At 36.3% G+C, this 72,089-nt stretch overlaps 4 protein-coding genes across 5 annotated transcripts; 3 read left to right on the top strand and 1 right to left on the bottom strand.

The window, feature by feature from the left end:
• Positions 1-10,063: 10,063 nt before the first annotated feature.
• On the top strand, positions 10,064-17,568 carry LOC110783559 (probable protein S-acyltransferase 19). The gene is made up of 9 exons (XM_021987908.2): positions 10,064-10,420; positions 11,824-11,937; positions 13,350-13,760; positions 13,876-13,944; positions 14,082-14,153; positions 14,238-14,366; positions 14,477-14,557; positions 14,656-14,862; positions 15,840-17,568. Exons 1-9 carry the CDS (start codon positions 10,376-10,378, stop codon positions 16,920-16,922), a joined length of 2,211 nt encoding a protein of 736 aa, XP_021843600.1. The 5' UTR covers positions 10,064-10,375; the 3' UTR covers positions 16,923-17,568.
• A 1,787-nt stretch (positions 17,569-19,355) lies between these two features.
• LOC110783560 (gamma aminobutyrate transaminase 3, chloroplastic) lies at positions 19,356-29,296 on the top strand. Its single transcript, XM_021987909.2, has 19 exons — positions 19,356-19,514; positions 22,257-22,366; positions 22,777-22,861; positions 22,973-23,045; positions 23,497-23,594; positions 24,911-25,003; positions 25,711-25,784; positions 25,864-25,902; positions 25,983-26,071; positions 26,162-26,238; positions 26,365-26,439; positions 27,112-27,159; positions 27,328-27,411; positions 27,487-27,574; positions 27,673-27,751; positions 28,371-28,461; positions 28,552-28,630; positions 28,772-28,887; positions 29,038-29,296. Exons 1-19 carry the CDS (start codon positions 19,476-19,478, stop codon positions 29,110-29,112), a joined length of 1,512 nt encoding a protein of 503 aa, XP_021843601.1. The 5' UTR covers positions 19,356-19,475; the 3' UTR covers positions 29,113-29,296.
• LOC110783561 (uncharacterized) lies at positions 27,124-29,929 on the bottom strand. 2 transcript variants are annotated; one of them, XR_002532100.2, is made up of 3 exons: positions 29,741-29,929; positions 29,446-29,622; positions 27,124-27,532 (listed from the first exon to the last, which is right to left on the bottom strand). XR_002532100.2 is itself a non-coding variant. In XM_021987910.2 (2 exons), exons 1-2 carry the CDS (start codon positions 29,837-29,839, stop codon positions 29,506-29,508), a joined length of 216 nt encoding a protein of 71 aa, XP_021843602.1. In that variant the 5' UTR covers positions 29,840-29,928; the 3' UTR covers positions 29,392-29,505. The 2 variants fall into 2 exon arrangements, 1 of the variants encoding a protein (XP_021843602.1); XM_021987910.2 differs by lacking the exon at positions 27,124-27,532 and having other exon boundaries at positions 29,392-29,622; positions 29,741-29,928.
• A 7,117-nt stretch (positions 29,930-37,046) lies between these two features.
• Positions 37,047-40,713, top strand: LOC110783525 (probable gamma-aminobutyrate transaminase 3, mitochondrial). Its single transcript, XM_021987875.2, has 18 exons — positions 37,047-37,326; positions 37,409-37,493; positions 37,568-37,640; positions 37,730-37,827; positions 37,961-38,053; positions 38,124-38,197; positions 38,294-38,332; positions 38,415-38,503; positions 38,602-38,678; positions 38,775-38,849; positions 38,926-38,973; positions 39,050-39,133; positions 39,229-39,316; positions 39,395-39,473; positions 39,556-39,646; positions 39,735-39,813; positions 40,102-40,217; positions 40,326-40,713. The coding sequence occupies exons 1-18, from the start codon at positions 37,244-37,246 to the stop codon at positions 40,398-40,400; spliced, it is 1,446 nt and encodes a 481-aa protein (XP_021843567.1). The 5' UTR covers positions 37,047-37,243; the 3' UTR covers positions 40,401-40,713.
• The last annotated feature ends 31,376 nt before the right edge of the window (positions 40,714-72,089 follow it).

The raw sequence follows: 72,089 nt of genomic DNA on the forward strand, positions 1-72,089 counted from the left end.
GATCTTTGAATATGTTTATAGAATGATCTAGTCTTTTATTGCTGTTTAGAATGATAATGATATCTAAAACAGAAAATCATCCAGATAGCAGACTTGTGATCAACCTGAGTTCATTGAAGAACTCCCACTAGAAACAATTCCCTTTCATTGCTTCTTAGGCAATAATGAATTCATTTCAATTATGTAGAATTGCAAATGATGCCATCCTTTTGGAATACTCCAACCAGTTCACAGAGATGTGGGAGATACATCTTTTAACTGAGAACTTTGGAAACTAATCATTGATTCAGTTTCCCATGCATCACATATGGTTTAGAACCTATGTTACCACCTTTTAATCACGACGCCTAATTGCTCGTGTATGTTTGTGGTTTGCCTAACAACAAGATTCAACTTTTGCTTAGGCAAATGCATGTAGCATCGAAACTTTAGTTCATCTTCACTTCCTCTTATCAAGTGCTCATCCTACATGTTCAAATGTATTGGATGTTCTTGATATTATTCTAATGAACCTTGATCTAGATCAGTAGAAATTGGTATAAACTCGTCACGATCCAATGTTCACGAGTTATCTTGGCGATCTATATATCACATCATACATGATTGATTGTAATGCAAAAACCATTCGCATTTTAAAATCTATCCATGTAACTTTTAGCTTTATTCTGTTTCAAGAGATACTGAATCTTGCTAAAATCTTGGCATTGCTATGTGACATAAGGTGAAGGCACCTCTTCAAGGTCCTTCATGCTTAACTTTAGTGATAACAGCCTAGCTTTATACTTAGTTAAAGCATTCATAACTTAGACTTACTCATATGGGTTGAGAGTCTCTTTTGAGTCTCTCCATTGTGTTTGATTTAGTAATTACTTTTACAGAATCCAAACAACGCTTTAGATCCTATCCAATATATCTTTAACCTAGTATGTTCTAAGTTTCTCCATGGTTTTAATATTGACAAATACTTTCAAATCTAACCATTTAGAATTTGAAAGTCATTTTCAATAGAGAGGTATGTATCTCATATATATAGAACCAATAAACTTGACTTAGCTCCCACTAAATTCCTCATCTACAAGATGATCCATATTTTCATAAAGTTACGATTGCTCAATAGCCTTTTAGACAAATATGGTCCAATTCCCACTTGCATGCTTTTAATCTACGAATAGATTTCTTAAGCTTGCTCTTTTATCTAGCATCCAAAACTTTTACATTGTGTGTTGTACACAATTCCTTTCTACAAGTCTAATTGAGGAAGGTGTTTCGTTTTCCAATTTCCATATTGTCATATGCAATGATTTCTAGATTTATCCAAAATAGTTCAAGCATTCCGACTTGGTGAAAAAGATTTCAACATTATCAATGCCGTGAAGTTGTTTACAATCTTTAACCACCAATCTAGCTTCTCTTTTGTACATGTATACAATATCATCTCTGTATGTTTTGAAAACATGTTTGCAACCAATGGGAGTAAACCCTTTATGCAAATCAACGTTTTATGTTTAGAAAACATGTTTGCAACCAATGGGAGTGAACCCTTTATGCAAATCAACGTTCTATGTTTAGAAAACATGTTTGCAACTAATGGGAGTGAACCCTTTATGCAAATCAACCAAATAATAGATTTGATTCTTTAAGATGAAGGTACTTTGGATGAAATGGCCTCAAACCATTTTGTATGGCCTCGAACCATACTTGGAAATTTTTAATTCGTCGTAGCTAACCTGTAAGTCCTATGTTCTTGAAGCACTTTCAAAGTCTTAATAGTTTTCATTCCTCAAGATATCTATGTATCTATCTTGGTCGAATTCTATTCCTTATACGATTTACCTAGGTATTGAACATCAAACTTTAGTGTCTGTAAAGACATTACTCAAGTCCTTTGAGTATTAGGATTCTCTTGAAGCACTTCTAAAGTCTTCATGAAGCTCTTCCAAAGGCTTCTAAGTACGGAGCTTTTCTAAAGACTCCTAAGTATCCTATTTGTTTGTTGCTTGACTCGAAGTTCATTCAAGGTCATTTTTCTCCCATTTGCCTTTTTGGAAATATGATGGTTTCCTAAAAGACATTATCTTAAGCAACAACCATACGTTCTCAGATTTGTGGTAGAATCAATACCTTTTGTTTCTATGAGTCGCTCATAAAGAAACATATATCTATTCTTCAGTTTGTTTGATGTAAACACTAACTCCCACTGGGTTTGACAACCCTAGATATATATGTACTGAACCGAAGTTCAATCCTTATGACATCTTATCCTTAGCTTTGACAACTTTGTTTAGTGTGATAGTCATTTGAGAGTATCATCTAGAAACTACATAGGAAAATAGTCGTGATTATCGTTAATCGAATAGATTTCGATTTCTCCATTTGGACATACCATATTCTTATGGAGCTTCGATCGTTATAATGCCATATAAACAATCTAGATAATCTTTCTTGGCTCATGCAAACATCACCTTGACCCAGCCTAGATGTTCCAAAATTCTTGCCAAGTTGATTTTATATCCTTTTGTGAATTACATTGAAGCATTTCACATATTTCACTTTGAGTAAATATAGCCATATTTTTCTCAAATTCTTGTGAAATCGTTAAGTCATAAAATCCATCTTTGTCCCATGAACTTTATTGTTTAGAAACTTCTAACAATAGTCCATTTCTATGTCATGTTCAACAAGCAAGACCCACGTGTCTTAAATTAACCAACTTTCAGAAATCCATGCCATGGAATCTTAGAACGTTGTCTTGTTGATATGGTCGTATGACATTGCCAAAGATATGTGGAACACAAATCAAAATGTTTGATTTGAACCTTCTGAAGTTTGAGTGTGAATAGATTCGTTTGTTTATTAATCAATCATATGACTCAACCCTTAAATGACCATTTCATTCAAATAAACACTCAACGAATGTTTTTGTTTACTTTGAATGTGAGTCTTTCCGTTGTCCAAACAGAAATTGATTATGATGATTAATGGAACATAATACCATTAAGTTCCAGCCTTTAGAGGTACTTTAAAACAAACATGATGACCCTACAATTAATGTAGCACAACTTTGCTTCATTTCCTACATGTAGGTCAATTACCAGACTTAGCTCCCGGAATTTGAGTTCTTAACAAGAGTTAGAACCTCAAGCGGTAATCTAATACCATAGGAGTTTATTTGCTAAGTTGTTTCTCTTTAACACAAACTTTTAGGTAGAAATTGAATCTTGAATTCATTTCTTTTGTTCCCCTTTCCTATCCTTTCTAGCACGTTTTCTTATAGTCCTAAAGATTTTACTCTTTGCTTGATCTTCTTACTTTGTTATGCTTGCAAAGTCCCTTTCTTTTATTCACTTTGAATGACAACATCCAATGAGTCTAGTTCATTATCGAATCAAAAGAAAATTGGTTGTTAACCATTGGTTATACATGAGTCTTTAACTCAATACTTCATTAATCCAAAACTACCCAGTATTCTGAATATATGAGGTCCAATTGGTCTACCATTCAAATTTTAGTTTGAAAACAACCATGAAGATCACTATAAGAAAATAGCATTCAAGATACGCTCTCACTCTCCTTTTCTTTGAGAATCGCTCTCAAAATTAGTTACCAATCGATCGAGGAAATATCGCAGTTCTATTGTCCGAACGCAATAAGGTTGAAGATTTACTATTCTATAAAATGAACTAGCAAAGAAAACATTTATCATACTTTAATAACTTGAAATAAAAGCATTCACGCAATCATCAAAGCTATTAAACATTTCATTCATGCAAAACTAAAACATGGTCCATAATGAATGAAACGATTCCAAGACCCTAAAAGTCCTAAATCCATAAGCAGCTTTGGCATGTCTTAAGTAGTTTAAGATTCTAGGTAAGCAAAACCTATTGCTAGTAATCTCCAAATTACTCTTGGTTAATAAATTAATACCATAATTTATCCCATTCCCACAACATAATGCCATTGTTGTTTGAGTTGAAACCACAATCAACGTGCTTGGGACGCCTTACCATCTTAGTCTACTAAAATAGCACCTCGCTTTGGCGGAAACCTACTATCTTAGATCCCTAGATTTTTGTAAGTGCTTGATTTGGAAGGCAATTTTTAAACTCAATATTGCTTTGGACCTAGTTGTTTCTATGTTGGTTCGATTATTTAGTGAACTAAATCTAATCGAGTCATACGAAACAACCTATTCATGCAAAGTATACATACATACATTCAAGCATAATATATATCAAAATGCATAAATAAATGGTGAACTAATATGGCCCAAAACATCTTGTCTTGAAGCATCCAATCTTCATCACCACTTTGTTAGCTTGGCATCGTCTTGAATCTTCGTTCAATTGCTAACTTAAAGTTCTAAACTTAGAAATACTTGAAAATAATAAATTACATCAAAATTTCCATGGTACGGAGACCATATTTAAAACTTTACATTCAAAGATAGGACGGTTCGCAGACCGTATTTAACTATCCTAAATGGCCATACTAGTCACTTGGAGTACCTGCATTACATAAAATATACATTATATGCATTCACCCATTCGTATGCTAAAACGAATGGCCCATATAATTATGCAAGTATTTACGTGAATTAATTAAAATTCACGTTCACATAAATGCGTCTTAAAAGATTAATAAATTTCCAAATTATTAATCCTTAGACTTTATTCTAAATAAAATTGAATTTAATTAAAATAATACGACCTACGAAAAATAATTAAAATAATTATTTCATTTTAATTTCATTTAGTGGCTCCCACTCAAACCAATAATTATTCCGGATAAATAATTATTAAATTAAATATTAAATTAAAACTCATGGCCTAGCCCAAGTAAATAAAATATTAAATTAAATATCCCGTTAGCCCAAATTAATGCAAACATGGTCAAGCCCAACGAAATAAACAAATAAAAAAAATGTTCATGTGCTTGCTCGGGGTAGGCTTGCGCCCAGCCCATCGTAGCACTGTGTGGCCTACGAGGCACACGAGCGATGCCCGCATACCCCGCAGCCTAGCACGCATGCCCACTGTCATGGCTGCCCTGCGCGCTCATCGCTGCCTGCTGTTGTGCATCGCAAGGCTAGGCGCCTTGCTTTCTCGCAGCCCTCGCAAGCAAGGCCCTTCCTGTTTGCTCGCTTCCCCCTTCTCTGGCCCAGCGCGCACGCGGCACGCAGCGCCCATGCTGCTGCCCGCGTCGCTGTGGCTTTGCTTTGATACGACAGCCCGCGTGGCTCGACGAGCCACACGTCCATCCCACCATTGTGTTCGTGCCTTTGGTTCGTACTACGGACCAATTCAATTAAAAAACATATTTTAATTTCACGAACGTTTGCATTAATGTTATTTTTCATAAAAAATTACGATTTTTATTTTCGAAAAACAACGGTTTTTACGATTTAATAAAATTAACGACAATCCAATTTCGTAAAATATTAAATCAAGGCTAACATTATTCAAATTTTAAGAACGAACGAATCAACCAAAAATTTAAAATTTTAAATAATAAAATCCAAAACTTTAAATCGTTCTTTAAACATTTAAATTTCAGATTTTAATAATTAGGTTTAAGTGCGATTAAAATTAACGAAACCATTCAAAATTTTAATCCCAATAATTTTTAAAATTAGCCACTGACCCATGAAATTATATTCCCTTTCCCAATTAACCGAATTATTAGATCTAAATTATTTAAAAAATCAATTAGGGATCTAATTTTTACGAATTTGGGGAAAGCAAAATTAGGGTTTATACTTATCAGAAAAATCTGAAATTTTTACCATAGATCAAGAATATACCCAGAAACATCGTGTCAAAATTTCAATCAATTCCGAGTTGTTTAGGTTGACCTTTTAATTGAAATACTTTCCGACCTTTTTAATTTTAATTCGAAAATTAACAAAAACGCCCAAAAAACATCACTTCGAGTCCTGTTTTTGCAATTCCGTTCGCATGAGTTGATCTTAGAAAATCATTTTCAATCAGAATAGGGTCAGAAAAGTCGAAAAACCTAATCTTTTTTATTTCAGAACAGGTTACGCAAAGTCAAGAACAAAAATACCAAAGTTCATGTTTATGGCAGCAGTAACAACTAGCAAGGCCAAGATATATGGGCTCAAGATGGGAAGTGTGAATTTGATGGCAAAATAGGAATATATTTCCATTCATAGATTGAGTGGCAGCAAAGAGAACATCAAAACACAGAATGAAGGGGACAATTGAGATAAAACCAGTGAAGTCAGTCAATCAAATAGCAACTAGGGGCATGCTTATGTAACACCTTAATACCAACAATCAAGGAAAAGTGGCCACCACGTGAAGGGAAAAAGGTGATCTACATAATTCAAAACAATGCCAAGGCACACATCTTGCAAGATGATCCTGAATGACAAGAACACTACCAACAAGATAGGTTTACTTTTGTATTGACTCAACAACCAGCAAACAATCCAGATTGCAACATATTGGACTTGGGGTTTTTCAGGTCAATACAATCACTCATGCACAAGAAAATGCCAAAAATAGTGGAAGACTTAAGTGGAGAAGTGACTGATTCTTTTAATGAACTGCATCCTAAGACTTTGTCTAATGTGTGGATGACACTACAATATGTTGGGAATGAATTCTAAAACACAAGGGCAACAATGACTACCAACTTCCACACAACAAGAAAAAGATATTAGAGGATATGATGAAGGCAATCTGCCAGCACAAGTCAAGGCACCAAGGTGGGCAGTCAATCAATGCATACAACTATATGATGAATGGAAAGCAAACCAATGAAGCAAAGGGAAACTGTAATACCTCGTATTTTTCGTAATTTATAAATATATTTTATTATATTTATAAGGATTTTTATGAATTTAATTGCATTTAATGGGAATTAAATGTATTTTATTTTTAATTAATTTAATTATTAATTATTTACGAAAACCGGATTTTTATTAAATAAATTTAACGAATTTATTTAATCGGGAATTGTTGGGTCGAATTTCAAAAACGAATTTAATTTGATCTAAGCCCAGTCAATTTTCATGATCAAACCCAACAAGGCTTGCAAGGAATTAATATTAGTTAAGCCCGTAAGCAAGCCCAACCTTAAAACCTAAAACCTAGCCCATGAAGGGATGAGAACCTATAAATACCCCTTCCCTTCATTAAATCCCCAACCTTAATTTTCAGAATTTCTCTCTCTCTCTCTCTCTCTCTCTCTCTCTCTCTCTCTCTCTCTCTCTCTCTCTCTCTCTCTCTCTCTCTCCTCTCCCTTTGTCCGGCTCTTTCCTTCAGCCCCAAGGCACGAGCTTGCCTTGCTCGTGTGCCTGCCCAGTCGTGTGCCAGCCCGCGCCTCACGCGCACACTCCTCGTCGCTCTCTCTCGCCTTCGCAGCCCGCAGCCAGCGCACATGCTGTGCCGCTGCTGCGCTCGCACACCCCTCGCACCCCTCTCTTGCCCAGTGCCCCACACTCTCTTGCCCGCAGCGCACCCAGTGTTGCTGCCTCGTACCGCTGTTGTTGCTTCGTGCGCTGCTGCTGCTTCATCGTCGCTGCCCACACACGCAACACATCAATTGGTGCGTGTGTGTAGACACCTAAATCGTGTCTCCCCATTGGGATGATGACGATACCATTATCCTGGCTAGGTGGTTGGAAAAACTCCGTGCGGAAGTCCCAATTGCTAAAACATATTCCAAAATCCAAGAGCCAAAATCCAATCTCCGAGACCGTTCCCATCCCGAAACTCGGTACAAAATACAATTTCCAAAAATCAATTTCAAAATCCAAGTACAATCTCACCCAATGGACCACTCCATTGGTTTTACAAGGCCTTTTCCAGTCGAAATGACACTAAGCAATCCAAATTCGGGCGCCGACCCACAAAACCCAGCAAGCCGGGCCTCATCCCGTAAAACCGAAACGGCTAGTTTTTAGTCGCAAATTTCCTTAACCACCAAGCAAAGCAACGTGCCAAAATAAAAGAAGTCAGGAAACAGTGGGATACGACCACTCAATTCAATCAATGAACTTGTTGAAGACTTTAAATAAATTTTCAGTGCTTTTTTTTAAAAAGAAGTCAGGTATTGTTGGAAGACTAAGGTATGAAAATACATTGGTGATTACCATGCATGTATTCAAACCGTGGTAAATTACCCAGGTAACTACCATGAAAGCAGAATCCAATGCATGTTAAGTTGATAACACCTTTATAAATAGAGGTCTGTTTTTTATTTCCAATACCCATCACTTCCCTTTCTTTCTCATTTCAAACAATCATCCATATTTTTCTTTCTTTTTCCCCTCTTATTCTCGATGGAAATGGCTTCCAATGTTCCGTACGTTCATCCTTAAAAAATTGTCATGAAAAACTTGCCGATAGAGTTCATCGGAGGGAAGCCAACAAGCAGAAGTCTTCCTTGGTTGAAACATGAACTCATCGGCCTTGGGTTCAGGGTAACCAAGGTGAGGGGACAATGGGATGGGTCTAGTTTCTTAAGATATGCCTTCGTTGATTTTAATTGGGGGGCGCCAATAACATTTTGAGTCTGCTGCACGGTTGGCTAGACAGTATGAGTTGGCAGGGCATGGTAGAACACATTACCTGTCTAATATGGAAGCCCAGACTGGGATTTATGCATGGCTGGCCACGAGGACAGATGCTCGTCTGTGCTATCAGACTGCTGATATAGCAACAATAGCTGGAATCAACGCGGAAACGACAATGCATGAGAGCATTAGGACATATGAAGCAGTTTTAGCCGGTTTTAACAAGATGTACAATCTTGTTTGAACGTCTGGTCCATGCAGTGATGGTGGTGAAGCTGGTGGTGCTTCCATGGATGATGATGCAATCTCTGTTTCATGTACTAGTTTTATTTCCTGTTTTCTGTAACCCCGTTTTAATTATCTAGTGGCAGCCAAGTTGAGATATATATGCCTCTATATTTTGTGTTTTTTTTGTTGTTTTTTTACGTTACCCTAATAATATACAATTATGTTTGTGTTTTATCTGTTAATTCGTAATCTGTTGAATCTATATGATTTACTTGTTTGTTCTCTTACACGTTTGATAAAATGTCCTAACTTCTACACCTATTTGGTAATTTCACTCAGCTACTAGACTATGTTCATCTTATATGGTTGGTGATGTCCATAAAGATACTTGGTAATGTCCAAGTGTGCGTGGTTATATTAATCATCATTGTGCCTTGGTAGTGGCCACAAATATTCATAGACAGTACTATAATCAGGATTTCTCACTCAAGTTTTGTAATTGCCACGTCCGGGACTTAGTTCTAAATTTAACTACTGTTCATCGTCTTCTTCCTTCAAACCCAAAACGCAATTTTCAGCATCTTTTTCCTCGGACCCCCAATAGCTTACATGCACCCAAAGTGTCAATGTGTAACTTTGAATTCAACCAAACAACATTACAAAGTACACTGTCAACAAAATTTCTAGATCTAAAACATAAATTTGCAACACTGATCTGAAAAATTGAGAAATCATTTTTTAACAATTCTTAATCAAACTTCGACAACCATTTCTCCATATCATCAAATTAATCTGCGTTCGAAAACGTTGTAGCTCTCGTTGACAACCTATGTCATTCATTTTTTTTCTTTTTCCTGTAGTATGAGCAGAGGTTGAAGATGATGGAAATCATCTTATGGTGTACTGAGAGAGTTGAGAAGGAGGAGTGGATGTCGGGGGCAAGAGATGGTGACAGCAAGCCTCGATTTGATTTCGCCGGTGAGTTTTCCTGCGCCAGCATAGGAGAGGGAGAGGAGAGAGAATTGAACTTAACCCATAAATTAACAACACTCAAAAGTTAATTATTTTCCTAATTATTTTTGGAAATTATTTATTGATTTTCACAAAATTAAATATATTGATTTTTCATATTTCTAAAAAATCACTTTTTTGGATTAAAAAAAAAGATAAAAGAAAAAAAAATCAATTTGTGTGGTCTATATTAATTCCCTACCATAGTCATTTTTATGATGACTATCTTAGAATTTTTACTCCATAAAATGATAAAATCCAGCACAGCACAAAGATCCAACAACTCAACATCCAGTGATTCCAGTCTACAGCAAGAACACAAATTTGGTTGTTATGCCTTTCTGTCAATTTTAGAAATTAATTACTCCCACTTTACTTTAACAAACTTGGGATACTTTACTTGTTTACTTTCCTACTAATCCTTTTTGTCACTATTGTTTTTCCAGGGAGCTACTCTTTTTTCCCACTTTCCTTTTGCTCTTTCTCTCTCCTAGGGTTATGAAATTCCTTTCCCTAATTTTGATCCCCTGACATTCAGCTCAATTTTTGCTGCAATTTCAGCTGTTTTTTTTTTGCACACAATTAACAATTATGGTAAGGAAGCACGGATTTCAGTTACCAGCTCATACTTATCAGGTTTGTTTGTCCTTATCTTCTTTTTGTCCCTTTTTCATCTCTTGTTTTTTTCGTTTATTTTATTTTTTATTTTTGTTGCTGCTGTAAATTTTAATTTTATTGTTAATTGTCTAGTTTTGATGTTTTTTTTGGGTCTAATTTCGAACTGGCAGCTTGAATTTACTCGAATTTCGAGCTTAATTATGTCTGCCTTTCCTCTGTTTAGCATAATTCTTCTTCCCTTTTTTTTTTTTTTGGATTTTAACGCTGAAAATTTGAGGTTAGTTAATGTTAGTTATCTTAATTATTTTTTGTTCGAGCGCAAAATTATTGATGCATTTCTCTGTTTGTTTTGTCTGAATCCATGGATGATCATGCCAGATCAGTGTGATACTGGCACTGTTAGTGTTAAGACTGTTACCTCAAACAATTCGACATGATAATGCTGAGAAATATGCGAATCCGCTGATTTAGCGGCTCGAAGACAGTAATGCTACCTTAAAAAGAGCGAAAAATAGTAGAAATGTCCTCATAGAAATTGTGTACTTCGTATATTTGTTTGAGTGATTGAATGTGCAAAAAAGGATTTGGAGAAAGGTTGTGAATATCATTTATCTAAGGCAAATTTGCCAAAAAGGATCTTTTATAACCCAAATTTTGCGAGAAAGGACATTATATAATTTTTTTTGCGAAATTACACCTTAATGTAATTTTTTTGCGAAAGACAATCTAAGTAAAGTTTCCGGCATTGGCTGAGTTTTCCGGCCATCGACTTGCACGTGAGCAGCACGTGTGGCTTCATTTTGCTACATTTTTAACAAAACGCATTGTAAAAGTGATGTTTATTGTGGTAGTGCTCGATCTTGACATATTGTGTCGTGTTTAAGGGAAGTTGTTTCGTTTCCATTAAACATGCTCGTTTTCACAAGTTAACATATAAAATGAAGCCACACGTGCAAGTCAATGGCCGGAAAAGCCAGTCAATGCCGGAAATTTCCATTTGGTTGTCTTTCGCAAAAAAAATTACATTATGGTGTGATTTTACAAAAAAAATTATATATGGTCCTTTCTCGCAAAACTTGGACTATAAAAGCTCCTTTTTGACAAATTTGCCTTTATCTAATGAGTAATGAGTCTAATGACTGCGTCTGTATTGAGGTATTGCGGAATACTAGTTAACCTACTTGACAAATGCTTCGGTGTCATGGAAGATGGAATTCGAGTTTAGATGAGACGGTTTAAGGATGAGAAAAAGAGATAGAGCTTGTCGAAGTTTAAAAGATACGGAGTACATGTATTATCAATCAAAAGTTCTACGGAATATTTAGATTTGTTGCAAGATTTTTTGTATAATGCATAATAACCTGTTGAGTGTTGACCTGTTGCTTATTGACTTGGTTTCTGTCTGTTTGTTTGTTGCACAGGTTGTTGCAATTACTGTATATTGCTTGCTAGTTGTTGAATTCTATGCTTTCCTTGCGCCTTTCCTTGGAGGTCGAATATGGGAATATGCTTTAGTTGCTACATATTCTCCGTTGGTATGTCTAATCTAGATTTTCTTCTGTCCTTTATTACCGTGTTAGTTTCCCTTGTATCGTGCTCTGCAATTTCTTCTTTATTTAAATATCATGCTTTTGTCAATTTCAATGTTATAGGAACTTAGAACTTCTTATACTTGCTTTTTGAAAACTACTTTAATTTTCTTTGTTGTCTGGTTTGGAGCACTGCACCCAAGTTGATGCAGAATATCACCCATGGGATGTGTACATTGGTTGCAAGGAAAGCCTTGGCCCTTACTTAGTTACAAAATCACCCTCTAATTTCAAATTTGCTGGACTAGAAAAAGCATGATGTGAAATGAAAGGATCACGAAGATTGGCGGTGGAAGTATCAGGGCTTTTAATGTATTTGATAAACTCATGGAAAGTATCTTGGACCTGGGCGTACATTACTACATGGAAGTTATATATGGAATAGCTCTCCTCTCCCCTAGCCAGGATGCTGGAATCTAAATCCCATGTACCTGGACCTCTATGTTAGAGAAGAAGCGTGATAGGGGCTTTGTAGTCTGTACCTTCCCATGGCATTGCTCATACGTAGTCTAGGTCATCCTACTTAATTTGGGGATAAATACATATCATTTCATATGAGGAAATAAACTTCAGAAACCTTGTAGTTATAGTTACCTTTGGGAGTTTGGGCCTCTGCCTCTAGCCACTGGTCTCTAGTCTTGTGTGTGAGAACTGTTTTCCTCTTATTCATTATGTTTTGTGCCCTTTTCTCGTTCTCATGACTTGGAAAATAAGACACTACTCCATTATTGGGAATGGGATATGGGCAAAGGTAGCCGGATAATTAATCTAGACTAGGAGACATTGAGGTTTATTACCTGACTTGTGTAATTTTGGAGTATAAAGGACTCACTTCCTAACCCTCACTGGAAGTCATTGTAGATGTATGCATTGGGTTAGCTCTCGAGGTTTCTCTGCATTCCACCTAGTTATGTGACCAAGTACTCAAATCATAAGTTTTACACTTATTATTTGAGGCATGTAGATCTTTATTCAGGTTACAACCTTTTTGTAAGTCCATGACCCTATGTAAATTGAGCTCGCTTACTTTACTGTTTTACTACATTTCTTCCCTTCTATATATAATGGCCCTGTTTAGTGAAGAGAGGTGTGAGGAGCTTTTGGAAGGTATGGACTAATTTTAAAGGTTTGACTAGTCAAAACCTCTGAAAGTGGTGTTTGGTAAAAAGAGTATTGGAACAGAGTATTCGTTTCAAACCTCTCATTTAAAAAAATCTCTTCTCAAGAACTTTTTCATTAAAGAATTGCTAATGTTAACTCTGAGGTCTAACTGTTAAACTCTAAACTCTAATTGCCAAACAGGGCTAATACCTCGCTTCTCTTTGCTCACCTGTTCTCCTAAATCTGTCAATATGTAGGCACTCATTGTTTTCGTTCTTTACGCGAGATGCACTGCAATTAATCCCGCGGATCCAGGAATTATGTATAAATTTGATAATCAACCAACCAATTATCTCAATGGGAAGCGTGGAGAATCAACCAAGGATGTACATAATAGATTTGATGAAAATGGTACTGATGGTCACTCCTCGCCATATTCAATATCCAGGAGCTCGACAATGGCAAGTAACTTGAGTAAGATTGGTTCAGCAAGGGAAGCTCCTAAGCCTAATGATCCTGTACAGCTAGGAAAGAAAAGTTTTTCTTGCAGTGGCATTGGAGGAATTTTCTGTTTATTGTTTGTCCATGAAGATTGCCGTAAAGAGGAGGATGTTGAAGTGCAAGGCAACACAGAAGATGCATTATTTTGCACACTATGCAATGCTGAGGTATAATGTCTATGAAGATCATGGCTCTGTTTATTGCTTGTCCATATTGTGCGTAGGTGAACAATTCATATTGTCTACTATTGACTTTTCTTTATTAACTAGGGCACCCTTTCAGGTGCGCAAGTTCAGCAAGCATTGTAGAAGCTGTGATAAATGTGTGGATGGGTTTGATCATCACTGCCGGGTATAATTCTTGGGCCATTGATGTTGCCAAATGCTTCCATTCACTAGCCTGTATATTCTTTAACATGAAAGTATTATATCCACTTTGTTATTTCTTTGCTGCTCAACCTTGCAATCTTGCATTATATTCCCTGGCAGTGGCTCAACAATTGTGTTGGAAGAAAGAATTACATGACTTTCATCTCTCTGATGGCCTCAAGTCTTATTTGGGTATGTTTTGAGTCTTGTGACTTGCGTTCTTTTTAAGGTATGTTCTCAATTTTTAATCTTATTGACAATTTTGTTCTTGTTCAGCTTGTTATTGAAGCAGGAGTTGGTATTGCTGTGTTTGTACGTTACTTTGTAAATAAGAGAGGTATGGAGGCTGCAATTATTGACAGACTTGGGAATGGTTTCACTCCTGTCCCCTTTCCAACAGTGGTGGTATGTTGAACCAACATGGGGTACATTGTAGATCACATGTGATATTATACTTCTTACAAAGACAGATACTCATTCCTTTCAACTCATAAAAAAATTTATTTTGCATGCAGGCTGTCTTTTCGGTAGTTTCCCTTATAGCTTGTATACCTTTGGGTGAACTGTTCTTTTTCCACATAATACTGATGAGAAAGGTAGTGACAAAGTTAATTTCTTTCCTTGGGATGCTGGTTAGAATGGGACTGATTTTAACATGTTAGCTATTCTGGTAATGTGGCACTTGTGGCATTAGGGTATTACTACATATGAGTATGTTGTGGCTATGAGGGCTATGAGTGAGGCAGCACCAGGAGCAGCGTCAGAGAATGATGATTTACCAAATGAGTTGTATTCACCAAGTGGGTCTGCAACAACTGGTTTCAGCGGTGGCAGTTCTCTAGGCCTTCAGTACAAGGGGACTTGGTCGTGTACACCTCCCCGGGTATTTGTGGATTATCAGGTATTGTCTTAGTATAGCCTTTGTCATGTTGCATTACATGACAATGATTTAATTTGGCACTCTGTTTAGGTACCGTACCTTTTTGGTGTATGAACCATAGATTCTAGTACACTGGCCTATTAATAGCCGCAGTATGAACTCAGTATTAATTAGGCGGCAATGATATCTTCTGTGCATGTCAATCTGGATGATAAGAGAGCAAGTTGATTCATAGTAGTATGAGAATCTTGACTGGTTGAAAATATGCTGATACTCTGAATAATCTGTGTGCATGTGTTTTTCGAATAGTTACTGCTTCTTTACTTTCTGTGAGCTGGACTTGTCTTCTATGAGATTTATAAAGAAATAACACAAATTCATGGCTTGCTCAGCTGCCGGAGCAGATAGAATTGTTATGAACAGGAAATTTCTTTTCCAAGATTCTTTAATTATAGCAATCTAGCATGGCCTTAATCTTTTATATCTCTCCTCAAGAAATTACAGCGTGAAATTGAAGCATCGTGGCTGGTGGTGATGGTTGGAGCATATGGCACTCAATAGGAGTGAATGGAGGAAGTTGACGATCGCTGGAGAAGTGGAGTTAGAATCTTTGTCTCATGTAGGGCACCCTGTCTTATTGGGATTTAGGCTTTTTGACATAGTTGGTGTTGTTGCCTTGTTGGTGGTGTATCTTATAGCTTTTACTGGAAGGGGTTGGGGCAGAAGGGGATCATTGCATGATCTTGGAGCATACACAACGATTAGTACGTACTAAAAAGGTGCCAGTTGGTTCAACATGAAGGAACCTTGACAAAGGGAGATTGGGATATTACCTTTTAACTACACACTTAAACTTGGTACTTAAAAGTAAAAAATTCTCCAATGCACAAAAACTTCCCAAAGCAGTTGTTTGTTTCTTCTTTCAGCGTTATTTGTCTTTTTTAGATCATTAGAAGGGGTGTTATCTCTGCTTTGCTCATAAAACTGTGATGTATCAGGAAGAAGTTGTTCCTCATCTACAACCTGGAATGGTCCAGTCAACCACTGATCCAGATGCAACAGGAGGAAGCAAGGCTCCTAGAAAGCCCGTCAAGCGTAGTGCGTTAAAGCTTGCGAAGTTGGATCCTAATGAAGTCATGAAAGCTGCAGCCAAAGCCAGGGCTTCATCATCTGTGCTGCGACCGGTTGAAAACCGTCGTCTGCAAGCTATGGATTACAGTTCCAGTGAAAACATTAGCATGCAAAGTAGCGTGAGTACAGATATGGGTGCAAACAAAGATTTTAAAGGGGACTTTAGGATCTCTTCTATGAGAAATTCTGTTCCTCCGAGTCAAGGCAGCAGGGATGAATATGAAACAGGGACCCATAGTATGAGTAGCTTCAGCAGTCCTAGTCATGTACATGAATCGGTAACTCTAAGTCCTCTTCCACGAGCTCATGGGTTGAACCATTTGAATGCAGCTGGCTCTGTTCCTGGTTTGAATGCAGCTCAGCCTTCGACTTCTAGGGTTACCCTTCATGGTGTTGATCCAGTGTCTAGTTTTGCTTCACGACCTGACCACAAAAAGAATCAGAAAGAAACTAGTACAGATCCTTTACTGCTCTCAGCATCAACGGCTCTTCTTAGAGATGTGAAAAGGACATCTGTTATTTGGGACCAAGAAGCTGGGAGATATGTTTCAGTCCCTTCCACAACAGATGCCAGAAATAAATCCATGCAACAAATTGCAGCATCAAAAACTAATGTACAAACTAGTAGTTACAGTAGAAGGCCAGTGGCAGTGCCAGTTCCAGCAGTTGAACCAGAAGAGTCGTCTTCCTCCAGAGGTCCACTGCAGGAATCAGATAAGTTGATGTACTCTGGCGAAAGCATTTTCTTTGGTGGGCCGCTTTTGAGTATTCATGGAAAAGATAGTGCAAAATCTGATAAGAATTCAATATTCGGGCGGGGCCAGGAGCGGTCAATCCAAAATATTTCCGGGGAATCAAGATTTAGAAGGGATACTGCTTCAAACCAGCTGCCTGTTTATATTCCAGGGGGATTTGCACATAATCCTCAGTCTTCTTCTGGGGTGAGATAATCCTTCGTCTTGAGTCTCGACCTTCAAAGATGGTATTAATTTCATGTGGACGATTAATTTGACCCAAGCTAAGGATTTGAGACCAGAATTCAGATTCTAATGAAGCGTTGATGAGGGGCTCAAATCTGGAAGCGCAGTAGTGGTGGATGTTGTTGTTCTGCTGCCGAGCTATAAAGTTATAAGCCCGATACATTCATCACTGACATTGCTGGTATAAATTGATTCATCTGATAATCAGTAAAGGAGTCTGAGCTTATCTTGCCAGCTTCAACACTGGGATCTGTCTGTCTACTGGTTTCCTCCTCTCTTTCTATTTCCTTGCTAATGGGTTAGTACTTAGTAGTATTCTGTTTCTGGGTGGTAGAAGCTCCCTGTGTTCCCATGCGCAGTGAACTCTGGCAAACGAACAACAAGAAGTTACAATGAAGTACAATAGTAGGTCTGTATCTCCTTGCAAAATTGGGTGTGGAATGCTGCTGCAGTAGTATGGAAGCACCAGAAATTTTTTGTTTTATAAATTGTCTGATACTCCGTACTTGATCTCATTATTCATTCTTTAGCAAAGATTATTGTTTAAAGTTGATACGTCACAGACTTAAAAGGGGAAATTGAAAAACAATACGGAGTAACTGTGATTTGTCTTGGATTTCGGGTTTGGTTAAATTTGTTAGATCGATCTACATACAAGTGTATATAGTTACTAGGTTAGACCCGTGCAACACACAGTTATTACTAATGTAAATTTCTTATTTCAATAGTAATTAAATAAAAAATGATATATGCAAAAGTGTAAATTCTAAGTGTGTAAACAAATATTAAATGAACTAAAAAGTATAATAAATCAAACACCAATATTTTTAAGTATAGTAACCATTTTTTGAATCAAAGTAACCCCATGTTTTTAATCGTGACTTAAAATTACACTATTCAAGCACGACATGTACTAACAACACCAATTTGATACTTTTTTCATAATAATTCTAATAAACACGTCAAAATAAATTAGGATCAAGTTGTTAACTTTCCATTTAAACTTTTTTGTTTATTCGCACAGTTGAGACCAGTATTACTTTGGACAAATATTATCCCATCCGTCCCGGAATACTCGACCGGTTTGACCGACACAGAGTTCAATACAATGTAATTGACTTATTATTTAATTAGAAGATAGTTGATAGTGGGTATTTCTTAATATAGACAGGGGATATGTGTCAACTTTTTAAAATGGGTAGGGGCGTAGGGGAGGGTGCATGAGACCACAATTGACATGTGAAGGGGTAATTGATATAATATCGATAAAGTTTACTCCGTACTATTTATAGCAACAGTGCAAGTAATCCTGAACGACTTTATAAGGAAAACGACACAAGTATCCCGGAAGGGAGGGAGTACTAGATAATTAATGTTGGCAGATGTTACATTCTTCTACAGAGTATTTGATTTTTACTTTTTACTTCGTACGAAGTATTATATATATTTCACATATCAACAAAAATTATCAAAAGGTCTTGCATGCACAAGGTGTACAATAAATTATCAAAGGCTCGAAAACGAGACCTTGGTTAAGGAGCAAGAGACCCTTAACCATTCATGTCAACCTCAATGGGTGGAGATGTACAAGACTACAAGCTGTCCAAATATGTAGAATCAAAAATCAACTCTGTATTTACTTCATTACTTGGAGCGATGTTTAAAGAACGTCAAATTCCCAAAATGCTTCACTTTCTAACTTAATTCCCACCATACCGTCCACGTCAGCATTAAAATCGGTCTATTTTTTTTAAACAAAGCGGCACTAAACCGCTACCTGAGGTAGCGGTTGACAAAAGTAAACCGCTATCTGAGATAGCGGTTTAAGTAAACCGCTATTTGAGATAGCGGTTTAAGTAAACCGCTATGTAAACCGCTATCTCAAATAGCGGTTTATATATTCCCTAAATCAAAACTTACAGTGAGCTCCCAAAACAAAAACTTACCGTACCCCAGTTATGTTTTAAAGCAAACCGCCATCTGAGATAGCGGGTTTGTTTTAAAGCAAACCGCTATCTCAGATAGCGTTGTATAACATTGGACCGCCATCTGAGATGGCGGTTTGCTTTAAAACGAAACCGCCATCTGAGATGGCGGTTCAACGTTGAACTGAAAAACAAAATTACTTCTCTTTCTCCCTTGCTGACGTGGACGGTATGGAGAGAATTAACTTAAAAAGTAACGTATTTTGAGAATTATTGGATATTTATGCAATATTGAAGGAAATCGCTCCATTACTTGACTATAAATAATATAGATAATTAATTATTTAATAGAATTACAATTTTAGTTGATATAATTACAGTGTAATAAAATAATATTAACATAATTAGTTAATTGATTGCAATTTGAGTTAATGATTAATATAATTTGTTAATTACTAAATAATTAAATATTCAATAAATTTCCGTCCAACTTGAATTATTATTCAACTTTCTCTCTCTTTATTTGGGATATTTTGAAAACTCTTCTTCTCTCTTTCTCTTTTTCTTTCTCTCTTTATTTGGGATTAATCGGTGAAAAATGAGACATTTCATTCAATCAACTTTTAAGGCAATCAAGGTATTCACATTTATCCTCTTTGAATTTGTTTGTAGTTTATTCTATGTTTTTCTGATTTTTATTATGATCCTAATTTTGGGATTTCAGATCATACTTATTGAATTATTGAATTTGTATGCAATTGCTTGTTTTCATTTGTTTAAGTTAATCCTATTTTCTTACTGTTCTGAATTCTTGCATGATTTTAAATTAATTCCATTTACTACATTTTGTTTTTGTATTTATTTTTTTGATGATGCAAAAGTTCGTGAATTTCTTGTTTAGGGCGCGCAAAGCTGCGAGTCAATAAATTATTAACAAATGAACTCGAATGTTCGGAGCATTAGGCAATCTTTTGATGCTAGTAGCTGCTGTTCTAGCTAATATATGGCCATGTTTGGTTTAAATTGATGAAACAGTGGCTTATGTGCCAGAAATTAACAATGTAGTCCAAATATAATCACCATCAGATGAACACGGGCCTGTTCATTCGGAATCGTTCCGCATGAAACAATCCAATTAGTTCTCCGGGCAAAAAAACCTTTTCAATTTTGTTCTTGGGGAATACTAGTTGGATGAATTCTTTAGATTTGAGTTATTGATGGAATAGGTGATTAATGAGTTTCTCAGAGTAAATGATCTATATGATGCATTTAAGGGGTGTTTGGTATAAATTTTGGAAACGGAGTGGAGTGGAATCAAATAAGAGGGGGAAAGGTAACAACAACCATTACTGTTATTGAGTGTTTGGTTTCCAATTTCGGAATGGAATCACTTAAACTAGTTTTAATTTTATATGTTTTTGTATTACTTTTATGTTTGGTTTTAGGAGCTCCGCCCAGTAATCTCCATGATTGCCGAGTGAAACATATCAAGGGGTATTTTCGTAAATAAATTGTCAAAATATACTCCCTCCGAATCTAAATGTTTTTCCCACTTCTCTTTGGCACACATGCCAATGCACATTTTACATCGTTAATATCTCTAGTTATGTGTTATTAAAAATTATAAAATTTTCATATTATTAAAGTACTCATTGAGACGAATCAAACAAGACTCCACCATATGACTATGTTTTTTCTTATATATTTGAACGTAATTCATAAGATTCTCTTCCGTTGTGAATAGTGTCAAGATTCTAAATGGGAAAAAAATTTAGATTCGGAGGGAGTACAATCTACATATTTAAATATACCATCTCTTTTTATATTTAAATTATTTTCTTTTATTTTTATTTTTTTAAAATATCAAATATATTGTACTCCTACATTGCAATTTATAGATTGTATATTTTTTCATTATAATTACGAGAGTGCTACTTGATATGCCAATCAAGGGGATTGTTTTGAAATTTCTCTGGTTTTAGACAGTTGACGTGGTAATTTTTTCATTTTAAAGGAAAACATTGTTTAAGGAATCTGCATATACTGAGTAGCACAAACAACAATCGAATGTCAGGACAAATTAATGGAAGACAAAAAAGTGGAAATCATGACACAAAATAATTAAAGAATTTGAAACCAGGGGATTCTCAGATTGGAAAACTCAGCTCGCTTTGCAAAATTACAATTTCTTTTGCCCAATTCCAAATTCAAGAATCTTAACACCAAAATTTCAGAAGATGGTATTGGAATTCTCGAAGAACTTGAATCAGATAATGAAGAACAAATAGACTGAAGAAATTATAGACCAATCTGACTGAGAGACTGGGAAAGATTGAAGAGGAGAGGGAGACAGACAGAGAGGGAGACAAAGATGAAAGGACTACGTTGTACAGAAAGTGGGAGATTAAGCAGGTATCTGTTACCGCTGGGTTATGAATGGTAATAGATGGGTGGAGTAGGTTACACCTAAGAAACGGTAAACGTTAACCCAAACCCATAAACCAAACAATGCTAAATGGAATGGCTTAACTGAATTCCTTTTTAGGCCTTTAAAAAGCATACAAAACATGCTCTAAATATGTTCAAGTTGTAAGAAGTTAAGAACTGAAACATGTTTTGGATTTTTGTGTTGATTTGTGGTTGCATATGGAACTGAATAAGTTATACCAATGTGTGATTAGTGTGGCAGAAGGTTTGTTGCAGGTTTATTTTTTGCCAGAGCTGCCAAGTGGCGATTTAGAGTTCCCTGCGCCTTAGGCGTGCCTCAGTGTGCCTCATTGAACTGAGACGCACCTAATAAACAGTAAAAAATTTCTGAAAAATGATTTGCGCCTTGTGCGCTTCTGTGCTCTTCACTGAAATTGCCTTGCCCAGATCACAAAAGGCGTTGGCTTCAAACGCCTTGCGCCTCAACGCGTCGGAGGCACCCCTTTTTATACATTGTTGCTGCAAATATTCTTTTATATTAAATTCAACTAGGTTCAACTTATGAAAGTTTATAGAAACATCTCAACCTTAACCCTGAATCAGTTTTGACTTTTAACTTTCAGACCCAATTCATCTGGCTTAACCAAAATCAGACGTCTGGCCGTCTGGGTAGGCCATTGCTAGTACTACATGTCCACATATGATCTTTGATTCTAGGCTTTGACTTGTGTCAAATATGTTTTGAGTTATTTCGGATATTCGGGACCTTTTTGGAGGATGATTCATTTGTCTGTTTTGTCTACTTGATGGACTAATTTTTGCATATTCTGGCACATGGTTATTTAACATGGAAGACAACATAGTCTAAACTGTCACTGGAATTAGTTATGTTATTCATTTTGAGCATCTGAACGACTTATGACAATTGTTTGCTTCAATGACATATGTGAAGTCGAGTTCAAATGCAAAACCCACTGCCTTTTCTGGCTCCCGGACCTCATACATGGTCAGATATCTTAGTACTGATGCATCACTGGACTCAACTAAAGAAAGCAAAAAAAGGTATGTATATCTTATGATAATGTTTTCTTATTAGAGTATAGGATAGTGCCTCATTCTTTTGAGTGAGTATTTAACTGAGTTGTGGGTGAGTTGCATGGGTCTGTTGCCACCATTTTACTCAACAACCCCCCAAAGCTCCAAATATAAGATGCCTTGGTTCAAAATTTCATCTTACCATCCTTTTGTTTCATTAATCCCTCTGAAAATGCACGTCTTCTATCTGTTCACATCTCTCACAGGATACCTTGGACTTCGCTTATGTAAATTATGCAAGGCACGTCTCTGTCATTTTCTTATCCATGGATTGAACTCCCACCTTGATACTGATTCATCATTTCGAATCCCAACTTTATCTGTTCTTGTTTAGAATTCACATTTATTGACAGTTATGCCATTTTTGGTGGTTTTAGTTTTAAAGGGCATGGTATGCTGGCACCTTTTACAGCTGGGTGGCAAACGACCGATACACATCCATTGGTGATAGATAAGTCTGAGGTATATCTTCGACCCATACTTTTATTACTGTATCATCTAGAGAATTTAACGAGGTAAACTCTCTCTGGAATGTTTAACTTATATCCTGCTTATGCAATTATTTTCACCCAGGGTTGCTACGTCTACGATATTGATGGCAATAAGTATCTTGATTCTCTTGCTGGCCTGTGGTGCACAGCCTTAGGTACTGACCTTGATGAAAACAGCTTAGACTTGTTGCTGTTTCTTTGGACTTATATTTCTGATTTTCTCCTTTTGTTGTCTTAGTTAGTGATCTTTAAATCAATTGTATGCAATGAACGTTTTCAGTAAATTATGTAGTCAACAATAGACAGGTTTATATTGAGAGGTAAACTACTTCATATTATGTTTGATTGAAATCTTGATAAGATAGCTTGTATTTTTTTACTGAATATATAACAAACATACTTCCCATCTGTTTGTAGAACCTTTCATTGTTATTTTGCTAGTGCGAGAGCCGTATCACTAGTTATGGTAAAACGTTGTCCGAACTTTGATGATTTTGTCTTTTATTCTCTCAATTCCAGATGTTTATATAACTGCTTCTCTATTATTTGCTTGTGTTGCATTTTGCGAGCTATGACCATGTCCGGTGCCTGAATTGAAACATGCAGGAGGAAATGAATCTCGACTTGTTGCTGCCGCAACTTCACAGCTGAATAAATTGCCATTCTACCATTCTTTTTGGAATCGAACTACCAAAGTATCTTTAGTAAGTACTGCATACAGAACTAGTTACATTCACAAATCAAAACATGCCCTTAGTTATTTTTTGAGTTATTTCTCAGCATGCTTTGATATTTATTTTGACTTAAAACTCAAGCATCCCCCCCACCGCACACAATATCTTAGTCATTATTTGATGGCGAAATACAGAATTGGTAAATTTTTTAGTAGGAAGGATGGAGGCTGAGGAGGTTGGATTGGGAAGCCAGATGACCCAGATTTAATATGCTGCGGTGAATGTTTGTTTTGCTGCCAAATGAATCGTAATGATCCACAAAGAAAATAATTACATGGAGTTTAGGGCTTCATAGAAGTGTGACTTTTATCGTCATCTTGGGAAGCCTGTAAAATGCATACTCTTGGAAGCAACCAAGGAGGGCGATTTTAATGTTGAAGTAGGACATGATTCCTGATAACTTAAAATCTTGTTTGTGTACTGAAGAAGCAAGATAGTCATATGGTGTTTGCAGTTTTCTCCTTGTGATAGTTTGGGAATTAGTTCAACCAATTTAGTTTGTGAGTTATTTGGTGATTTTGGTCCAAGCTTGACTGCACAATGTCCAACCAAGGGACTTGTGGAACTTTATGAGGCCTTATAAATGCCATTCTGTAAGTTTAAAATCTCACATCTTGTAATCATGCTAGAAGTAATGAACAATTATGGTGCATTTCAAAGCCAGCTCCAACACAAAGGTCAAGCTAGCAAGATCACTATTCTAGATGGGGCTAAAATGCAAGTTTGAAAAAGAATGAAACAATTAAGCTTTTTGAGAAGAGTTTTATCTGTCTGCAAATGAAATGGGACTCCAGTCCTAGCATTCACCCATTTACTCCTATTAGTAATTGGGGTTTCTTTTGCTTTTTCTGTTTTGTTATAGGTATATGGCTTTTCATTTTCCCAAGGTTGTCAGCTTTGATAGAGCAGAAAAATAGAGTTTAGATCCATAGTCCATCGTTAAAAATCAACCTTGGTCTTTGCTTCAACAGTTGTATGTTTTATTTGATTTTATAATTCGGCTGCATTCCATGTATGTATTTGTGGTTTGAATTCCTTCAGAACATTGTAGATTCTAAGGCATTTTTACTTTGACAGTAGGTTGTTCATGTTAAGTTTCTTATAAATTTGGGAAGCAGGCTCAGATGCGTAGTATATATTGCATGTTAGTCCTGCATCCAATCTGCTTGATCCCTGTTTATGGTGATTGAATACTTCAAGATAAAACATGTATGTAAACATTGAAAAGGTTTGTTTAATTTAAAGAGGGGTTGATCTTTATAGTAGTTCTTTGATCAATTCTACAGGATCTTGCTGACGAGCTGATAGAAATGTTTACAGCAAGAAAGATGGCAAAAGCTTTTTTTGTTAATAGTGGATCAGAAGCCAATGATACTCAGGTAAGTTATGTGTGAGGTGTCTGTGTATCCATTACGAAGTTACTGACATGTCTTATTAAATCAAAAAGGGGAAGAGTTGGATCACATGAGGTGCATAAAGTGACAATTATTTTGAAATCGAACATCTTAAGTGAATGTTGCAGTCCTTTAATAAGGATGGTCCAACTGAGAACTGGGTTACACCCAAGTCCATTTCAGTACATAACTTTAAGGTGTTTTAAAAGCAGTTAAACATGGTTGAAACTTGAAAGACATAAAACAACAAATTTCATGATTTGGCTTAATGCACCTCAAGATTTTAAAAGATACTACAGCAGAAAATATCGCATCTGACATCCCCTAGACCAGGCATCTCACTGCCAAGACATCCTTAAATCTGTGTTCTTTCAGGTGAATTCTGTTGACTGCTGTAACCTGAATTCACTTCTGAAGAGGATTGCACATGTGATATGTTCTGGCCGTTTGAATTACTCTATCATGGCCTGGAATATAAACCAAGGCCGTTTATTATTATAATTGGAGATGACACAAGGGAAAGGAGGTTATGTAGAGCATATAAGATAGGAGAGACACTGTGTTGCATCTATCTGTTGCGTTTGTTTTTTATTAAAATTGAAATTTTGTTATTCTATGAGATGGACATGTGGATTATGGTTAGTTTATGAGGCTTCTCTTGACTCGAGGATTGAGATTATTTTTGCGTGCAGGTGAAGCTGGTTTGGTACTACAACAATGCACTTGGAAGACCTGATAAGAAAAAATTTATTGCTCGATCAAAATCGTAATTTTTCATCTTAATTGTGTTAATTTCATTTCCATTTTGAAGGGTTTGAATTTTACTGTTTCCTTACATTTGACAGATACCATGGTTCCACACTCATAGCTGCTAGCTTATCAGGGTAAGATCTAGGTTGCATTTATAGTTGTTGACTTGTGCTCATGAATAAAGTGGTACCAACTCACATGTTCTTTTGTATAGGCTTCCTGCATTGCATCAACAATTTGATCTGCCAGCTCCTTTTGTTTTGCACACTGATTGTCCTCATTATTGGCGTTATCATCTTCCAGGTTGTGATCAATTTCGGTTTTGTGATTGATCTTCACTATATTTTTTTTATTCCTTCTTGGAACTTATATATGATGCATTTCTTGTAACAGGTGAAACGGAGGAGGAGTTTGCTACCAGGCTGGCAAATAATCTTGAAAGTCTGATCCTCAAAGAAGGACCAGAGACGGTATTGAAATGCTATAATTAATACCCTCTTCAAAACCAGAAACACTTCGTCAATGATATGATCACTGAGCTGAAGCTTTCTTACACAAAATTTTGTCTTTGATATGATGGGCTTTTCCCGTTTCAGATTGCTGCATTTATTGCTGAGCCTGTTATGGGAGCAGGAGGTGTAATACCACCCCCAGCAACATATTTTGACAAGGTACTATGCAGTCTATACTGTCTGAATCTGAATAGTAATTTTTTATGTTTGGAATTATGTACCACAATTGAGCGACTCTGTACTTACCCATTACATGCGATCTTTAGTCACACTTTGAGACTGACTTATGAGTAACCAAAGTTATAAGTAATAAAACAACCTTTCAACGAATGATCGGAAAAAAAATATTCTGAACTGGAAAGCTAGATTGCTAAATGGTGTTATTAAAAGTTGCAGTAATAGGAGTGTACTATGGAAATAGGAGATATAGCAAGCTAACCCTTCTGTCCTGAAGTTCGAACATATTCTCAGTCATGATGAGCCACCAGCAAGGCAGCAACTTCTATTCCCTTGTCTTTCTGCTAAGTTTCAACTCCAATGGGTCGCCTTAAATGCCAAGATGATATGTTCTCTTTCTTATTTACGTATCCATATTTCATACCAGTATAGTGTAGCATGTCATAGATCTATGCGTGATGGTAGCTAATGCCGTGAAACACTGTGAGGGGGAATTTATTAAGTTCGTTGGTCATTTTGACGGATTACTGGATTTTGTATTTGATATGGCAATTTCTCTCCTATGTCTCATGCATAATTGGTATTTGTTTGGTGGTTTCTAGCTTTTCAAATTTCTTTTTGTTGAACTTTATCGTGCTGTCATATTTGGTACAGGTTCAAGTAATATTGAAGAAATATGACATCCTCTTGATTGCAGATGAGGTATGTGTTATATAAATTGTGTATATATACATACACTTCTTTTCCCTTGTTCATGCAAACTTTTCCTCTTACGGGACGAGGAGATAACTATTGTGCTGTCCGCTTCTTAACTTTCATCCTCTTGTTCATGCAAACTTTTCCCCCGTCCTTCTGTTTTGTCCACTGTAGGTTATCTGTGCGTTTGGAAGACTTGGAGAAATGTTTGGTTCTGATAAATACAACCTTAAGCCAGACCTTGTCTCCATGGCCAAGGTAGACATCCTGTTTTAATATCTCGGTCTCTTTGTGCTTTAGGTACTTGGTTGTTTATTTCCGTTGCTTTTGCAGGCTCTATCTTCAGCTTACATGCCCATTGGAGCTATTCTTGTTAGCCCTGAAATCTCAGAAGTCATATATAATCAAAGCAACAAACTTGGTATAGTTCTATTACAATATGTACAGCATTTATTTGGAAAAAAAATTAGTTTAATACTCTGCCGGAAGTCATTAATGGATTTGATAATTTAACTATAGGTTCCTTTTCTCATGGATTTACGTATTCTGGTCACCCAGTTTCATGCGCTGTTGCACTCGAAGCACTGAAGTTGTACAAGTATGATTTTCCTGGATCCTTGCTCCCCCCTAGATCAACAGTTGTTCATAATCTTAGTTTTGCTCCCTTTTCCTGTGGAAGCTCATTTGATCGGGTTAAGCTATGTTGCAAATTCCTCTGCAACCATGAACTTTTCTGTTTTCTTTGAGTCTAACTGTCTATCATGTGTCTTTCAAATGGAAAGAAAGGAAATTTAGTCTTCTGACTTTTTGGATAGAATGGAAACTCGTGCAGAAACTGGAAACTTAGTTTAGCTAAACATACTGTAAAAAGGTTGTGATTGAAGGCCAACCTTGGAGACATATCATTAGTTATCCTAGAGAGCTATTACACATTTGGTAAGGAAAATTAAGCGAAGCATGCTTGAGAGTTGAGTCGCGTGACTTGCCCGCACTATGGGCTTACACTTCACTCTTTTGTGTTAGGCAAGTCTAGAATGTCTGAAGGTTTGGCTTGACGTTCTAGTTTACAAGTTGTGAAGTAACCAGGAAACTGTATTTGCGCCTGCCCTGTCATCGTGTTAGGGTCTAGACTCTGACACTATTGAATGTATTCATACATTGCTGTTACGGATTGTTATGTCTGTCTAAAATTGGTGAAAGCTGATACCTTTTTTCAGGGAAAAAAATATTGTGGAGCGAGTAAGGAAGCTTACACCAAAATTTCAAGATGGAATGAGAGCTTATGCTGACAGTCCAATCATTGGCGAGGTATCTATGTATTCGAGTGTTTGTTTTTGCCGAACACGTTTTATTGCTGCTTGCTAGCATTTAACAATGTTTTGAAATCTTATTCTACAGATAAGAGGCACTGGCTTAATTATGGGAACTGAATTCACGGATAACAAGTCACCAAATGACCTATTTCCTCCTGAATGGGGCAAGTCTTTGTTATCTGCTTTCTATTACTCCATAGTTGATTTCTTATGATCTGATCCTAGTTTTTTCTTTTTTGTGCATATATTATTAGTCAAATAGTATGGTTTCATCACCTCAAAGTCCTGGCTATGTTAAAATACAGGAGTAGGTGCATATTTTGGAGCACAGTGTCAGAAGCATGGAATGTTGGTCCGTGTAGCTGGTGATAACATTATGATATGCCCTCCACTGGTTATATCTGAGGAAGAAATTGATGAGGTGAACATTCCTATTCCTATTGAATTGAGAGAACCTCTAGAAATTTCTACTTATTTTGCATAACGTTTACGAAACTGATATAGTCCTACTCCTTGGCACATAATGAATGCGAATATTATATTAATTGTTTTGTATGTGAACGTGCATCAGTTAATTACTAAATATGGGAAAGCATTGAAGGACACTGAAGAGAGAGTGAAGGAGCTCAAGGCCCAAAAGCAGTAAGGATCTTTGCCTTTGCCTTTGCCTTTGCCTTTGCGTAGCTGGTTGATAAATGATAATGGCGAAAATGAAGTTGGTTCTTCCTTTGTGTACATGGAAGGATTGACAGTTGCCTTAGCATGGCTACTAGTCATTGTAAGAATAGTAACTATACCTTAATAAAAGCATCTTTCTATATTTACCTTAATGTTTTTACTGAATCTTTCTTGATGCTAGTGGTTTGATTAAATTTCCCAATGTAATTATACTACGTACAAGTAGTTAAAAATCAAAATCAATTAATGGCAGAAAAACTCATTTATTATAAAGGGTTCCTTTTATAAAATGATACCATACCCATAATTTTGAAAAACTAATCTGGGACGGAGGGAGTGTGGGGGATTTCAGAGTTTACTCTCAAGTGTTGGATTTCTTGTTAGCTTTTCTGCGAGCGCGGCGCTCTCTGGAGCTCATAGAGGACTGAAATCCCATGCCATCTTCGTCTTCCTTGTCTTCATATTCTTTAAAAGATTTCTGTATAACACCCATCGTCTTGTTTTCATTATTGTTTCAAAGGCTAAGCAAACTCAAAGGTTAAAGATTCAAGAGTGACAGTGAGATTGAGATTGAGATTGAGATTGAGAAATAATACCTCGCGAATTTCAGAAAAGCTAACTGCGTAGAACGTGACTGCAGCAACTGCTATGATGGCTGCTACTGGCACTCCTATCTGCATTCCGATTCCTTCCATTTCTCTCTCTCTCTCTCTCTCTCTCTCTCTCTCTCTCTCTCTCTCTTCTCTCTGTGTGTGTGGAGTCTTGACCCTCTAAAGTCTCACCCCTGTTTGTGTGGCTCTTATTGTTTATAGCTCAAATATGTTAACCAATGATTAAAGTGCAGGGAAAATAACAATTTCTTTTAATATTAAATTATGTCATACCTAGATCGCCTTAGTAACAAGGTGTTGGAAGTAAAGATTGGAAAAGAGCTTCGCCTGGTAGGACCGTAGGATACGGTGGAGTTGTCTAATCAGGTGTGAACTGAGTACGAAGCAAAAATAAAAAGATTGTGTGCGCGCTTGGTCGGGCGGGCTTGCCCGCTCTGATCTGGCGGAGGCCAAACCTTTTCTCTCCTTGACTATTCTTATTTTTTTTAAACGGGGAGAGATGGCTAAGTGGACGAAAGCGTCGGATTGCTAATCCGTTGTACGAGTTATTCGTATCGAGGGTTCAAATCCCTCTCTTTCCGTTTTCATTGATAACTGAATCTTACTATTTTATTTCAATTTATTAAATCTTTTTTATTTTAAAAATAGAACTAAATAGAATTACAAATCTAGGATTACGTCCGAAAATGAAGTCTGAATTAGAAAATTCATTTTGTATATATAATTCTATAATTCGAAAAAAAAAGATGAAAAATAAAGAATCCTTTTTTATTCTTCGCGTACAGGATTACGTCCTGGATCATTAGATAGGAATCCGAAAATGAAGAGAGAAACAAAGAATATTACTACTGTGTAAACAAAGAGTTTGAGAATAAGCATTACACAATCTCCAAGATCATTTTTTTTAAAAGAGAATAGATTCTCTATTTTTATACCACATCCTATAAATTTGAATTAAATTTGACGTCTAAACCCGAAATATTTTTTAAAAATCAAAAAGATTTTTGTAAGAAAAATAAATAAAAAATGAAGTTATTTTTTTACTTATCAATAATTTTTTTTATACCTACTTGATATTATGGAGGATCAAAATAAGGTTTTTCGTTTACGAAAAATACTTATAATCGGAAAACGAGGTGTGTCTATTCAAAAACTTTAATGTTTCAATAAAAGGTTCATACGACAAGACTTATCTGATTTTATCAATTATTTAGAATATTTGAATCATTTTTCTACTAGGACAATATGAAAGATCTCATCGAAAACTTACATCAGCTCGCCAAACAAAGGCTAATAGAAAACAGAATAAAGGTATGACTGGCATAAAATCTACGATTGGACTCAAAAAAGCGTAGGCCTCGGGTAATTTGCCGAAGAAAAAACTACTCGAACAAAGGGCATAATTAAGACAGATCAAACTAAAGATATTAAGCATAACATACATTTTTTTTATTGCATTTTGATTGAGTTATTGATATAAAGAAAAAATGAAGGAAAACACCTTTTTTTTTTGAACTTACTCACTCAATCAAAAAACCTTATACTCCCCATTGAGAATAGAAGAAATTCTACTTTCATACAATATCTTAATGTATGAAAGTAAAATTTCTATTTAATAAGAAATGACAAAATGATTTGTGTATGAAAGTAGAATTTCTTTTCTTCCTCGAGATTCTGTTGTAACAACTGTCTCAATGCTCTTAGTTGAGATTAATAATTTAGGCTCCTTTTGGTTTGGCGTAAAACGTTTTCAGTGACAAAATGATTTATGTCATGTTCTTTAGAGCTGAACTGAACTAAATGCTCCTGAACTGAACTGAACTGAACTGAACTGAACTGAACTTAACAGAATATTACTGAAATAAATAATAAATAATAAATAATAAATAATTATTAATATCTAGTTAATTACAAAATAATAATAAATAAATGTTAATTAATAACTAAATAATAATTAACAATTAATAACTAAATAACTATATAATAAATAATAATAATCTATAATTAATTACTAAATAATTATAATAAATGATAAATATTAATAATAATTAATAATTAATAACTAAATAATTAATAATTAATAATCTGTAATTAATTACTAAAAATAATAATAAATGATAAGTAATAAATTATAGTAATTAATAAATAATTAGTTATATATAATAATAATAATATAAATATAAATAATACGTAATATAATAATATAAATACTAATAATAATAATAATAATAATAATAATAATAATAATAATATATTATTATTATTATTAATGTTATTATTATTATTATTATTATTATTATTATTAAGTTAAATTGAATTGAATTAAACTGAACTGAGCTGAAATGCGAAATAAGTCATAAAACTGAAATTAAGCCAAAAAGAACAGGGTCTTATCCACGGAAAACAGTTTCAAAGGGAAAACACAATTCCAAACTTGTTCTCCTTTGTTTTGTTGCTTAAAAAAATAGAAAAAGGAATATGGGAGAATATGAGTCAAGATTGATAAGGGGAATAAGGAAGAGGGAGGTAAGGTGTCAAAGTGGTATCTCCTCCTTTCAAATGGAAAAAAGGTTTTCCATATTTTAGAGAGTACGTTATGGAAAATTGTTTTACATCATTTGCTAAACCAAACAACGTAGAATGATTGAAAAGGGGAAAATCGTTGTTGAAGCAAGCTTTCTCAAGCAACACATGTGAGTGTCCCACATTGATGAAAGACGAGAGGACTAATCACTTAATAAGGTTAAGGAGATATTTCCCTTATTGTCATATGCTCCTACGATCTTGTTAGGTGGGCTCTCTCTCGATGACGGGTGCGACATAGACCTGTATTTAACATGGGATCAGAGCCCGACCCATGACTTGAATTTTGGACTGTACTTAACATTGTAACCTTTTGGTTGAGTTGATCATTTGATATGGTTTCGGAGCCAGCGTGATACAAAGATTACGAGTTCAAATCTCATCCACCCTCCTTTCAAAGTGGAATATTTAGCGGTAGGTATAGAGAGACACATGTTGCATCCATACTTCAAGCTCAAAGGGCTTTCGAATGAGGGAGCGTGATAGAGTATAAAACTAATTTTGTGGCTTCAACCATCAACTTAAACTTTTAATTGAGTTGGTCCTTTGACAATCATTTTTCACGAAAACGTTTACCAAACCAAACTGAGGATTGGTCTTTTGTAGAGTTTAGTGATTGTCAAAGGACCAACCTAGTAAAAGGTAGGGTTATGTTTTTTCTAGAAAGAAAAAAATGAAAGTAAAAAGGGTTGCATCAAGTAAAACTAGATTGCGTTTAGCAACCGTGTAGTGATTAAGGTGATTCCTTTTTTCGTTTGGGGATTAGAACCTTTTCATCTTCTTGAGTTAACACTTCTCTTAAATGACATTAGTATCTTGTGATCTTTGATCACCCTTCTAGTTTCTACAAGTTGGTTATTCTCCCACAATATATTTGATTCTTTTCATGAGTGAATCGATACACATTTTATATACTTCGAACTTCATTTGAGTTCATAAGAAAAATTGATTCTTGACTTTTGTGATTCAAGATACTTCAAACTTTTTCCTAAGCTAATTTTTAATACTACCTCCGTTCCACAATGATGTTCCAATTTCTTTTTTCACGTTGGCCAACGCACGTTTTGTATCGTATTTATCTATAGTTACACAGTATTAAAAATTATAATTTTTTGACATTCTTAAAGTGTTCATGGAGACGAATCAAACAAGATCCCATATGAATATGTTTTTTCTTATACATTGTAAATAATATAGAAGATTATCTTCTATTGTGAATAGTGTCAAAAACCTCAATTGGAACATCATCGTGGAACGGAGGGAGTACTTCTTATTCTTTTGGTCATAAGTAAAAAAAAGAGAGTAAGTTTTCCATAAAAGAAAATGAGTAAAAAGGTTTAAATAGTAAATGATATTGCACTTTTTACAGGAGTATGGTAAAGGTTGGGGTCCAACCTTTTGGTTTTTCACCTTTTAAAACCTTAACCTTTTTTTTTTCTTCACCTTTTGGGACCTCATTTCCATCTTCTGGTTATTTAACTATTGTTTAACCCACCGTTAATCATACTATCACTTAAGTAATAAGTCAAGCCAAATGTTAGGGTTGTAAAAAATTATTTTCGGGTTCGGGTTGAATCGGGTCGGCCACTTTCAGGTTCGGGTTTGCAAATGCTTGTTCAAAACCCGTTTTTTTGGGTTCGGGTCGACCCAACGGGTTAGGAGATTTTAAAACGCACAATTTATTTTAATTAATTTAGGTGATAAATATACAAAATATGGGCACAAATTAACAAATTTTCCTACACAAGTTTATATTTAGTCAATTGAATCATAAGATGACGTATAATTCAAATTAAAATCAAATTACACACAACAATAGTAAAATAACTTGTTTATTATGCTTAATTTTTCTCATAATCTCATTTATTACTATAAATACAATGATTTTCAATCGATCGGGGTCAAAACGGGTTCGGTCGGGTTTTGACCCATTACTTTTCGGGTTGCTCGGGTTCGGATAAAATCGGGTTACGGGTCACAAAATCTTGTTCAAGACCCAGTTTGTTCGGGTTGGGTTCGGGTCGGTTTTCGGGTCGGGTCGATTTGTGACAGGTTTAGTCCTATCTTTTGATTTTTTTCACCTTTCAAGACCCGAATATTTTTTTTTTCACCTTTTGGGACCTCATTCCCATTTTCGCATACCAACGTTATTTACAAAAAGCATCTATAAAATGAAAATAATAATAATTTAGCACTCGACTTAATAATACTAAAAATAATCCAAAATAATTATTATACTTATTATTATTATTATTATTATTATTATTATTATTATTATTTAATAATAATATTGATAATTCATCTCTCCCAAACCCTTCATACAATTAAAATTACATAGTACTCTTCTCCAAACTTCATAGATAATATTTTCTCATTCATAAGACCTTTAATAGTTGAAATTAAAATTTACGTAATCCAATAACAATTGATTTGAATATGTTATAGAAAATTTGAGGTCATAAATTTCAATTCAGAAATCGCTGATGAATTTTGGCCGAGTTAAGCATAAATTAATTTAGTACCACATTAATTATGGGTATCAATAATCCAAGTGTCTTTATTCTCATAAAACAATCAAGAACTAGTATGATATATTAACTTGTGATCAAAAACATAATTCGTTTAAAATTAACCCATTTTTATTATTTTCATGTTTTTTGTAGACATTATTAATATTCTCCAAACAAACCACAAATATTTGCGAGGATATACCATCAATGGCGGATCTTCCTTACAGCTTGGATTCCGGGGTGGAAAATTTCGTAGTGTATTTTTAGTTCCACCGCCGTCCCCCGTAAAAATTTGAGTATAATTGTATAAATAACTTACTCCACTATATTGCTTAATTCTTCTGTTACCGCCTTTGTAAAATTATTCAATATCTTCCACTGATCACCATAACTTAATACGTAGTATATAAAATACGATAAACTTGTAAATAATTATTTGCTTCTTTACTCTTTAAATTATCTGATGCCCAAATCAATATGTATATGGGCTAAGTTTGTGAATTAAGTTACATATTATTTCAATTTGAGCTTATTATATGTTAATGATTAGAAACTTTAATAATTGAATTAGAATTACATGAAAAAATAAGTGAGGTCTCAAAAGGTGAAAAAAGAAAGTTTAGGTCCTTAAAGGTGAAAAAACGAAAATATTATCCTCAAACTTTAGATTTATTACTTTAACATTTTAACCCAAAGAACCTTTCAATCCAAACGGTGAAAATGTCAAAAGATTAGACCCCATCTATTAGATTAACTCCTTTTTATAGTATCGTATGGTCATACACGTACTAATGCCAAAAGTTGAAATTAAGAAGAGAACATCATAGATTTTCATCATCATCTGTGGGCTAAAACTAATGCTTTATTGATGAGAGGAAATATTGTTTGAAAACATTATCATCACCAAATTGTATTCTCCATTTCACCTAATTAATGTCAACACCAATCTTTCAATCAACAAAAAAAAAAAAACAAAAAAAGAAGGATAAATCAATGAGATTACCTAGTACACTGTTCTAGTACCTACGTTTCTTGCGGCGAATTATTTGATCCCATCTAAGCGATTGAGATCATACAATAATTCAGGATTAAAGCTCCGTTTTTAACAGACGGTGAACATTTTTTGTTTTAATTCTTATTTATCGTTTTAATTTTCTTTATAGAAATTATGTAATTATTTTTTTAATAACATTATGACATCATTTTTTGGTGATTTTTGTCGGAAAATAACTTTGGGTTGTAATTTAAAATTAATGTATAAGTTTAAGGTTGTAAATGACAAAAATAAAAATTTAAGGTTGTAATTGACAAATAGCGAACTTTATAAGGTTGTACTTCCTCTGTTCTTATTTACACAACACAATGGGGTTTTAGACAATATTCACACAAACACCTTTGACTTCCTTTTGTGGTTTATACATAAGAAAAAACATAGTCGTGTGTAATCTTATTAGATTCGTATGAGTAAATATTATTTTAAAATCAACTTTTTTTTAATTTTTTCCAATACACAATTAGAGATATTAATGTTTGAAATCGTGCATTGACAAACGTGCCTAAATAATTGTGTCATTTAAAAAAGAACGGAGGAAGTATTTGACAAAAATTCCTAAATTAAAACAATAGTGAGGGAAATGTAGCATTTGCTCTATTTAAAGGGAAATTTCCGTAAATTCGTAGTTAAAGGTGGTGTACAATAACTATTGTATATCGGGTAAACTTAAGTAAAAATGCTTAATAGTTACGCCAAAATATATGTAATAGTTATACGGAGTATATATGTTTTAGTGATAATTTTTTTATTTTAGTAAAAGTTATTTCTTCAAAATCATAATGGTAACCATTTAACCCTTTAAAATGTTTACCATCAATTTTTTCCCCTCATGATATAAAGTTTAATCAAAACTCGTTAAAAGTTACCGAAATGGGTTAAAAGTTATCTCAATATACAATAAATTTATGGGTACTTTAATTAAACTTTTGGTGTTAATTATGCTTAGAAGGTGGGAATTGAATTGAATGTGCGTTGTTATCCTAGTGTGAATGCTGACAATTTTAGTTGGTATTGGTGGCTACAGTTTCCTATTTAATGTTAACATATTAATTTTGACTTAATAACACCATTATATTGCTTCTAATTACAGTTGCACAAGCTGTCCAACTACTTAGAATCATAATAATGAAAGTTTAACATGTAAGGTGGGGAAATTAATCAAACTAATGTTGCCACACTTGACTATTAATACTGAGCATTACACGGTTCGATTACAAGTCCAGTTGATATTTTTTGGTCTTATTAATTTGGCTTTAGTAGAATGAAATGAATTTGATGTCCTGTAATATAATTGTCTGTATCTGAAAGTACCTTTGACAAGTGTTTGCTGGCAAATTGGCAATGACGATTCATCAGCAGTCTGATTCAAATGGGAAAAATGCTAGTGATGCATCAGTGGACTCAACTACGGAGAGCCAAATAAGGTACTCCGTACTTTTACCAGTTTACCTGTTGGTTGTAACTTGTAAGAATTAACATGTATAGAGTGTTTATATTTGGTTTTAGTTTCAAAGGGCATGGTATGCTGGCACCTTTCACTGCTGGGTGGCAAACTACCCAAACAAATCCTTTGGTGATGGATAAATCTGAGGTATATATCCTTCTTCATATATACTCTCTCTCTCTCTATATATATGCATACATTCATGATCGATCTTCCTGCAGGGTTGCTATGTGTACGATGTTGATGGCAACAAGTATCTTGACACTCTTGCTGGCCTGTGGTGCAACGCCTTAGGTACCCCACCTAACCTTGATCAAATTCATTACCTCTTTATGTTTTTTTTTTTTTTTTATGTTTTTATATGCCTTGTCTGAAACATGCAGGAGGAAATGAAGCTCGACTTGTTGCTGCAGCTACAGCACAGCTTAATAAATTGCCATTTTACCATTCTTTCTGGAACAAAACTACCAAAGTCTCTTTAGTAAGTGCTACTGCTAGTTTATACAACTCTGTTACATTCAAAACATGCCCTCGATTATCTTTTCAAGGTAGATATATACAGTATGTGTAATTTGTGGAGGCGTTTAAAGTATTTCTTTGATCAATTACCACAGGATCTTGCTGAGGACCTTTTACAAACTTTTACAGCACGAAATATGGCTAAAGTTTTCTTTGTAAACAGTGGATCAGAAGCTAATGACACCCAGGTAATAACTTCTCTGTCAGGTTACTACTGTGTTCATTTTAGAATTATGTGGTAAATTTGTTTGTGTGCAGGTGAAGCTAGTTTGGTACTACAACAATTCCCTTGGAAGACCACAGAAGAAAAAGATTATTGCTAGAATGAATTCGTAAATTTTACATCTTAACTATAACTTTTTGTTCATCTCCTTTTCAAGGAATTGAATTGAATTGAATTTCACCCTTTATTTCCTTACATATGACAGATATCATGGTTCCACCATCGTAGCTGCTAGCTTATCAGGGTAAGATTAGTGCATATATATAGTTGTTGACTCGTGTTCATGAATGAAGTTCTACAAACTCACATATATACTGAACATGCAGGCTTCCTCCCATGCATCAGCAATTCGATTTACCAGCTGCTTTTGTTTTGCACACTGACTGTCCTCATTATTGGCGTTATCATCTTCCAGGTTGCTATTTATTTCTTGGTTTTTGTGATCAATCTTTGCCTTTTTGTATTCTTTCTTGAACTAATATACATCAATATTTGATACAATTCATGTAATAGATGAAACGGAAGAGGAGTTTGCGACCAGGTTGGCAAATAACCTAGAAAATCTTATCCTGAAAGAGGGACCAGAGACGGTATTGAAATGTCATGATTAGTCTCTTGTAATTTGTGAAATGATTTGATCTTTTAATACCAAGACTTGAAATAAAATGTTATTCCATTTTGATCAGATAGCTGCTTTTATTGCTGAGCCTGTCATAGGAGCAGGAGGTGTAATAACCCCCCCAGAAACATACTTTGACAAGGTAGGTACATATCAGTTTTTCCTGACTAAATTCTATTCAGAATTTCTGATTCAATTAAACCGGACTCTTGGCACAGGTGCAAGTTGTATTGAAGAAATATGACATCCTCTTAATTGCAGATGAGGTATACTATCATGCATGCTGTTCACTTGTTTATTTACATTCTCTTATTCATTCAATTATCTTTCCTTATTATGTAGGTTATCTGTGCATTTGGAAGACTTGGAGAAATGTATGGTTCTGATAAATACAACCTTAAACCGGACCTTGTATCAGTGGCCAAGGTACTAACTAACTAACATAGTAACATATATACCAGCTAGCTGTTGTTTGAAATCATGGTCTCTTTCTAACTGTTAATCTCTGTTGCTTTTTACAGGCTCTATCTTCAGCCTACATGCCCATTGGAGCTGTTCTTGTTAGCCCTGAAATCTCACAAGTTATCTATTCTGAAAGCAACAAACTCGGTATGCTTCTATTACAGTATAGTTTTTTTATTGCAGTTCGGAATCATCAAGGGATTTGATAACTTGTTTCACTTTCAGGTTCCTTTAATCATGGATTTACGTATTCTGGGCACCCGGTTTCATGTGCTGTCGCACTTGAATCACTAAAGTTGTACAAGTATGATCATCTTACTTTGTGATTATGGATTATTATGTCTGTCTAAATTTTGTAAAACCTGATGCTATATTGTTATTTCCAGGGAAAGAAATATAGTTGAGCAAGTAAGAAACCTTGCACCAAAATTTCAAGATGGAATGAGAACTTTTGCTGACAGTCCTATCATCGGGGAGGTATTCTAGACTTTCTAATCGGGTTTTTTCCCTAGATCTTTTTCTACCTAGTGTGTGTTGCTCAATCTTATGTAAATTTGTCCTACAGATTAGAGGAACTGGCTTAATTCTTGGAATTGAATTCACTGACAACAAGTCACCAAATGATCCATTTCCTTCTGAATGGGGCAAGTTTTCAGTTTTCAATTAGTTGATCTCTTATAAACTGTTTATCATCTCACAGTCCTAGTTAATAATCAATCTGCTTTTTTCTGTTAGAGCGCAACTGAATCTTAACAAATTATCAGGCTTTTCTTTAATTTGTTTTTGTTGGAGCGCGACTGAATCTTATTACATTGTCAAGCTTACTCTAATCTGTTTTCTACTGTTGGAGCGCAACTGATTCTTATTACATGATCAGACTTACTCTAATCTGTTTAATGATCTCATACTCCTGGTTATCTTAAAATGTACAGGAATAGGTGCATATTTCGCAACAAATTGTCAAAAGGACGGAATGATAGTTCGTGAGGCCGCTGATAATGTTATGCTATGCCCTCCTCTAGTTATTTCTGAGGAAGAAATTAATGAGGTGAAAATTTTCCTAATCACTTTAGAATTCTTGTCAACTTTTATGTAGTTTATGCTCGATAAATCTGTAAATTGCTGATTATTTAGAAAAATTTCATAAAATTAACAGTTAATTAGCAAATTTGGGAAAGCACTAAAGAAAACTGAGGAGAGAGTCAAGGAACTCAAGGCCCAGAAGCAGTAAAAATCCTTGCGCTGGTTGATATTGCTGAAAATGTGAAGAACAATATATCTCAGTTAATAATTGTTTTTTTTTTCTAGATGGTGAAATAATTAGTTTGCTCTTAAACTTTCCGATATCATTATCTCTTCTCTATTGTATAAGCAAACTCTTGAACATTTTAGTATCTACGTACAACCTTTTTTTTTTTTTTTGATTGAAATGGATATTCTTACTGGATATTTAATTAAAATGTTAAAATACATTTGTAGAGTGTTGCAACATGAGTTGCATATAAAATCTGTTTTCCATTTTTTACATGACTAGTATTTTTATATTTTGAAACGGAGTTCACCATTGTCACTTGTACTCGTATCATCAAATTAAATTGACCAACTATTTTGTTGGTAATGAAGCAAAGCTTAAACACAAATATTCGTATTAGTAATTAATCAATAATTTGTTGGTATTAATCCAAAACTAAAAATATAACGTACTACCTCAGTTTCTATGTGTTATTTATGGTTACTGTTTTCACATGAATTAAGGTGGGGGGGGGGGGGTGTGTTTGAGCAAATGGGGTAATTATTTGCAAGTGGGTGAAAATGACATCTTGTTTAAGTGTGAAAATAGATGAATAAAAATATAAGAATAGAGGGTATAATTATGCAAGTGAGCCAATAAATATTGTAAGTGGATGAATTAAAAACTAAGAATAGAGGGTATTATTGTAAACACGTATTCCAAAAATAGAATAAAACATAAGTGTAAAGAACTTTTAGGAACGGATTTAAACAGAAGGTATGAAGAACTTTTAGGAACGGAGGTAGTAGAAGGATAATGCATGTTATGCATGTGGAGAGAATGGGGAAGTATATGGTATGTATGAACAAGTAGACACGCTTTAAAATTAATCACGTCTTCTCGATCTCAAGACCATTACCAAGAAAAGCTCCCCAATCTCTCTCTTTTTTCTCTCTTCTCTCTCATCTTTTAGGGTTTCAAATCTCTTGGTCGTTTAGGCAAGAAATAGTCTAATTTCCGAATTCCGACCCTTCTTCTCGCTTTTTCATTGTTTTCTCTTCATATTTTGTCTTGTTTTGATTTCTTTTCTGTTGATTTGTTCCCAATTTATTTGGTTTTTTTCTAGAGTTTTCTAGGTTGATTCTCATCCATGGATGAGAATTTTGGTAGAGTTTCAATAATTGGGAAGGAAATTTGGATTCATAGAGGTTTAGGGTTTATCATCAACTCGTCGATCAGAACAATTCGTGCGCAGATTGCAAAGGTCTCTACTTGGAAAGATGCAAAAATATCGAAAATCATTGCTCGTGTCAAGCTAGAAGCGGTGGAGTACGAGATGTGCTTTAGGATGCAGAATGGTAATTGTTTTGATTGTAACAGTTATGTGTTTTCTTTGAATTTGTGGTTTGCAGATGATTTTATCTTTGTAGATGTCGTATGCCTAATTACTAATGATATTGTTCTTCCCCGTAAAAAAAAACCATTACCAAAACAATTAGAATATAATTTGCTTGCTTAAACTCAACAACTAGAATATAATTAACCCTTGTATATTAAATGCTTTTCTTAAGTTGAGTCATGTTAACAATAACTTAACCAAACAGCCGCTCCTCTCTATCTCTCTCTCTTTTCTCCCTTCTCTCTCATATTTTAGGGTTTTAGGTTCTCTCTCTCTCTCTATCTCTCTCTCTCTCTCTCATCTTTTAGGGTTTTAGGTTTCTTGCCCGTTTAGGCCGGAATAGTCTAATTTCCGAAAAAATTAAACTATGTTCGACCCTTCTTCTTGTTTTTTTTATTGTTTTCTCATCATGTTTTGTCTTTTTTTGTTTCTTTTCCGTTAGTTTGTTCTCAATTTATTCTTGGGTTGTTCCTCATTTATTTGAGGTTTTTCCTAGATTTTTCTAGGTTCTTGATCCATGAATGAGAATTTTATTTTTAGGGTTTCAATAATTGGGAAGGAGATTTGGATTCATACAGGTTTAAGGTTTATCATCACCTCGTTGATCGAAACAATTCGTGCGCAAATTGCTAAGGTCTCCAACACGGTAAGATGCAAAAACATCGAAAATCACTGCTCGCATCAAGCTGAATGCTTTGGAGTACCAGTTGCGCTTTAGGATGCAGAATATTAATTGTTTTGATTGTAACAGTTATGTATTTTCTTTGAATATGTGGTATGTATATCTATTTTATCATTGTAGATGTCGTATGGTCGATTGATAATGATATTGTTTTTCCCGCCAAAAAAATAATTTTGAGTAACGTTATTTTTCCATGTAACCTATATATATATATATATATACATATACATATATATATACATATATATATATATATATATATATATATATATATATATATATATATATATATATATATACACGTCTACATTTGTTACTAGGCCTGAAGCGGTGTGTTCGATAATAAAACTACAACCCACTTGTAAACAATACACTCTAATTAGCTGAAGAACGACTATCGACTGATTCAAGAGACCATACGGAGCAGAACCTGTTAAATATAGTAACTTCCATAAATAGAAAGCTTCCCAAAAAAGCATAGACAGATAATTAGTCGCATTCGCATCCCGATACAGCTTAATATGTGGTTGCATCGATAGAAAGATAGAATACAATTGTCCACATTACAGCACACCTGTATGCACCACAATATTCTAGTGTTTGCCTTCAGGCTCTAGAATAACATAGCTCAGATACTAACACTTCCCCTTTCCGCTGGAAATTTCCGGTGCCCACTGATTCATTCCTTGATAACTTTTACAAACTTTTGACTTAGAATAGAAAACGATTCGTAAAGTAGTTATTTGTCCTCTAATAACACCAATGTCCGACATAATACCGTTCATGCCAAAATAACCTTTGACGTTCACTAAAAGCAAAGATTTCTAAAAAAAGAAAGAGTTTGTTTTCAAAAATCAGTTAAAAAAATGGATTTATACCAAATTGCTCGTTATAATCGCTTAATAATATTTGAGGCAAAGGACGAGTCGAGTTGATTCAAAAACCCTAGCCGAGTCTGTCACCATTTGTGTGAGTCTTCCCTTGAGTCCATCATTCACCTAGTCTACCGAAATTGTTTCCTAAGGGTCTAAACCAAATAAAGCCTACCGTTAGAGTCATCGTTCACCTAGAATTACCTTTTATAGAGTCTTCACACATTTAGAGTCCTTCCCCTAAAATCCACTTACACCTAGAATAGTTCCCTTAATCCTCATCCCGTAACTTAAAGTGCAACCCGTATTGCCAAAAGTAAAAAACACTAAAACGGTCATAAAAGGAGTTTTGCGAGGCCCATAATCTATCAATCCGTAGGTCTAACCTTAGTCCATCATCCAGAGTCAATTTCAGCCCAAAACGGTTAGCATATTGAAAGTTGTGGCTGCTATAGTCCAGCAGTTTTGTCAAAATCCGTTTTTGTGTTTAAGTCAAACTCATGTCCAACCTTTGAGTTTGAGTCGTCCGAAATAGCGTGCTAACAATAATTAGTACGTTTGTTATAGATGGCATTCACCATCTAAAAGGATTCTTAAGTCAGTCCATACCTCGAAATTAATGAATTAACACTCTTAATCTATAAGCGATTATTACATTCCGTTCAAATCACCTAGATCATAAAAAATATAGACCATGAGAGCACTATAACTTTCACTTGACTATAGACACAAAATTATTGCCCAAAATTCAAATTTGACATTTACTCAATTTGTCATTTTAATCGAATCTTAAGACGATCATGACAATCTAATTTCTAATCGTCCAGATTTTAGAGCAGCCTATATCTCGAGTCTAATATTTAATCAAGAACTAAGTGATCATATCCAACTTTTCAAAAATCAGTTTACTTTTCAAAAACAATTCATCAATTCTTCTCCAAAGAGATCCTAACTAATTTGAGCATAATTCAAGGAACGGTCGCTTGACATCATAAACTCCAATCATTTAGGGAAGTCTTCATCAAACCCGCTCTCTTTTAACTTCCAGCCCAAACATGAGTAGCATTCAAGAGCAGATCCATCTAATAACGATTACTCTTGTAGGTCTTACTTCTCGCCTCATCGCCTTAGAAGAAACACACAGGAAAATTCATCAATTCGAGCATGATCCAAGTGATCATCTCGATTGCCTAATCCGCCGAATAGGTTACAACACTTCGGAGCACCCTACTCCTGAGACAGTTGACCGTTAAATGATAAATGAACTAACCTCTTTAATGAGATAAAGTTCCCTCTTCGAAAAACCAAAGACAGTTAATGAATTTGCTTGTCGACAGAAAAGGGTTAAAAGATGGATTAGAGATAGAAAATTCACTCCAGTAGGCGAGTCGTACACGGAAATGCTTTCTAAACTCACAACTCGAGGAACACTGTTTCCATTAGGTCCCACCCCGGACCCTCGTGTTAAAGGCAAGTAATGGGACTCTAACTCATATTGTGAGTATCATCAGGGAAAAGGCCATATTATCCAACGGTGTTGGCACCTAAAGAATGAAATACAAGATCTAATTGAGGACGGGGTCTTGACCCTTCCCATATAAGATAAGAAGTTAAGAGCATTACACTCCAATTAAGATCAAACACTCACCTTCGGTGTTTTAAAACTTAATTGACTTCTCATAGCATTCCTTTAGTACCAAACAACATTTGGGACAACTATGGAACACCTACCCACTTTCGGATTGGACGTTCCACACCAGAACATTCAAAATCGGTAAAATCATGACCCTCACTCTTAACTAAACATTCCACCACCAGGATGTTCCGAATAACGAAATCATAAACAAATCTCTCCCGGGCTGGAAACGCGAAGCTACAAACTAGATTGTTTGATGCACTAAAGACTAAACATTATCCAAAGCTCGAAGATGCAGACTCAAAGTTCAAAGAAGCTCAGACTTAGAATATAACACTATAAACTAATTCTACGTCATTCTCCCTTCCATTTTCGTTCCTAAAATAGAATAAGAGGCTAAATTGTTATCAAGCCTTCTTATCATTTACTTTTATCCAAAATCAATAAAATTTCTCTAGTACGTCCTTAATTGTCTTACCATAACAGTTTTAAAAGCAATGAAGAAACAAAAGGCAAATTATTCGATGCACGAAACAAATGGAAAAACTTAATCTGCACTTTACATAAAAGAGTTCATAATCACTCACCTGGGCCCAACATAGCCCATTAACTTCAAAAAAAAAGAGGATCCATCTCAGGACCAACAACTGGGGGCTCACTCAGTCCACCTTAACGTTTTCTGAAAATTATAATTCACCAATACAAGAGGCAACTTGCAACCTTTAAAATTTCCTTTCCCTTAGCCGAGAAGCAATGAACCACTTTATTGTTAGCCATGTTGAACCTCGTCTGGAGGAGCCTTTTTATTCAACCCAAACTAATCCGAACCTGGGGATGAGAGTACACCATGACAATAAAATGGACAAGAAGAAGGAACTAATCAAGTGAAAAGGACTACACATCAAAGACCATTAAAAAGAAATAATCCAAATGATGTGAAGTAACCGGTCAATCCAAAAGTCCAAAAAACTAAAGTGTGAAGAATGAACAGTGATGAAGTTCTGCCAAGATCAAACAAGGTTAAACACTAAGTCCAGTTGTCAATTTAACTAAGGGTATAATGGGAGAATTTTGAGCCTCAACCATTTTTTCCACCCGAAACTTAACCACGTTACAACCCCTGAAAAGCCCTCCTTGAGGTAAAGTAATAAACATAAGTCTTTCTTAAATCGCAAAAGAAAAAATAAATCCCCACTCGGGAATACCTGAAAACCGAGCACCAATTACTTGGCAGTAAGAAGTTAATCAACTTTGCAAATTAACTAGAAAACGAAACGTGAAAGTAAATCAAATCTTGTGGAAACCGCACATACCAACCGCCTGGCGCTAGAAATTACCATCGCTTACCATGTAAGCGCTAATAAATTATAGCGCATGCAAGCTGTGCGCTGGATTTTTCCAACGCCTGTGCTTAAGTATTCGAAATTTTCTTGCATCTCTACATAAAAATCCGAACACTTGAGGGGTACATCCATGCACAATCAGATTATTTGATGCAATTTCTCCCAAATCAAAGTGAATTTATAATAAAAGAATGACTCGGAATCAAAAACCAGAACTACGTAAGGCCCGATTCCAACCTAGATACGTATGTAACCCCTAAAGGCGCGGCGACTGTAGTCCAAAGTCATTATGGAAGTCTATTCTCAACAAAACGAACTCAGCTCACTCCGGCTAAAAGTGAACAAAACATGAATCCATAAACATTCAACTTAAGTCATTAAATGCAAAAGTGCTAAAAGTCTTGTTAATTAGGCACATGATTCTATTATCAACCTAATTACTTTGCCAAAAAAATATAAGCAACTCGCCTCTTTAGGCACAACTTCGAAAAGGAAGCATTAACTTCCTTAAATAACTATTTTCATGTCATTCGAATACATAAATAATTTCCTTAAATAAAAGACACATCTACGTCTTCTTAAACATTGCCAAAAAATAAGTAAGACAATCAAGCATTCTTTATGAACAACTAAGGGTAGCACTTACTATCCTTAGCATCCCTTGACATCTCTCCAAGAAAGAATGTCTTTCACCTTGTTGAACTTTGAGCATCTAAAACTTCATCCTAAATCGAGCAACCGATAAGTGATCTGCAAGTACTACAGCCAACAGCCCAAGTGAAAGCTTCCGAATCCGATACAATAAAAAGAGACGGTTCACAAATTTATACCGAACAATGCGACCGCATTGTCATGCGAGATCATTGTCAAATGACTTCCTTGAAAATTAATGTTCTCAGTATGCATTTGAATATGGACTCTACTTCATCTTTTCTGTTTTCAAAATGTTTTTAAAAAAACAAATTTGGATGTGAACTCTATCTTAGTCAATTCGTTCATTTTTTTGTTAAAGCAATCAAGTCTACAGGCACCTTCCCGTAATTCAAAAGAAGAAAAACCTTTGCTCTGCCTTGTACTGGGGGCTAATATGGCCAACACGTCCATTCTTCTCCTTAACAAATGATCGAACATACAATATTTTCCCATTGCAAATAATTTGGAATTAAATTCTCAAGTTTTAACTGATAACTTTCTACAAACTTAAAACCACTAAAGCTACAAAAAAGACGTTGTTGACCCTAAACCTAAATTATGCATGATATCATTTTATGTTTGTTTCTTCAAGTACAGGTTGGAGCCTCACTCTGACTAAAAAGAGTCACCCGAGCCTTGGTCCGGGCAGACTTCAACTTATTGACCACCTTGACCATGGCTCTGTCGCCTAATACGACATGTACAAAGAAAAACGACAAGTAGAAATTACTACTCGTTCCTTGGACATACCTTACATTAAACAAGTATGTTTCAAGCTATTCATGAACCTGATAGCCAGACGATTTATGTTCATCCTTGACATCACGAACATACAAAACATATGACAAGCATCATAGCACAATGTCAATCCCGTAGCTATGCTTGGGGGCTTGAAGAAAGCACCTCAAAACTGCCCCGAATGTCGATTTTATCGCAAATTCTCGATGTTAATGCTACACATATGTCATAGAGAGAATATCCTAGTGTTCAGTTGCACATAATGAACCTTAATTTGCTAATCCCTCATCGCAGCTCTAAACAAGGTTAACTACTTAGAACTTGAAATTCGCTCCAAACTAATAGGGCAATAAAACGTCGCGAGCTTATGAGAACTCTGATCATCCAGTCGCATCAAAGATGCAGGATAATATTCGTTCTTACAGTTCAACCATTGATGCAGAGGACTGTGAAAAGCCATAAGAAAATTTCTACCACAAGAGAAGAAAGCAAAGGTAAACACTCGGGGGCTAAAACCCTGAATTCCTCTACAAAAACGGAGCACCCGGGGAAATTCCTTTCCGCAAACCCCAAGTACCCACGAGGTATACCCCTCGTGGCGTTGCATCTTACAGACACTCTTCGAACAAAAGCCAAAAATAAACAATTAAAATCTCGCATAAAAGGAGACGGTACAAAGTAAGCAAATCCTTACACCTACCTGAGTAGGACTCGTAGTCCCGAACATCTCATACAACGTTAACAGGTTAAGCTGCCTCTTCAGTTGCCTCGCAACACCCCTAGCAAGTAACGATGGGATATCCGTAGTTCTCCCTTCCCGAGTAAGGAATGAGAAAGGGAAAACGCTCAAAGTCCCACAACTGCAAACATACAACAATAAATAAGGCTGAAAGGAACAATCTACAGATTAGCATTCCAAAAACAAGAGAGGCATCATACCTCATCCCAGCAAATAGCACATACTATTTCTGAAGTTCCAATTATTCAAATTCATAACTAATTTGTCTTACTTGGTAGAGTCAAGAAATTATTTTCCATGAGTACGAAAATGCTACTATAGCAAAACAAGTACATGTAAAAGTGATCAAAACAACTCCAAAGTGAAAATTCATGCATAGACCATGTAAATCGCAAGCAACAAGCCAATAACACCTACATTGTGTCACGACATCAATTCATAGGCACACTTGGGGGATAATTTTGAGCAAGCTCAGAATTACCCAAAATCAACAAACTTGTGAAAATCAACATGCTAGACACTTATACATGTTATAAACATCGCATGAAAGCAAACAATTGCAAGAAATTGGGGCAAAATCAAGAAACCCCAAATCAATTTGAGCATAAACTTCTACACGAATTTTACTCAAAATTAAACCAAAGACTCAAGAAAAATATGAATTACTTACATATTAGTGAATCAGGACGACTTGGGAACGGATTTGGTAAAGACATCGGCAAAATCCGAGAAACAATGGGCAGCAAGAGTTAAGAGAAAATGCAAAATCACAAAGAACAACAACGAAGAAATGACTGACGAGAACCTGAAACCTGTATTTCCATTTTTAGTAACTGCCATTTATAGTAGATTCCATGCTTAAACAACTACCAGAAATAGTAACTGTACAAGAAGAATATTCAAAGTGATTACATTGCATTACAATTAATCCTTAAGGAAAGATAAAGGTTGCACTCCAACCGATATCCTTAAAAGAGATAAAACCGTGAATGAGATATAAGATTCGGAATAAAATCGGATAAGTCAGGAAAAGTGGAAGTAAAACACCAACGCTAGATATTTCTAGCGCTAGGCACACATGCGCCACTAATATTCCAGCGCACCAAAGCCAGCGCCCGGAAGTTCTGGAGCTACAGTTTGGTTCTCACCTACTCACGACAAAGATAAAGTTTTGAACAACTCATCATGAATAACATCTGGCGCCTATTTAGCTTGCGCCAGGAAATAATAAACGCTCCTGATCAGAGCGCTATAATATTCTGGCGCTGCTGGTTGTTTCATGAAAAGCTCAATCTCTTCAAACGTCACTCTTATTCCGCCGGTTACACCTCAAACGTTATATAAATGGCAAAGAAACTATTGTTGTTGCCCGTATATAAAGAATGCACACTCTGGAAAATTCAAGTGCAACAAATGCGCGCGCCAGAAAATTCTGGCGCATAATTATTCTCATTCAGAAAATTGTTGGGCCACCTCGCCCTTCGTATACAGCAAATAACCGTGAGCTTTACTCTATTTTCTTCCCGCAGAAAGAGTAACGATTTTTCAAATTATTATTTCCTTTAATAATAAACTTATTTCGTTGGCCCACTGACAGGCAGCGATATTACGAGAAATAACCGTGCCCCACTTTAGGTTCAAGTTAGAAGTCTAGATCTTCTTCCCATTAGCGGTCCCGATCCTCGTCCCAAGTTAGAAGTCCAAATCTTCTTCCCATTAGAGGTCTCGATCCTCGTCCCAAGTTAGAAATCCAGATTTTCTTCCCATTAGAGGTCCCGATCCTCGTCTCAAGTTAGAAGTCGAGATTTTCTTCCCATTAGAGGTCCCAATCCTCGTCAGTCATCCCAAGTTAGAAATCCAAATTTTCTTCCCATTAGAGGTCCCGATCCTCGTCTCAAGTTAGAAGTCCCGATCTTCTCCCCATTAGAGGTCCCGATCCTTATAATTCCCGATCTTCTCCCCATTAGAAGTCTCGATCCTCATAAGTCCCGATCTTCTCCCCATTAGAGGTCCCGATCTTCTCCCCATTGGAGGTCCCGATCCTCATAAGTCCCGATCTTCTCCCATTAGAGGTCCCGATCCTCGTTCCCAATTTACCCGTTACTCGTCCTCGTTTCAGGTTTATCCCTTTCTCAATAGAAAAGGCCTTTTATCTCATTTTATTTTTTTCCCGTATTCCGTCATCCAATGTCAAAATTAAGTATTCAGTTTTCGAAAAACTCCCTTTAACATTTGAACGTCTTCAATGACTCTGTGAGAAGTCAGTTCAAGTCAGTAAATTCCCAATGACTCATGAGGAAACTTTTGGCATTCCTAGTGATAACCCTTAAGTTAAACGTTATCACTTGGGGGCTCGTGAGACCCTCGTTTTAAATTTGGTCTTAATCAAGACTAAATTCCGGACGCACACCGTTTACCAATACATTGATTATCGTCTTGCCCAGACTCAATCAAAGTGGGGGCTAACTGTAGACGCCTACATTTTTCCCTAGGTCCGAAGTGATGTGTTCGATGATGAAACTATAACCCACTTGTCGACAATGCACTCTGATTAGCTGAAGAACGACCCTCGACTGACTAAAGAGACCATCCGGAGTAGAACATGTTAGATATAGTAACTTCCATAAATAGAAATCTTCATAAAATAGAATGTACACATACTTAGTCGCATTCGCATCCCGATACGACTTAATATGTGGTTGCATCGATAGAAAGATAGAATACAATTGTCCGCATTACATCACACCTGTATGCGCCACAATATTCTAGTGCTTGCCTTCAGGCTCTAGAATAACATAGCTCAGGTAATAACACTTCCTAAACTCATACTTATTGGGTACAATACATTATGATAACTCAAGTTACTTAAATAAGCTTGCAGGTGCCTAGAATACGCTCGTTAGCCCGTTTAGCGAATGGTACATCCTTACGAAGTCAAAGTCTGTCTTATAAATTATGGTTTGGGTCATGCACATCATATTATTGTATAGGTTTTCTAATAATATTTCCATAGACTTATCATAATCCCAAATCTGATTTAAAAAGAGTAAGTTATAAGGCTTTTACTTGGGCTTTTCCAAAACGGACCAACCTCCACTCTTTGGGCCATAACTCTAGATTTAGAAATTCCATTTATTCAAGACCGGAGGCGTTGGAAAGCTGGGTACCGTAGCTTTCAAACAAGATAATATTTGCAATAACCCGAGTTCGTAAGAAGTAGTTATGAGCTATTAAAGATCGAATTTTCTGGAAATCCGTAGATCTACCTGCGCTGGAAATTTCTAGCGATGGCAGAACATGTGCTAGAAAATTCCAGCGCTTACATGGCCAGTGCCACTTATTTTCTGGCACTGCTATTTGATTCTCACTGAAATTCAAGCTCTTTGAAATACTATCTGGTTTCCGCTAGAAATTTCCAGTGCTACAGTGGCATGCGCTACTTTTTTCCGGTGCATCCGTTTGATCTTTACCGAAATTCAAACTCTTCAAATATCTATCTTATTTCGACTACCTACACTATAAATACATCCCTTCTGCACCCCGATTTCAATCATTAATTCAGTCTCACTCCTCTGATATTCTGAATTCTCTCTTCCCTCTCTGGTATACTAAATTTATGTTGAAGTCCCGTCCCGTATTCGTAATAGTTCTGCCGTATTAACTCTTGTTAAGCAGAACTCTGTCCAAATAAGTATTCGAAACATCCCAATTACTACCGAAGTTCTAGCCAATTCATAAGCCAAAACCAAGGAATCTAAGAGGAAACTCTGCCGGAATTGAAGGAAGGATCATGATCTGAAAGCTAGTGAGTATAAAGGTTGTTCTAAAGCTAAAAGGAGGCTTTGCTACGGCAAGTGGTAGGTGTTCCTGAGAACCGCAGTATAGCCTACGTTATACTGTAACTTGAAATCCACATTTTTACTGCTTTCATCACCATATAAATATGTTCACATAAACAGTTTATTTAATCACACCTAATAAGATAATCTCTGGACAAATCTGATTCTTGTTAAGCACCTTAAATCAATCTAAATCACTATTTTGACGTTGTTTAGTTAATTATCTGTGCATTAAAATCAACTCAGATTAGTAATGTAGCATAACGCATGTCCCTTTCGTCGGCACATTGAACTAGTAAGGACCGTCGCGTGGGCTAATACTGGGCACTCCCTGTATTAGTAAACGTCCCCCGAGCTCTCAATCTCTACTCCACTGGAGGTACGTTGAGAGACCTCCACAACAGGGATCACAAGGGAACCTATGGCCGTTGTGATTCAAATATGTTTGCATTTCAAGCATATCACGATAACCGGGTTTTGTCAGTTTTCTTCAATGTTGTTGTAAAACTAAATGATGACTCATAAAGCGTAGTAAAAAGAGGCTAATGCACGTAGTTAGTCCATGTTTACTTAATATGATTGCCACATCCAGAGGGGAAAGTCGTCCGGGCCATGTATTCTTTAAACGCCCGTCGTATTTTTCGACCCCCTCACATATTAAAAACATCTCTATCCATATTTGAATTAATAATATCAAACAAGAAAAATATATCCATCAATATAAACGTTATACGCTCATATCATATGCATAAACACTAGTTAGTAGTAAAATAATTAAGCTGTGTATGCAATTTCCTTATGTGAGATAATCAAATTCTTTTATTAATTTGATTTCTTTTATTGAATCTTAATTACCTGAATTATCCTTTTTTAAACCTCCCTTTCTCTCCCCGTCTCTCTCTTTCTCAAAAACTCTCCCTTCTATCTAATTAAAAAATAAAACCACCAAACCTTAGCTTCATGCTTGTAGGCGGCCCGAGTTCGTCTCTCAACTCGGGTCGTCGATGAGCATTTGTCTCTGTACCCTAGTGTTTGTGTCGCCTTTGAAAGGTTGTTTTCTTCTAGTTGAGAGGTTGAAAGAGGAACTAAGCACCACTTCTACCTCCCTTTAGTTCGTGCTCTTATCGTCAGATTTTGTTAATTTTGTAGCTCTTAGACGCTAGGAGGTTATTAACTCGGATCAAGTTCGCAACTATGGCGCCCCTTTCGGATCTGTTCTAAACATTGTCGTCATGTGTTAATCGGTAAAGGTCAGTTTAGGCCAGGTAAGGGTTTTGTTTGGAATTGGAAACGCTAGTTGGGTTGTTTATTTTTGTACATTTTTTTATTGTGTTGTGTTCTATTTCGTGAGTATTGGCTTACCATTTCCCAAGTTATCGAATTGTCGTCGTCTTATGGTTTCGAAGACCTATACTACCTCTATAATATGCTAAAAAGAGCATGTGGCCAAGAAACTCATCCACCTCCCGACAATATGTCTTTGCTAAACAACCGTGTGCTCAAATGTCAACGTGTCCTTAACTGTCACATAATAGCCTTTAGTGGTTTGGTTGCCCAACTAGGCCACCATTTTCGTGTCACCCATGATGAATCTGATGCTTTCCCAATCCAAACTCTCGATTTGGAAACACTTCAAGGAGTGAGTTTCATTTTCCCCAATTCAAATGGAGGGATTAAATGCATGGTTGGTAGACTCACTCCCGTACTTCTCACTTCCCAACAAAGATCGCACAAGCATCTTCGACAATCGCAACTTCTCCCTACTCATCCAAGGGGTGGAGTTTGAAACCTCCTCTCCTAATGCACCCATGTCTACCTCCACTCCAGAAGAGCATCATTTCAGGATGATGGCAGCTACAATCCTCTTCAAGGATCAATATGATGATGAGCTCTGACGGAGGAGAGGGAGTGAAAGAGATGAAGCATGCCGCTTCAGCACAAGATGCATTAAGAGACTTGATCACCCCCAACCTAGCTTCCATGAGCGACCATCACGCACGAGCCGAGCAGTGGTCGAAGCTCGTATGGAGCAAGGGAGTGAGAAGGATATAAGGGAAAGGGGAAGTCCAAGAAAAAGTGGGAAGAAATGTCTTCTCAGAAAATTGAAGGATGGAGCAAGGTCCTTAGGCATCTTTGGCTCGATCAAGGAAGCAAGAAGGAGTAGTGATATGCAGTCTACCAAGGACAACTGTTGCAGATGATAATGATAGTGATGACAATGACCTAGAGTTCCTTTGAACCTCGAAGGACGAGATGCCAGATGGTCACCCTTGGTGAGGTACATTTGTAATACCTCATATTTTTCTGAATTTATAAATATATTTTATTATATTTATAAAGTATTTTTACGAATTTTAGAAATTAAATTGCAATTAATAAAGGATTTAAATGTATTTTATTTAAAATAATATAACTATTATTTTATTAGATCCGAAATAAATTAAATGAATTTATTATTTTATTTTTAAGCCGGGAAATTTATTGGGTCGTGTTTTAAATTAATTTCGAGCCCAATCAAATTCAGTTGGTGAACCCAACACAGCTTTAAAGCTATTAATTCTAATTCAAACTCAATTGTGAAAGCCCAATGCAAACCCCTTAACCTAATCCCACTAGGTATTAGGAGCCTATAAATATAACCCCTCACATTAATGATCCCCATATTTCATTAACTTTCTCTCTCCTCCCTTGTGCTTCCTCTTGCTCGGCCCTCTCTCTTTCTCTCCTTGCCCATCGCCCCTCACCCGAGCACTGAGCACGAGCGTTATTGCTCGTTGCTGCACCCCGTGTCTTCGAGAACCATCCCTAGCACTCCCTTGCTGCGTTGTTCGTGCCTCTCGCACATCACGCACCACTCCTTCTCTCGCCCCTTGTCGCTGCAACCTACCCGCACAGCCCGCATCTGGCGTGTTGTTGTTGTTGTTGTTGTTGTTGCTCGTTGTTGTGTTGTTTGTGTGTGCCCAACCACACACTCCCTCTCACTCTCTTTTCTCTCGCTCGTGCCCACACGAGCGCTGTGCCCATGCTGCCTTGCTGCTGTCCGTGCCCGCACAGCACCCCGCACACACACACACGCACAACCGTGTGTATTGTGTGTATTGTTCTTGTTCCGTTAATTCTTTTTGCTCCCAATCACATTCAATTCGTGATTGTACCGTGCTATAGGCCGTTTTGGTATAATTCTCTTCTTCCTTGCCTATTCTATTTCAATTCCGTATTTTAAATTATATTATTATTATTATTGATTTTGATTAATTAAACAGTTGGGAACAATTATGAACACCGTATGGTGATGTTTTATGTGTCTGGATTGTTGAGGAGTATTCTAAATTAAAGAACTATAATTTTCAGATTTGATTATTTAATAAAGTGTCAACTTTTAAGGTTTTAAATTAGTTTTATGATTAATTAGGGTTAGGGTTTTTAAACCTAGTTTAACGGTCAATTGATTTGTATAATTTAACGTAGTTTCAGTTATGGAAATCAAATCTAATTTTCAGATTTAATTCAAATCTTAAAAGTGTTGTTTTAATGATTTTAAAGGTTTCGTACTAGGACTTCAATTTTCAAAGGAGACTATTATTTTAATTATGGGCAACCTATTTATAATTAAACTAAAGGTTTTAAAGTTTATAAAAGTTTCTGGAAATTTAGTGAACATGGATAATAACTAAGTTTTATTATTTTAATTATAGGAGGTGATTTCTACCCTTGAGTCGTGATTCGCAAAGTGCCCCCCGTACTTAGATATTCGAGGTACGTACATGCATAGGGTGACCACCAATTACATGAGGACTATGTGATGATTATTATTTGTGAATCATGTGACTTGAAGTATTATTGAATTCATGTTTGGTGTTGTGAACAAGCATGTTATGCTTTATTGTTGAATTATGAAGCCTATGTGAACAGTCATGTTGTGATTATTTATAATCACTGAATTATGCCAAGCATGTTGTTCAAGTTTATATGCATGTATGAGTGTTGCACATGCAAGGATTATGTTTATGATATCGTACAGAATGTCTAGCATACTTTGAGCCAAGTATTTGTGCCTTGCGCAACATTTATTCTACCCCGTTGTAGGGTATGATTTGGGAAGTCTATGTGAATTGAACTAAGGACTATTCATACCTTGTGAACACCCCGCGTGTTAATTGGCAATGTCGGGTTATCTCAATGGTATATTGAGAAGGAACAATGAGAGTAAAATCACTTGAGACCTATGTTTGATCACAAGTCCTAAGGGATGACAATGAAGTGTCATTGTTTGGTTGCTTGTATTTTATGTCTTGATGTTGTGTCTTGAGTTCACCTTGTGCATAAAATATTAATTAATGTAATGTGCAACCAGAACGAGCTTCAAAACTCTTAAAACGTATATACCTTGAGTATGAACAATGAAGGGAGTCTTGCCGGAAAACTTGTACTCCTTGAATGATACAAGCCGTTGTTTCATTCTTTCTTTTAAGGGCGGGAATTCCGTCGGTATGGCTCGACATTTATATATTTATTATTTTGGTGTGTGGTTGGCTTCTAACACCCTCTTTCCTTTTATGGATATTTACTTTTACCTATTCGAAGCCAACTCTTAATTAATCTGTGAGTCAAGAGTCGTGTCAAGTGTCGAGTCTTGTCTCCATGATTACTATATTAAATGGCTTTTGCATGTGGATTATTATATTTTTGAGTGAAGCATGTTAGACTAGGATTTCATTCTAGCTTGTTCGTACTCAGCTTTCGCTGAATTCGTGCTTCATGTTTCCTTCGGTCATGGCCTCTGCCTTAATGACCCTATGATGATTCATTATTGCATTTGCGTTGTTGGGGAGTAGATTTTAAATAACAGGTTTGTAGAGATAACTTGTGGGCGAAGTTATTGTCATGGGATTGAGTTTGAGAGATTGTTTTCTCTTCCGCATTTATAAACTCTATAATTACTTTCTAGTCATGACTACATTAATTACTTAAACTTTTAGTTAATGGATTTTAAACTATTTAATTTTTTGGTTTATGGCCTTAATGGTTCCGAATTGTACGATGGCCATTAACTATTATGATGATTGAAAGTTAGTTAAATTCCGCTGCGTAATTCTGGTAAATAGCCTTAGCCGTTATCACGGTGGCGGTAATATCTTGGTAATTCGTTGATTTAAGTTGGAAAATATTTTTATAAAAATAAGGAATTATTAGGGCGTTATTACATTTCTCTCTACCACCTGGCTAAACCACATCGGGACGATGTGCTTAGTTTAGCCAGAGGGGTGTTTATATAAGGAAGAGTTACAAAGAAGGAACTAATTAAGTATCCACTCTAAACTCTAAAGACAAGGATCCATGACTCTGAAGTCGTAACCCAACAGAAGCACTTACCGTAGTACTAACCAACAACTCACAAGCTACAACAACGTAACAAAATCAGTCAATTGAAAGAAAAAAGGATAACCAAGAACCTAACATTATGGAATTAGTTTTAATTCATAAAGTTGTAACCACCAAAACAAAAAAAAACAAAGAAATGCCATATTCTACAACCATCCCACCAAACCAAAATTTACAGTCATCATGAATTTTTTTAGTATAAGATAGAACACGCATACATTATTTCGTGCTGCAAGCTTAGATCTGGAGATTTTTGGAACTGTCGAACCCGAACGAAATTCGCTAAAAGAAACAATTGGAGATGAAAGGCATAATTTAAATAATTTAAATTGGCTAAAAATATGAGGAATGAACTATGTAAATTTTAAAAATCGTACCTATAATTGATAAATGGAATTGAATTTGAGAGATATACCACAATTATGCAAGACAAATTTGACAATGAGATCATTAGCCACTTTAAGTGTTTTTCCCCTCAAACCCTGTATAAAAACGTTACTGAGGTGTGTTAGGAATAATACGAGATAACTAGACAAAGAACGCACAATACGAATAACGTGGTATACCCACATCCCAACTTGTTTTATTAATCAAAACCGTTATTAACAATACAATTAACCAACCTCACAGGTGTTCTCTCAAACTATACTCAATCTCAGGATCTCAAGCATATCAAACATAATGGTATTTAAATCCCTATTTATATACCCCCAACTTCTTAACCTTAATCCTAGCTAGTATTAGGGAACACAATATTACCAGAATATCACAATTTAGGAGAAACCAATATACTAACAAATTTATCCCTAAAGTACAACTCTTAAGATAGGAATATAATAACATAATATATCTCTTAAATAAATAATTAGCAATATACCAAAATCAGAACCAATCGCCATATTGGGTTTAATATTAACAATCCCTCCCCTTCAACCCAATATTGTTCCACAAACGATTTAACGGTGACCATTGAGACACCATCGTCCATCCGACAATTCCTCCCCTCGAACAAGAAAATCTCCATCTAACAAAAATATATTTATTTTGTTCTTCCAACATTTGAGTATCACCAAACCTTTTTTTAGAGACCTCTAAACTACTGTTATTCACCATAACAATATAACCCAAACTATCTAATCTACCCAACAAAATTATATTTTGTTCTAGCTTTGGTACGTACCTTACTTCAGCTAACTTCCGAACACGACCATTCCAAAGTTTTACCACAACCTCACCAATGCCATTAACTTTTACCTTCTTACCATCCGGTATATCTTCCCTTCACACTCCTTCATAGGATGAGAACCATTCCCTCCTAGCACATATGTGATGAGAACTTCCTGAGTCAAGCACCCAACCGTCCTTCGGTCCCTTATCATCTTGAACCAAAAGAGCATCACCAAAATCATCACCATCTCCTTCCGCAAACGAAGCACGTCCCTTCTCGCGAGTTTGTATATCATCATCAATTCCTTCAATTCTTCTTTTGCTTTGGAACACATAGTTTGTATATGACACAACTCTCCACAATAGAAACACTTAATATTAGGATTATGTTTCTTTAAAAAAAATTCTCTTGTCACGTGCGTCTACCATGAATGCTCCTCCATCTAATGAGTCACCCGATCCTTGCTTCATCTATTTTTCGTTCTCTAGAAGAACAAAAATAGTCTCTTTCAAAGCAAACTCCGCTTTTCTCACCAACAAAGAATTAATCACAATGTTATACACAAGTAGAAGAATAGCTTTGTCATCATCCTTTTATTTTTCATCCAAAATATTCAGTTGGTTGATCAAGCCATTGAGGCGATTTAGATGATCTCTTAAATCTCCATCTTCTTCCATCTCGAGTACGAACAAACATTTCTTGAGAAATAACTTGTTGGCAAAAGACTTGGACTGATATGTCTTTGTCAACTTCTTCCATAAACTTTTATGGTGATCTTCTTCAAGGACATCATACTTAATTTACGGTGCAAGGGCCAACCAGATTCTCGATGTCGCACATAACTTCATGTCTTCCCACTTTTCCTTTTCTACTTCGGTAGGCTTATTGTCTTCAAGGGTTCCATACACCCTTGCAGGATTAGGAGATCTTTCACTGTGCTCTTCCATAAGGAAAAATTGTTCCTTCCATTTAACAATTAAATATCGAACCCTCCACTAATTTTCTCCATCACGAACCTTATCTCCTAATACCACTTGTTAGGAATAGTACGAGATAACAATCTAGACAAAGCACACACAATATAAATAATGTGGTATACCCACGTCCCAACTTATATTATTAATCAAAACAGTTATTAATAATACAATTAATTAACTTCACATGTGTTTCTCTTAAACTATTCTCAATCTCAGGATCTCAAGCATATCAAACATAATGGTATGTAAATCCCTATTTATATACCCCGACTTCCTAACCCTAATCCTAGTATTAGGAAACACAATATTACTAGAATGCTACAATTTAGGAGAAAACAATATACTAATAAATCTATCGCTAAAATACAACTCGTAAAATAGGTATACAATAACATAATATATCTCTTAAATAAATATCTAATAATATCCCAAAACCAGAACCCATCGCAATATTTGGTTTAATATTAACAAGATGTACTTGAATTACAACTAATTCTAATGGTGTCGAGATGTATGACGCAGTTGAGGTCGAGTCGCTCGGCTTTTTCGGACGTTAGGTTATAGTTTGAGAGGGATGAATATGGAGTTCGGATGGGGAAGGAGGGATCGGAGGATTTCTATAATGGATTGTGTCCAAATGACCAACATACAACCATCTTGAGTACCAACACATAACATATCAATACCAAAAACGCAAAATTGCTAAGAAGTACCAATACAAGCCATTTTGTGTTATTGGTATTAACATATTCTGTATTGGTATTAAAAGTTATGTATCGGTACTCACTTGTGTCCATATGGACACAAGCCACTTGAGGCCAAGATTTCCTCGAATGGATCGCACCTGAAAAGAAAGATGGAGAAAGAGAGATAAGGGAATTTCAAGGGTTTTTGGGATATAAAATTCCACGGGATAATGGAAATATATCGTAGGGTAAAAACATTGCTTTATCCAAGGAAATAAAATGAAGAAATGTGAAAACCATTGACTTTTCTTATTATTGCAACAGTTTTTAAGTTTCTCACTTTATACCATGCTTTCTAGCTGATGTATCGAGTCTTTCTTTATAATATATAGCTAAATTGGTCTTTATTTGATATTAAGTTTTTTGTTTTGTTTAGTAAATTTTTTGAAATGGAATTTGGATATGTTGACTTGTTGAGAAGTGTTTCTATAGAATACCTGTCGCAACAGTTTAAAAAACCAGTGCCTTACATGGCGTTGCTATAGGTCATATTTCTAGTAGTATAGACGGTAAATTTGGTTAGAACCTCGATACCTCTTATCCTATCTTAGGACCTATGCCTTCTCTTAATCTCCTTTCTTTGAGTGAGAGCCTAGACATCCTTGAGAGTGAGGAATCATCTTCGGAGACTAAGTATATCTTTGAGGGTGGTGGTGATATTTTAGAGGAGCAATCTTTCATACAGGAATCCTTGGTAGAAGAAACGTGTGCTCCAAAGTCTAATGATGTGAGTGTGGTCATTTGTGAAACTCTTGTTCCTATTCCTTCCCCTCGTATATCATTTTCGAAAAGGATTGACCTTGTTCCTTCCATTCCCATCTCACTAAACTATCTTCTCAGGTGTTTTCCATTGGATGAGCCTCTTGCATGCATCCATTGATCTTAAAGTTCCCCAATCTATCTTTGTGGAGGAATGGAGTGATGATTCCACCAAAAATATTTTTGTCGAGGAGAGTTTGCCTTTTTCTTTTTCTTATTTTGATTCTTCTTCTTCTTCTTATTTTCTTGTTTTTCCTTGCGTTCCCTCTTTATTAGGCATCCCTCTCCTGATACGCATAGAGTTATAATTCACTTGGTGCACATCTTGTATCCCATTGTTGCATATCTAATATCTATAGAGATGTGTTCTAGTGCATATGACAAACTCTTGCTTTCACTGAATTCCTATTTACTAGGAAATTCAAGCTAATGACCTCAAAGAAGCGCGTCATGGGAGATACCCCATGACTTTTATGATTTTGTTGACTCCTTAGGTTTGGTTGATCATTTGTTAAGTGTGTGTGTGTGTGTGTGTGTGAAAAGAAGAAGGATATGCAAAATGGGGAAGCGTTGATCATGCGCGAAAATAGAGTATTGAAGAAAGAAGAGTGAAGCAGAGTTGCATGCCCCGTGTAGAAGCTGCATGCCCCATGAAGAAGCTGCATACCCCGTAAGGAAGTTGCATACCCCGTGCAAAAGCTACATTATCCCATGTAGAAGATGCACGCCCCGTAGAGAGATGTACGGTTAAGGAGTAGAAAGAAATCCCAATTTCTTTCTCTCTCCTCTAATTCAGCTTACCCCAAAATTGCAAAACTCACTTCCTCTCTCTTTAAATCACTCAAACCCCCATTTTTATTCATGAAAACCTTTATATTTCTCTACTTCCTACCCATCTCACTCAACAATTCTTAGAATCAACCACAAATTAGAACCCCTACCACAAATTTTCAAAGCCAAGTCTCGATTTTTTTGATCTCGCATTAATACCATCACCGTTGGAGGAGATGACTAAGCTCAAGAGGGAAAGTGGAGTGGGTTGAATTGGATAGTTTTCTTTGGGTGAAAGGGTATTCAACTCCTTGGTTTAATTGGTCTTTGATGAGTTGTCGTTCTTCCAATCTAGACCTCTGTCAATTTTTCGCATATACATACTCTTGTTTGGGGATCAATTTCATATTAGTTGATTGATTATTGGTATGCTTGTGAATTTGGTGTTGTTGGATTTCTTGTTGATGGATATTAACTTGGAAACATGTACTTGTATTTTTTTGAGGATTTGGAGGTACAAGTTGTGAATGGTGGAATAGAATTCATTGTTGAAAGCAACCACTTGTAATGGCTCCAAATGGTGGAAATAGGTAATATAAAGGTTATGGAGGAGGAGAAAATGAGGAAAGTTCACGACACACTTCCTTTGGCCCTTAAGGCCACATGATTAAAACCACCATAAAGGAGGCTTTACATACAACTTTCGGTTGGGAAGATTCCCTTGATTCCCGACCTCCACAAAACATCCAACCATTAATCCACACTCTTTCAAAGAGTGTACCACACATTGTGCTTGTTGAAAACCAAGCCACCAAAAATCTTCAACTGTAATCAAATAAACAAGAGGGTGTGAAAATGATTAGTCACGCCAAAAGTTCATTGAAGATGAGAAATGGAGTGGAGTAGCAAGGAAGAAGATCTACTTGCTTCTTATGATGAGGTACTCTCTCTCTCTACCATAGCTAAGCTTAGAGGGTGTTTATACGTAGTATTTTCTTTCTTTATTTGATAGCTTTCTTTGCATATATGTAATACCCCCAAAATCAAAAATTCAGAAATCTCTCACTCTCTCCTCTTTTTCTCTCCTTGCGGCACACTCTACCCACGCCTCTCTTCTTCGTCGCCCTTGCTTGCGGCGCAAGGCAGCCCGCCTCGACGTCTCGCCCAGCTCGTCCGCCTCATAGCCGCAGCGTAGCACGAGTGTGCCTGCGCGCTGTGTGTGGTCGTGCTTGCTAGCGCCCACTCGCCCCTCGCGTCGCGTCGCGTCGCAGCACAACAACAATGCTGTGTGTACGCGCTGCTGTGCCCCGCCTGTGCGCTGTACCCTTCTCGCCTGCCCCTTTGCGCGCGCGCGCCCCTGTGGTGCGTTGCGCTGCTGCTGTTGCTATTGTTGTTGTCGTGTGTGTGTTGGTCGGCACACACACACACACACGATTAATTAATCGTTGTGTGTGTGTGTGTGTTGATCAATTGTTTAATCAAATTATGTTTTCAAAAATATTAATTTTCAGTTTTAAATTGATATAATTATTATGATTAGTTTAAATATATGGGTTGTTTAGATTAATTAAAACGGTTGTGAACACCGTATTGGATTAGTATTATGTTTTAATTAAAGAGATTGGTTTTGATGATTGACTTTATAATTTTTAGATTTAATAAGTTTATAAAGTGTGGATTTTTGAAGTCAAAACATGTTTTCGGATTAAACTATTGTTAGGGTTTTGGTTTCAAATTGATTCACATAATTTAATGACAATTTAAATTATGGGAATCAACTTAAATTTTCAAAATGTTTATAAGCTTTAAAAAGTTGGTTTTTAAGGGTTTTAAAGCTAAAAAGTCAATGTTTTTATGTTAGGACTTGAGTTGACTATTTGAGACTATTAAATTACCAATTAATGAATGATTTCTAATTAAACTAAGAGTTTTAGAATCTTAAATAGTTGCTGAAAATTTAGTAAACATGGATAATAATTTAGTTATCTTGTTTTGTTTATATGAGTTGATTTCTAGTGAGTCGTGATTCGCACAGTGGCCCCCGTACTTAGGTATTCCAGGTACGTACAAGACTAGGGTGACCACCCATCCCTTGAGGACTTTGTGAAGTGTTGAATGCGAATCATGTGAACTTATATGTCGTTGTGAATTCATTTTTGATGATTGGGAATGAATATGTTATTATGAATTCGTGTTTAATATTGAGAAGGAGCATGCTATTAGTGTTGTTGAATCTATGTGAACGAGCATGTTATGAATTGGATTATGCTTTATAGATTCTATTGAACTATCATGTTATGGACTTTTATAATCGTTGAATTATGTCAAGCATGTTGTTCAAGTTGGTTTGCATGTATGAGTAGTGCGCATGCAAGTCGTTATTATTATTATGCTATAGTACAGGATGTCTAGCATAATCATTGAGCCAGTCGAATATTGCCAGTGAGCAATATATATTCTACCAAGGGGTAGAATATGTTGGAGAGTCTATGTGAAATGAATTAAGGACAATTCGTGCTAAGGGCACACCCCGCTTGTTAATAGGCATTGTCGGATTATCTCAAACAGTGTTTTGAGAAGGAACAATGGGAGTAATTTCACTTGAGTCTATGTTTGATCACAAGTCCTAAAAGAAGTAAAATATTGAAGAGTCATCGTCGAATTGTTGAATTGTTTAAATTATTTAATTGTTTGTATGTTGTGTCTTGAGTCGCCTTGAACATAATATATTAATTAACGTAAAGCGTAACCCAAAGGAGCTTCAAAACTCTTGGAACGTATATACCTTGAGTATGAACAATGGGGGGAGACTTGCCGGAAAACTTGTACTCCTCGAATGATACAAGACGTTGTTTCATTCTTTCTTTTTAGGCCGTTGTGCATTGGAATTCCGTCGGTAGGAGTCCGACTTATTATTATTTGGTGTATGGTGGGCTCCCATCACCCTTTCTTTCCCTTTGAGGATACTTTACCTTACCCGTTCGAAGCTATCTTTTTATTAAACTGTGAGTCAAGAGTCATGTCATGTGTCGAGTCTTGTCTCCATGTTTAATTGTTTATTATATGGATTTAGCATGCAGATTATTTAATTTGTCGAGTGAAGCATGTTAGGATAGAATGTTATTCTAGCTTGTTCGTACTCAGCTTTTGCTGACTTCGTGCTTCATGTCTTCTAGTCATGGCCTTCGCCTTAATGACCCTATGATGATTCATCAATTGCATTTGCGTTGTTGGGGAGTAGATTCTTAATAAAGCAGGTTTGTAGAGATAACTTGTGGGAGAAGTTATCATGGGATTCGAGTTGAGAGTTTATTCTTCCGTAATTTATAAACTCTATTTTTATTTAAAGTCATGACTACTGTTTTCAGTTAATGGATTTCAAATGGTTTATTATTTTGAACTTGGGCCTCAACGGTTCCAATTTGTTTAATGACCATTAATTATTTATTTATTATGTTTTAAAAGTTAGTTAAATCCACTGCGTAATTCTGGTAAATAGCCTTAGCCGTTATCACGGTGGCGGTAATATCTTGGTAATTCCTGTGTTTTAAGTCGGAAAATGTTTTATAAAAAGCAAGGAATTATTAGGGTGTTACAAAGTGGTATTTGTAGAGCTCTAGTTTGAGAGTTGGTTTGCATTAATTAATAGTGCAAAGTGGTAAATCCTTAAACTACGATTGCGGAACTTTAGGATTTTCGAAAACTATTTTCCTAAAGTTAAAATGTTATTTTTGAGTACTCAAAACTTTGAAAAGCCAAATACCAATTATTTCAAGAATTTGAAAATCGTTTTAATTACTCGATTTGTTTTTCGAACTAATTATTTCAATTCCGAAATAATTTCGGATTTTTCAAATTTTTTTTTCCCGTAAGTTCCGAATTAATTATTTTTTTAATTATTTATTTCTTTAAATTATTTTTGAAAATGATCGAATTAATTAATTAAATTATCGATTAATTATTTTAATTTTTAATAATTTCGTGAATATTTGAAGTTATTTATTTAAATTAAATTCGATATTTTTTTTTTTGTCTAAGTGAGGAAAGGGTAGAATAAGAAGGGTACAATTAGACTAAGTATGCGTTTGATTTAAGTATACCTTTCTAATCAAGTGTTTATGTGATTATGCCTTGATTTTTGTGATCTAATTAAAGTTTGATAATGTTTTGCTTTGCTTTATGTGATTAATTGCATCACGATTCATGATTAAGCATGTATTTGTGCATTGAAATTGTATGGCTCAACGAACTTACTTTGTTTTTGGAACACTTTAGTAAGACTTTGTAGTTGTTAACTTTCAGGGTTAAGATGTTGATTTCAAAGTACGCAAATCTAGGAAACCTAGAGAAGCTAGATTGTGAAACCCCACACATTTATGTGAAGAAGATCGAGTTTGCCTGCAATTACTTTGCTACAGTGAAGAACCTACCTGAACTAAGGAAGAAAGATGTTATGGCAGAGATGGTTATTCATTGCTTACCTTCCAAGAACCCATACATAGAGCTTAAGAACCGATTTCGGGATATGCATATGGAAAATGGTATTCCTAATTACTACAAGTATGGTACTCCAGATGGTAGATGGAGATATGATTTGGAGATTATGACTATAGTTATAGAGCTAGCGGAGGAATGTTCTGTGGATGGTAAGATAGTGTCAAGTGTTCAAAATGTAGGAATATATCATGATACAGAAACTCAGATGGATGAGGATAGTGATGATGATGTTGTTGAGATTGAGAACCCTAATCCTATCATTCTTGAACCCACTATTGAAATCTCCAGTGACACAGAAATTGAGCCTGAAACCAACAATGATGAAGTGAACAGTGTGCTACAGCAGAACAATGAGGATATGGAGTATGAGCCTGATCCAGAGGAAGACTTTGATGACTTTGAAGACCATGAGCACTCTTCACCAGTTTTTGGAGGTGGTTGGATTGTAGAGTAGCATTCTAAAAGACTTTTCTAATGAAATAGCTAGTGCTAAAATTTAGTGAAGCAATAAAGTAGTACACTACTATTTATGGTTTTAGTAATTCAGTTTTGTGGTTTTCCGAATAAAGTACGATCCAAACAATGTAATATTTTCCATTGAAGTAATAAAGCTAAGAATTCCTTCTTTTACCTTTAATTATAAGTTTACGTTTCTTTGAGCGATTATCGCAAAGGAATTTCATGTATTTCTTCAATGAAATTATACTTGCAAGGTGGTCCAATTTTCACCACTTGAACTTTGTGATGCGGACTAAGGGGAAAAGCTGCCCATAACAGGCGCTTATCTTGCTTAGGGTCCGAAAATTTCATGCATGTGTATCAATTGAATGACTAGTTAGTGCAATGTTTTAGTAAGGCAGTGTCCAACCTCAGTTGTTAAAGTTAGTCTTTTGTTTTATTCAGGAGAAGGGAAATGACTACCCAAGGGATTGCCGACGTGGTTAGGCAACTAGCTGAAGTAGTACAGAACTTAGCACAGAATAGGAATCACCAGAGAGTGGATCCAGCTGGTGAGATGTTTAAGAAGGTGGCCCAGAGTAAGCCTCCTTTGTATCAAGGGGAGATAGACCCAACTGTACTTGAGAACTGGCTAAGGGAGTTCGATAAGCTTATCGTAGCTATCAATTGCCCAGAGGACCTTAGGGTTAATAGTGTTGTTTATTACCTTAGGGGAGAAGCTGATTTATGGTGGCAAAGATGTGAGAATGCTTTGAGAGCTACACCTGGATTTGGATGGGAATCATTCAAGGCAGCCTTAAGGAACAAGTTTTACCCACCATACCTGAAGAAGCAGAAAGCTCAAGAGTTCATCGAGTTGAAAATGGATGGTATGTCTGTGACAGAGTACTATTATAAGTTCATAGAGTTGTCTAGGTTTGCACCGGAAGTGGTGGCAACGGAGGAGCTTAGGGCCCAAAGATTTGAGAGTAGATTGACTATGGACTTGCAACTAATGCTTGCTGGAGAGACCTTTACATCTCTTGACACCCTATATGGAAAAGCTGCCCATTTGTATGTTCTGCAGCAAAGGAAGAATGGAATTGGTGAAAAGAGGAAGGATGTTGGTAACTATAATCAAGGTGGTGGCCAGCAGAATCAGAGGAACTTTAAGAAAAACAAAGGAACCAACCATTTCAAGTTCAGGTGAAACCAGGGAGGAAACAGGAACAACTTCCACAATAACAATGGAGATAAGAATCAGCCTGCAGGGAATGGAACGAGAGTCTATGAGTGTAGACGTTGCCATACTAATCACCCAGGTCGAGACTGTAATGGAAACCAAGTTGTCTGTAGGTTTTGTGAGAAGCTAAGCCATAGAGAGTTTGAGTGTTGGGCCAAGAATGGGAAACCCAACCAAGTCAACCAAGGCAACCGCCAGAACAACAATCGGAATAACCAAAACCGGAATGGAGGGAACAATGGTGGAAACCAAAGAGGTAACCAGAATGGTAATAATGGCAATAATAACCAGGGTAATGGAAAGCCCGGAGGGAACTATCAGCAGAATGGGAACCGAAATGCCAATGGTGGTGGTTATAACAATGGAGTTTCCCAAGGAAAGCTGAATGTGATCACTAGGCAAGAAGCCGAAAACTCGTCTGACGTCATAGCTGGTAATTTTTCTATTAACTCCATTTTAGTTAAAGTACTATTTGATTCTGGTGCGACTTATTCATTTATATCAAGGGGTATCTTAGAGAAGTTAGGATTGAAAGAACCTGAAGAGATAGAAGTACCCATAGTGATACCAACCGGTGAGATCGTGAAATGCACTAAGATCCATAGGGATGTACCTTTAACCATAGCCAAGACCATATTCTTGTCTAGCCTAATTGAGTTTGAGTTAAGGGATTTAGATGTGATTTTGGGAATGGACTGGTTGGCCATGTTCAAAGCTAAGATTGACTGTGAGAAGCAGAAGATTCACTTGAAGTCTAGTCTAGGAAAGGTTGTATCGTATCGCCGTTTTGGGAATCCTAGGAGTGTAGGGATCGTCACGGCAATGGAACTCGTGAAGTTAATACACAAAGGGAACCCTGTTTCTTATGCAATGTAAGAGACCTAGACCATGTAATGAAAGAGCAACCAGGGGATATTGCAGTGGTGAGTGAATTCCTGGACGTGTTTCCGGAGGAGATTCCGAGAATGCCGCCCAATCGACCAATCGATTTTACCATAGATTTAGCACCCGAAACTGCATCTATCTCGAAAGCCCCATACCGGATGGCTCCAGCAGAAATGAGTGAGTTAAAGGGTCAACTTGAGGAATTGCTAGGGAAATGTTATATTAGACCAAGTGCATCGCCTTGGGGAGCGCCAGTCTTGTTTGTGAAGAAGAAGGACGGTAGTATGAGACTCTATATAGACTACAGGGAGCTCAATAAGGTCACAATCAAGAATAAGTATCCTTTGCCTAGGATAGATGATCTATTTGACCAGTTGAAAGGAGCGGGAATGTTTTCAAAGATTGAGTCGAGGTCAGGTTATCATCAGTTGAGAATCGCAGAGCACGATATACCAAAGACTGCATTTAGGACTAGATACGGTCATTATGAGTTCACAGTTATGCCTTTTGGGTTAACCAATGCACCTGCAATCTTTATGGACTTAATGAACCGAGTATTCCATGCATTCTTGGACAAGTTTGTAGTGGTTTTCATAGATGATATTCTGGTATACTCTAAGAATGAGGAGGATCATGCGGAACACTTAAGGTCAGTGTTGAGTACCCTAAGAGACAATCAGTTGTATGCCAAATTCTCGAAGTGCGAATTCTGGCTGGAAAGAGTTGCGTTCTTAGGACATTTTGTATCCAAGGAAGGAGTTGCAGTGGATCCTGCAAAGATAAAAGCTGTTAGTGAGTGGCCTACACCTAAGAGTGTCACCGATATTCGGAGTTTTCTTGGTTTAGCGGGTTATTATAAACGGTTTGTGCAAGACTTTTCTAGAATCGCCAAACCAATGACAACCTTGATGAAGAAAGAAGCGAAGTTTGAGTGGAATGACCAGTGTGAGGAAGCGTTCCAAGCCTTAAAGACGCGATTGACAACCGCGCCGGTGTTAACTTTGCCAGATAAGAGCGGTACTTATGATGTGTATTGTGATGCCTCTAAGAATGGTTTAGGGTGCGTGTTGATGCAGAACGGGAAAGTGATTGCGTATGCATCGAGGCAGTTGAAGCCATATGAATCCAATTACCCTACCCATGATTTAGAGTTAGCCGCCATAGTGTTTGCATTGAAGATATGGAGATACTATCTGTATGGTGTGAAATGTAGGATATTCACGGATCATAAGAGCTTGAAGTACATTTTCACGCAGAAGGACTTAAATATGCGCCAACGAAGGTGGTTGGAGTTAATCAAGGACTATGATCTGGATATTCAATACCATGAGGGAAAAGCCAATATAGTTGCCGATGCCTTGAGTAGGAAATCAAGTCATGGTGTGAATGCGTTAGTATTTGCTAACGAGCTGTGTAAGGACATGCAGCGATTGAATCTGGAAATAGTGAGTGGAGAATTCCTTGAGGGTATGATGAATGCCTTAACCATCCAGTCGTCAGTATTTGATGAAATTAGGGAGAATCAGGCTGGTGATGTTAAGTTAGAGCGGATCAAGGAAAATATTTCGCAAGGAAAGGAGATTGATTTCAAGATCCACGAAGATGGAAGTTTGAGGTATAAAGGACGATGGTGCGTACCTCAAAAGTGTGGTGAACTAAAGGAGAAGTTGATGAGAGAAGGTCACAATACACCATATTCTGTTCACCTGGGAGGTGACAAGTTGTATAAGGATCTGAAGAAGGTCTATTGGTGGCCAAGGATGAAAAATGAAGTGGCTGAATTCGTGGCAAGGTGTTTGACTTGTCAGAAAGTTAAGATAGAGCATAGGAGACCTCAGGGAAAGGTTCAACCTTTAGAGATTCCGAGTTGGAAGTGGGACTATATCTCAATGGACTTTGTCACTTGTTTACCCAAGTCGAAAAGTGAAATTTCCACCATTTGGGTAGTGGTCGATAGGTTGACTAAGTCGGCAGTGTGTAGGGGAATACAGTTAAACATAATAACATGTGCGGAAACAATCCCCAAAGCCAGGAAACATGTATAAAGCACAGATTAAGCAAACTTACATTCGAAACGTGTTTTCCACAATAATATGTCATCGAACACGAACAAAGAACTCCACTTGTCGTTCCTCTACTTGGTTCACCGACACGTTCAGATCCGTCTTGATTATGGTAGCTTAGACAATCGATCAAGATACTTTGCTTTTGGGAAGAACTCACTTTGGAGGCACAGAGAGAATTAGGGTTCTCAGTGTCTAGGGTTTGAGTAGTATGAATTGTGTGTTGGAAAAATACAATTGACCTATTGTATTAATGATGTAACCGGCCAAGACTAAAGAGCCTTGACCGGCCACATCACGCAAGCACACGGACCACACAGCCCCGCCTAGCGACACACACTGCAGGCCGAAGCCCACAGCGCGCGCGCACCGAGCAGCTGGGCCATGGCCTGCTCGCTCGTCGCTGCGTTGCTTGTTGTGCGTGCTGTTGCGTGCTCCCGCCCAATGGGCTGGCCTTGCTCGCCTTTGCTCGCGAGCTTGCTGGCTCGTTGGGCCTTGCACGCTTACGTGCTTGGCTCGACGGGCCGGCAACTCCGATTCCCTTTGTATTCGCGATTTAATATATTTCCGATATATTATTTATCGTTTCGTATTCGACGAATCACCGTCGTACGATACGATTTATTCGTGTCGCCCAGCTTACGAATATTCGCGATACGATATACGATTCCGATGCAAGGTCGTATCGTATAATACGTTTTCCAACTAATTCCCGAAAAGCTATTAAATGAATTTCCGATTCATTTAATCTGTTAATCTGTTACGTGTCATTGGTGTGACCTTGTAGGTTCAGTCAAGAGTAAGCTGTGAGTTCAATAT

The sequence above is a fragment of the Spinacia oleracea genome, chromosome 3, assembly GCF_020520425.1.
Source record: "Spinacia oleracea cultivar Varoflay chromosome 3, BTI_SOV_V1, whole genome shotgun sequence".
In the NCBI taxonomy this organism is placed as follows: domain Eukaryota; kingdom Viridiplantae; phylum Streptophyta; class Magnoliopsida; order Caryophyllales; family Amaranthaceae; genus Spinacia; species Spinacia oleracea.

Bases quoted from the DNA above. Each gene is read 5' to 3' on its own strand.
- LOC110783560 (XM_021987909.2), top strand. From the start codon at position 19,476: ATGAGACATTTCATTCAATCAACTTTTAAGGCAATCAAG. The intron at 26,072-26,161 runs GTTGTGATCAAT...TTCTTGTAACAG, and splicing joins TTGGCGTTATCATCTTCCAG to GTGAAACGGAGGAGGAGTTT. The intron at 27,412-27,486 runs GTAGACATCCTG...TTGCTTTTGCAG, and splicing joins ACCTTGTCTCCATGGCCAAG to GCTCTATCTTCAGCTTACAT.
- LOC110783559 (XM_021987908.2), top strand. From the start codon at position 10,376: ATGGTAAGGAAGCACGGATTTCAGTTACCAGCTCATACTTATCAG. The intron at 14,154-14,237 runs GTATGTTTTGAG...GTTCTTGTTCAG, and splicing joins TGGCCTCAAGTCTTATTTGG to CTTGTTATTGAAGCAGGAGT. The intron at 14,367-14,476 runs GTATGTTGAACC...TTTTGCATGCAG, and splicing joins TCCCCTTTCCAACAGTGGTG to GCTGTCTTTTCGGTAGTTTC.
- LOC110783561 (XM_021987910.2), bottom strand. From the start codon at position 29,839: ATGGAAGGAATCGGAATGCAGATAGGAGTGCCAGTAGCAGCCATCATA. The intron at 29,623-29,740 runs GTATTATTTCTC...GGTGTTATACAG, and splicing joins GCTTTTCTGAAATTCGCGAG to AAATCTTTTAAAGAATATGA.
- LOC110783525 (XM_021987875.2), top strand. From the start codon at position 37,244: ATGACGATTCATCAGCAGTCTGATTCAAATGGGAAAAATGCTAGTGAT. The intron at 38,504-38,601 runs GTTGCTATTTAT...TTCATGTAATAG, and splicing joins TTGGCGTTATCATCTTCCAG to ATGAAACGGAAGAGGAGTTT. The intron at 38,850-38,925 runs GTAGGTACATAT...CTCTTGGCACAG, and splicing joins CAGAAACATACTTTGACAAG to GTGCAAGTTGTATTGAAGAA.